At 48.4% G+C, this 70881-nt stretch overlaps 2 protein-coding genes across 2 annotated transcripts; both read left to right on the top strand.

Annotated features, from left to right (window-relative positions):
• Nucleotides 1–16340: 16340 nt before the first annotated feature.
• Nucleotides 16341–43606, top strand: LOC148774618 (uncharacterized). Its single transcript, XM_088828884.1, has 5 exons — nucleotides 16341–16577; nucleotides 27585–27689; nucleotides 42371–42578; nucleotides 42815–43102; nucleotides 43557–43606. The coding sequence occupies exons 1-5, from the start codon at nucleotides 16341–16343 to the stop codon at nucleotides 43604–43606; spliced, it is 888 nt and encodes a 295-aa protein (XP_088685010.1).
• Nucleotides 27898–28768, top strand: LOC148774619 (uncharacterized). The gene is made up of 2 exons (XM_088828747.1): nucleotides 27898–27935; nucleotides 28159–28768. Exons 1-2 carry the CDS (start codon nucleotides 27898–27900, stop codon nucleotides 28766–28768), a joined length of 648 nt encoding a protein of 215 aa, XP_088684873.1.
• Nucleotides 43607–70881: the final 27275 nt, after the last annotated feature.

Genomic DNA, 70881 nt, shown 5'->3' with positions numbered 1-70881 from the left:
GGAATGCAGTCATCGCTGGCTCAGGGGCCCCCAGAGAGGGCTCTGGACCTTTGCCCGAAGGAAGAGAAAGGTAACAGGGGAGGCCCATGCCGGGTCCGGCCACCTCTCCCTTCCCACCCGGGGAAGTCTGAGGCCTTTCCCTGTGTGTGGATGGGGGTTTCTCGGGCTGTTTCTGCCTCAAGAACGTCCAGCCGCATGTGGGTCAGGAGCCTGTGGGACGCTTGTGTCCACACCCTAGGGGACAGCAGGCTGGGTGGCATGGGCAGAGTCCGGGCAGAGCTAGCTGCCCAGGCTGACCTCACGCCCTCAGGGGGGTCTCCAACCTCCTGGTTGGGTATCTGAGCAGACACTCGTCTCTCTGTTCTTTCTGGGAGCAGAAGGGCAGGCAGGCAAAAGCAGCAGCCATCCTGGCCAGGCTCAGCTCAGAAATATCAAAGCAGGGTTCGCTAATGGTTATTGTAATTGCAGATCGTCCCAACTGGGGTGCCCCTGAGGGGAACACAACATCCACCTCCAAGAGGGAAGGCTCAGAGCACCAGCACCCTGCCCGGGAGGCCCAGTGCAGGCTCCAGGTGAGCGTGGTCACGGAGGGCTCAGCCCAAATGGCGATTAAGAGGAGGCAGGCAAGGCTTGCTGCCCAGACGCCACCCAGCACACACCCCGGGGCCCAGTCTCAGGATGCCATGGAGCTCAGCACAGTCAGCTCTGACCCAGAGCTCCGAGAAGCCCTGCGTCAATGCAGCAGGAACACCTGGAACTCAGTACGGCAGAGCACTGAGGCATGTTGGCTGTGGCTACTGCCTGTGAGCATGGGAAGGCTGTGCTGAGCCACACAGGGAGGAGTCCCCCACAGCTGGGGCTGGGCCTGGATCAAAGGCTGGCCTCACACCACCCATCTTGGAGACTGCAGAGAAGACTCCGATGCTGGGCCTTCTTAGCGAATCTCTAGGAAGCTTTTGTGCCCACTTAGGCACATGGCAAGGCTGGCCTGTGGCAAACTTTTCTTCTCCCCCAGCTCTAGCACTGGCCATCAAACTCAGCCAGCCTCCACGTCCAAGACCAGTCCCTACAGAGGTGGGAGCTTAAGGTGCAGGACCCAGGGATCCACTGAGGGGAGATCGAGACCTGAGACATCCCCTCCCAATGACACGGGGCCAGCCGGGTACTAGCCAGCACCCTCAGCACGTCCGAACTTTGTGCCTGCACGACCGCCAACCCCAGGCCCCGATGTCCCACCCCGCCTTCCAGAACCCCCACCTCCATGTGCAATTTCACCAGCTCGTTCTTTGGTGGCAGAACCAGAGTCAGGGCCTGAGTGACTACTTTCGCAGCGGCAGCCTGCCCTGCCTCCTACCAAGGACTGAGACGCCCACCATGACTGTCCCAACCTTGCAGGGAGAACAGGCCTCTGCTCTGGACAGAAGCCCAGAGCCCTTCGGCAACCACATCATCCAGGGGCGCGGTTGGCTCTGCAGGCTCCATGCCTGTGTGTTCCCCATGGACGCCGTCCACTCCCTCCCCACCCAGGGGAGACTGACTTTCCTTACCCTGAGCTGATTTTCATCAGGGGCCTAGGCATTTTTCTCCTCATCTTTTATGTCATTTATAGCTTTCTGTATATTTTGCTCGTAAGTGTGTGTCAGTAAAGTGTTCTTCCTTGATGCCAGTTGGGAATATGGAGGCCTTCACAATGCTGTTTAAGCATCACCACTGTCTACATTGGGACACCCTCATTCTACCCCTCCTCCACTTCCAACAACGCCTGGATTCATGGCAAGCAGACCCCATTCCACTCTTCACCGCCTGATAACATTGAGTCATCTTCTCTCTGCATTTCTTCCCATTTTGGGGGTTTCCCCAATCAATGCCAATCACTAAAATGAGAGGAAACTAGATATTGCTCTGACTGAAGGTCAACGTTATAGTCTCTCAGTATTGTTGGTCTTGGCATCCCCATGAATTCTACAGTCCATTGAATTCTCTAGGCCTGAATCCATGAGGTGGTAGCTTTTCCCTCCTCCAGGGGATTGTGCTGACTCCCCACATATTGGAAGACCAAACTGGAGAATTCTGGTTTCTATGTCATTTGAAGGAGCCTTTGGATATCTGAAAGGACCGTGTAGGTCCTTTCAAGATGTCATCGGCCAAACGAAGCCCTCTCAGCAAATATGTTCAGAATCTCCAGGTAGCCATTGCTGTTGTAAGTGGCACAAGAGAAAGGCTGAGTTCTTCCGCCGGCACAAATAAACTCACAGCAATAAACCAGGCAGGAGAAATGGAAAGATAAACCCACACCAACAAAGGGACAAGTATTCCTCAGAAAACAAGGCCAGAGAAAGACCCACCATCCTTGTGGCCCCCACATGCTCAAGAAAATCAGTGATTGGGAAGGAAACAGAAGAAACATGCGCAGGTCCAATGAGAGGCAATGCACATGGCTAGTGTAGCTCAGAGACAGCCTGATGCTTTGAATGAACACGCGGGCAAAGGGAAACACAGTGCAGGTGCCGGTGGTCTTCATCTCAGAGCTAGGTGCTCAGGATGGTGATAACTAGCCTTTGGGACCCAAAGAGGGAGCAGAGGGCCTAGCAGATCCCACAGACATCTCTCTCACTCTCTGGCAGAAGAGTGTGCCGGACCCATCAAAGTCCCACAGGAGCATCTCTTGATGATCAGTGCCCAACCTCAGGGTGGATCCAACTCCACTTCTGGCACGGTTGTTCCTCTCCTTTGAGATGCTCACCTCTGGCGGTCCGAAGCCACAGGCCTGCTGGGCGCCTGTGGAGACGAAACTCCCTTCAGCTGCTCACACAGACAAGGGCACACAAGGATGCCTGTTGTCTCTGGCTCACAGATGGAAGATCAGCACCCTGTCAACCCGAAATGGGGATTGGTGCTGAAAGGGAGGCCGCACTGGACTCCCCTTTCCCTGGACACAGCGTCCCTGCTTCTAGAGCTGCTGAATCCAATCACCTGTGGAAAGGCAAACTGAAAAACACCCATCTTTCCGAGAAGGTCTCCAAAAGAGTTTAGGAACAACTCATTTGGAAACCAGAGGGGATGACATGCATGTCCATGGAAACTTGACACCTCTCAACAATTGCACTTCACATGATTCCTAGACATATGTTCCATTCCAAATGGTTCACAAATCCAGAAGGAAATGGAGCAGACATTAGACATGAGCTCTTAGTTTTCACACACAGTACAGAAAGGCACTACACAGAGAGTAACCAGGGAACACAGTGACATTTTTAAAATTCATGATTTGGCCGATTTTTTGATTGGGTCACTTATTTTTCTCGAATTGAGCTACAGCAGATGCTTGTATATTTGGGAGATTAATCCTTTATCAGTTACTTCATTTGCTATTATTTTCTCCCATTCTGAAGGCTGTCTTTTTACCTTACTTATAGTTCCCCTTGCTGTGCAGAAGCTTTTGATTTTATTTAAGTCCCATTTGTTTAATTTTGCTTTTATTTCCAATATTCTGGGAGGTGGGTCTTGGAGTATCCTGCTGTGATTTATGTCGGAGAGTGTTTTGCCTACGTTCTCCTCTAGGAGTTTTATAGAATCTGGTCTTATATTTAGCTCTCTAATCCATTTTGAGTTTATTTTGGTGTATGGTGTCAGGAACTGTTCTAGTTTGATTCTTTTAAAAGTAGCTGACCAGTCTTCCCAGCACCACTTGTTAGAGTGTCTTTTCTCCATTTTATATTCTTGCCTACTTTGTCAAAGATAAGGTATCCATAGGTGCATGGATTTATCTCTGGACTTTCTATTTTGTTGCATTGATCTATATTTCTGTCTTTATGCCAGTACCATATTGTCTTGATAACTGTGGCTTTGTAGTAGAGCCTGAAGTCAGGCTGGTTAGTTCCTCCAGTTCCATTCTTCTTCTTCAAGACTGCTTTGGCTATTCGAGTTTTTTTGCATTTCCGTACAAATTGTGAGACTAGTTGTTCTAATTCTGTGAAAAATATCGTTGGTAGCTTGATAGGGATTGCTTTGAATGCATAAATTACTGTGGGTAGTACACTCATTTTCACAATATTTATTCTTCCAATCTACGAACACGGTATATTTCTCCATCTATTAGTGTCCTCTTTGATTACTTTCACTAGTGTTTTATAGTTTTCTATGTACAAGTCTTTTGTTTCCTTAGGTAGATATATTCCTAAGTATTTAATTCTTTTCGTTGCAACAGTAAATGGAATAGTTTCCTTAATTTATCTTTCTATTTTCTCATTACTATTGTATAGGGATGCAAGGGATTTCTGTGTGTTGATTTTATATCCTGCAACTTTACTGTAATCATTGACTAGCTCTAGTAGTTTTCTGGTAGAGTCTTTAGTGTTTTCTGTGTAGAGGATCATTTAATCAGCGAATAGTGAAAGTTTTACTTCTTCTTTTCCAATTTGTATTCCTTTTACGTCTTTTTCTTCTCTGATTTCTGTAGCCAAAACGTCCAGAACTATGTTCAATAGTAGTGGTCAGAGTGGGCACCCTAGTCTTGTCCCTGACTTTAGGGGAAATGCTTTCAGTTTTTCACCGGTGAGGATAATGTTTGCTCTGGGTTTGTCATGCATAGCTTTTATTATGTTGAGATATGTCCCTTCTGTTCCCACTTTTTGGAGAGTTTTTTATCAAAAATGGATCTTGTATTTTGTCAACGGCTTTCTCTGCATCTATTGAGATAATCATATGATTTTTATTTTTCAGTTTGTTAATGTGGTGTATTACGATGATTGATTTGCAGATATTGAAGAATCCTTGAATTCCTGGGATAAAGCCCACTTCGTCATGATGTATGATCTTCTGTTGGATTCTGATTGCTAGAATTTTGTTAAGTATTTTTGCATCTATGTTCATCAGTGATATTGGCCTGTAGTTTTCTTTTTTTGTGGGATGTTTACCAGGTTTTGGGATTAGGGTGATGGTGGCCTCATAGAATGTGTTTGGAAGTTTCCCTTCCTCAGCAATTTTCTGGAAGAGTTTGAGTAGAATAGGTGTTAGCTCTTCTCTAAATTTTTGATAGAATTCAGCTGTGAATCCGTGTGGACCTGGGCTTTTGTTTGCTGGAAGATTTCCGATTACATCCTCTAGTTCCGTGCTTGTGATGGGTCTGTTCAGATTTTCTATTTCTTCCTGGTTCAGCTTTGGCAAGGTGTACTTTTCTAGGAATTTGTCCATTTCTTCCAAGTTATTCATTTTATTGCCATATAATTGCTGATAGTATTCTTTAATAATCCTTTGTATTTCTCTGTTGTTGCTTGTGATCTCTCCATTTTCATTTCTAATTTTATTGATTTGGTTCTTCCTCCTTTGTTTCTTGATGAGTCTGGCTAGTGGTTTGGCAATTTTACTTACCTTCTCAAAGAACCAGCTTTTGGCTTTGTTGATTTTTGCTATGGTCTCTTTTGTTTCTTTTGCATTTATATCTGCCCTAATTTTTACGATTTCTTTTCTTCTACTAACCCTGGGGTCTTCATTTCTTCCTTTTCTAGTCTCTTTAGATGAAGAGTTAGGTTATTTAGTTGACTTTTTTCTTGTTTCTTGAGGTGTGCCTGTATTACTGTGAACTTTCCGCTTAGCACTGCTTTTACAGTGTCTCAGAGGTTTGGGGTTGTGTTTTCATTTTCATTCATTGCTATGCGTATTTTGATTTCTCTTGTGATTTCTCCTATGATTTGTTCATTATTAAGCAGCGTGTTGTTCAGCCTCCATATGTTGGCATTTTAAATAGTTTTTCTCCCGTAATGGAGATCTAATCTTACTGCATTGTGGTCAGAAAAAATGCTTGGAATGATTTCAATTTTTTTGAATTTAGCAAGGCTAGATTTATGTCCCAGGATGTGATCTATCCTGGAAAATGTTCCGTGTGTGCTTGAGAAATAGGTGAAATTCATTGTTTTTGGGGTGAAATGTCCTATAGAGATCTATTAGGTCTAACTGGTCTATTGTATCATTTAAAGCTTGTGTTTCCTTGTTAATTTTCTGTTTAGTTGATCTATCCATAGATGTAAGTGGGGTGTTAAAGTCTCCCACTATTATTGTGTTATTGTTAATTTCCCCTTTCATACTTGTTAGTAATTGTCTTACATATTGTGGTGCTTCTATGTTGGGTGCATAAATATTTATAATTGTTATATCTTCTTCTTGGATTGATGCTTTGATCATTATGTAGTTTCCTTCTTTGTCTCTTTTCACAGACTTTTTTAAAGTCTATTTTATCTGATATGAGTATTTCAACGCCTGCTTTCTTTTGGTCTCTATTTGCTTGGAATATCTTCTTCCAGCCCTTCACTTTCAGTCTGTATGTGTCCCTCGATTTGAGGTGGGTCTCTTGTAGACAACATATATGGGGGTCTTGTTTTTGTATCCATTCAGCCAGACTTTGTCTTTTGGTTGGGGCATTCAACCCATTTACGTTTAAGGTGAATATTGATAAGTTTAATCCCGTTGCCATTTTCTTTATTGTATTGGATTCTAATTCATATACATTTTCTGTGTTTCCTGTCTAGAGAAGATCCTTTAGTATTTGTTGGACGGTTGGTTTGGTGATGCTGAATTCTCTCAGCTTTTGCTTGTCTGTAAAGCTTTAGATTTCTCCTACATATTTGAATGGGTACAAATTGAATGTGTACTTGCTGGGTACAGTAATCTGGGCTGTAGGTTACTTTCTTTCATCACTTTAAGTATTTCTTGCCATTCCCTCCTGGGCTGAAGAGTTTCTGCCGAAAGATCAGCTGTTATCCTAATGGGAATCAACTTGTGTGTTATTTGTTGTTTTTCCCTTGCTGCTTTTAATATTTGTTCAAAGACATAAAGATGGCTAACAAACACATGAAAAAATGCTCAACATCCCTCATAATCAGAGAAATGCAAATCAAAACCACAATGAGATACCATTTCAAACCAGTCAGAATGGCTGCTATCCAAAAGTGTACATGCAATAAATGCTGGACAGGGTGTGGAGAAAAGGAAACCCTCTTACACTGTTGGTGGGAATGCAAACTAGTACAGCCACTATGGAGAACACTGTCAAGATTCCTCAAAAAACTGGAAATAGAACTGCCATATGATCCAGCAATCGCACTCCTGGACATACACACGGAGGAAACCAGAATTGAAAGCGACATATTTACTCCAATGTTCATTGCACCACTGCTTATAATAGCCAAGACATTGAAGCAACATAGATGTCCATCTGTAGATGAATGGATAAGAAAGCTTTGGTACATATACACAACGGAATATTTTTCAGCCATCAAAGAGAATGCATTTGAATCAGTTTTAATGAGGTGGATGAAATTGGAGCCTATTATACAGAGTGAAGTAAGCCAGAAAGAAAAACACCAATACAGTATACTAACACACACACACACATATATATATATATATATATATATATATATATATATATATATATATATATATATATATATGGAATTTAGAAAGATGGTAACATTAACCCTGTATACGAGACTGCAAAAGAGACATAGGTGTATAGAACAGTCTTTAGGAGTCTATGGGAAAGGGTGAGGTGGGATGATTGGGGAGAATGACATTGCAGCATGTATATTATCATATGTGAAATAAATCACCAGTCCAGATTCGACGCATGATACAGGATGCTTGGGGCTGCAGCACGGGGATGACCTGGAGGGAGGATATGGGGAAGAGGGAGGTAGGAGGGGGGTTCAAGAAAGAGAACAAATGTACAGCCGGAGCAGATTCGTGTCAATGTATGGCAAAATCAACCAATATATTAATGCAAGGTAATCTGCCTCCAATAAAATAAATTTTTTAAAAACAAATAAAATCCAAGATTTGGACTCTGGGAAAGACCTTCTGGAAAGCGCAAATGACACATCCCAATCTGGGAGACAACAGTTTACAGACACAGAGCTGTGGCAGGATTTGGCTCGTAATACACAAACAGCATGAGCACAAACAAGCCTGAAGGAGAGGTCTGAAGGGACACCAGATGAAAGAAGGGACCGGTGTTGAAAGGGAGGCCGCACCCGACTCCCCTTTCCCTGGACACAGCATCCCTGATGCTAGAGCTACTGAATCTTTTCAACTGTAGAAATGCATGCTAAAACACACCCATCTTTCCGAGAAGGTCTCTAGAAGGGTTTACGAGCAACCCATTTGTAAACCAGAGGGGATGACATGCATGTCCATGAAAATTGACACCTTTAAACAAATGCACTTCAAATGATTCCTAGACATACGTTCCATGCAAAACGGTGCACAAATCCAGAAGGAAATGGAGCAGACATTAGACATGAGCTCTTAGTCTCCAGACACAATGCAGAAAGGCACTACACCAGACTAACCAGAGAACACAGTGAACTTTGTCAAATCCAAGATTAGGACTCTGGGAAAGACTGTCTGAAAATGCAAAAGACACCTCCCAAGCTGGGAGACAACTCTTTGCATACACAGAGTTTAGGCAGCATTTGGCTCCTAATATGCAAACGACATGAACACAAACGAGCCTGAAGGAGAGGTCTGAAGGGACACCAGGCGAAGGAAGTGACACGGAGAGTATACCAAATGATGCCCAGCACTGAGGGCCTGAGAAACACGGTCTAGTTGCACTCCCCGAGCCCCGTGGGGCCCTGGACTAGCCCTCTTCTACCTGGAGGCTCAGAGAGATGGACAGTGAGGAAGGGAAAAAGAAATCCTTGGCATTTCTAACACTCAGAGCAAATGCTTTGAAGGAAAAGTCAAGGAACAACCCCACCGACAGTGATATTCCCAGAAAGGCAATAGCTAGGAGTCCATCTAACCCATTAGGGAAGTCCCTCATCTCAGAGAACTGCAAGAGACGGAGAAAAGAAGGTGAAGCCCAAAAATCCAATGGAAAATAACCTGTGCTCACGGATCAGAAGAATTCCTCCCGGTAAGACGATGTCAGTTCCCAATCCCCCTGATCTCCAAAGTGGATCAATCCAGAGGTTCCAAGCTATTCCTCTCAAAATACCAACTGCTGCTCTCAGGGCATTATAACCAAAGAAATCCAAAATGTCTGTGGAAACACAAAGGAGTCAAAAGGGTCAATGCAATCTGCTACAAAGCCCTGAAATGGACATAGCATGGCTGCCTGATAGCCAATTTGATTATCACACCAGGAAAACAGGACATCATGGTACTGGGAAGAAATCAAACATGCAGAACCAGATCCATGGAATGGAATTGAGAGTCCAGAAATAGACCCAAGTTTCTATTGTTAATTCATTGATGCCAAAGGAGGGAAGGCGATATAAATGGGAACAAGAGCCTCTGCAACGAAAAGACTTGGGAAATGGAGATGGTTCCATCTGAACAATCACATTGGCTTTTGGTCTCAGAACACCTCAGATTCAGTGAAACACATCAACGCAAACCCTGAAGTGATGAAACTACTGGAAATAAGCAGGGGCCATAGGGTCCTCCTTGTCAGGGACTTCTCAACATGTGTGTGTTGGGGGGAAGCAAAATTGAGTCTCTTCAATTCAAGGAAACAGGAAACCAGAGGACACCCACGAGTTTCCGTCACTTGAAAAGCTTGGCAACAGAAAGCTAAGCATTCACAAATCAAAATGCTATCAAACTGAACACACAAGAATATTTACAAGCAGAATATCAGAGAAGGGGTTCCTACGTAAAAGAGACAGAGAACTCACACCAGTAAGTCTCCCAGAACAATCCCAGACGTATCCCTTCCCCTAACACCAATTCCAACCCCAAACTTTTACCTCACTCAAAATGAAACACTAAAACCTCACCCTTGGTCAAAAATGTACATGCATACATGCATTCACAGGCATGAGAGCATCCACAGGAGAGACACAGAGAGGAAGAGACAGACTGAAATTGGAAAGGCCAAGAAAGAGAGGAAATGAGGGAGAGCGACTGAACAATGCAGAGAGGAAATGAGTCGATTTCACAGAATATGCATGAATTTCTCTTGAGGTTGGAAACAGTGACAGTGAATATTCCCCTGCAAAGGGGAAAATGACCCACGATGATGAGACTCAAAGACAAGGATGCGGGGAGCCACTGTTGGGGCAGACTCCCCAAAACCTCGAGGCTGAGTGGGACAATTGATTAGGACAAGGAAGGTTGATATCAGAGGGGGTGATGTGTGAATATGACCTTCCGGTCCTCCCAGTGCGGGGGCAATAAATAGGCAGGAAGTGGCCTGCCTTTTGCCAGGTCCCAGAGCAAATCCAGCCCTGATACTGCCCATTCTGTGCTAGGTCATCCCTGTGTGGAATCCATCCTTTGGGAAGTCTGTGTTCAAGCTCCATGTGAAAGCAGCCCAAAGTTTGAACAGGGACTGGAGCTCTCCGTAGGCTGACAGACCTAGGCAGGAGATGGGAGAGTGTGACCCACTCTTCAGATGGAGAGATGGGAAACCCTGTGGGGCAAATGGCTTGCCCAGGGCCACAACACTTCTGAGAAGAAGGAGCCTGTTCTGAAAGCAGCTGTGTCCTCAGAGCTCAGGCGCTGGTTGCACCCAGGTCTCCCCAAGGCTGTGGGGTGGGCTGTGTGGCTGTCACTGTGCCTGCACGTGGCCTAAGGGCGTGGGGGAACAGCCAGAAACCCAGAGGTTCCGTTGGGGAGCTTTGTGGAAGGGACCTCGGCTACTAACCAGGAAATGATATCACTTCCTGGCAACAGAACCCAACAGAACTGCAACCCATTTATCCAGGCCTGGCCAGAGGAGAGGAGACCCTGGCCAGATTGTTAGCTGTGAAGATATTCTGCTGTTTTCCCCTGCCCAGAGGCCAGCGTCTCATGCTAGCTAACAGGCAGAATGCGTGGGAATGTGGTCGACACTGGCTCAGGGCCCCCCCGAGAGGCCTCTGGCCTTTTGCCGAAGGAAAAGAAAGGTAACAGGGGAGCCCCAGACCGGGTCCGGCCACCTCTCCCATCCCAAATGGGCAAGCCTGAGGCCTTTCCGTGTGTGCGGATGAGGCTTTCTCGGGGTGTGTCTGCCTCAAGCAAGCCCAGCCGCATTTCGGTCAGGAGCCCGTGGGCTGCTTCTGTCCACACCCCACGGGAGAGCAGGCTGTGTGTCATGGGGAGTGTCCGGGCAGAGCCAGATGCCCAGGCTGACCTCATGCCCTCAGGGGGTTCTCCATCCTCCCGGGTGGTATCTGAGCAGACACTCGTGTCTCTGGTCTTTCTTGGAGCAGAAGGGCAGGCAGGCAGAAGCAGCAGCCATCCTGGTCAGGCTAAGCTCAGAAATATCGAAGCAGGGCTGGCTGATGGTCACTGACTGTGCAGATCGTCCCAGCCGAGGTGGCCTCTGAGGGGCACACCACATCAACCTCCCAGAGGGAGGGCTCAGAGCCCCAGCCCCCTGCCCGGGAGGCCCAGTGCAAGCTCCAGGTGAGGGTGGCCATGGAGGGCTCAGCCCAACTGGCGATGAAGAGGAAGCAGGCAAGGCCTGCTGTCCAGACTCCACCCAGCACACACCTGGGGGTCCAGTCTCAGGTTGCCACGGAGCTCAGCACAGCCGGCTCTGATGCAGAACTCCGAGAAGCCCTGCCTTGGAGGCAGCAGGAAGACCTGGAGCCTAGCATGGAAGAGCACAGATGTGAGTTGGCTGGGGCTACTGCCTGTGAGCGAGAGGAGGAGGTGCTGAGCCACACAGCAGGTGTCCACCAGAGCTGGGGCTGGGCCTGGAACGAAGGCTAGCCTCACACCACCCATCTTGGAGACTGCAGAGAAGACTCCGATGCTGGGCCTTCTTAGCGAATCTCTAGGAAGCTTTCGTGCCCACTTAGGCACATGGCAAGTCTGGCCTGTGGCAAACTTTTCTTCTCCCCCAGCTCTAGCTCTGGCCGTCAAACTCAGCCAGCCTCTATGTCTAAGTCCTGTCCCTACGGAGGTGGGAACTCCTGGTGCAGGACTCACAGATCCACTGAGGGGAGATCGATATCTGAGACGTCCCCTCCCAATGACAAGGGGTCAGCCAGGTATTGGCCACCACCCTCAGCACATCGGATCTCTGTGGCTGCACGTCACCCAGTGCCAGGCCAAGATGTCCCACCCTGCCTTCGAGAAACTCAACCTCCACGTGCACCTGCACCTGCTCGGGCTTTGGTGGCAGAACCCGAGTCAGGGCCTGAGCGACCACCTGTGCAGCGGCAGCCTGCCCTGCCTCCTACGAAGGACTCAGAGGCCCACCATGACTGTCCAACCCTTGAAAGGAGAACAGTCCCCTGCTCTGGAGAGAAGTCCAGAACTCTTCGGCAAGCACATCATCCAGGGGCGCAGTTGGCTCTGCAGCTTCCACCCCTGTGTGTTCCCCATGGACGCCTTCTACTCCCTCCACACCCAGGAGAGATTGACTTTCCTTCCCCAGTGCTCATTTTCATCAGGCTCCTAGGCATCTTTCTTTTCATCTTTTATGTCGTTTATGGCTTTCTGTATATTTTGCTCACAAGTGTGTGTCAATACATTTTCCCTCCTTGATGCCATTTGGGAATATGGAGGCCTTTACAATGCTGTGTAAGCGTCACCACTGTCTACACTCAGACACCCTCATTCTATACCCCCCACTTCGCAGCAAAGCCTGGTTTCATGGCAAGCATTCACCGTTCCTCTCTCCCCTGCCTCTCAACATTGAGTCTACTTCTCTCTGTATTTCTTCCCATCCTTTCGGCGTCCCCAATCAATGCTATTCACTGAAATGATAGGAAACTGGATTTTGCTCTTATTGAAGGCGAAAGTTATAGTCTCTAAGTATTGGTAGAGTCTTGGCATCCCCATGAATTCTACAGTCCATGTAATTGTCTAGGCCAGATACTTGGGTGGGTATCTTTTCCCTTCTCCAGAAGATTGTTCTGACGCCCCACATATTGGAAGACCAAAGTGGAGAGTTGTGGTTTCTACGTCATTTGAAGTAACCTTTGGGGATCTGAAAGCACTGTGTAGGTCCTTTTAAAATGTCATCTTCCAAATGAAGCCCTCTCGGCTAATGTGCTCAGAATCTCGAGGTAGGCAGTGCTGTTGTAACTGGGACACCTAGGCACAAGAGAAAGTCTGAGTTCTTCCGCTGGCACAAACAAACTCACAAGAATAAACCAGGTAGGAGAAATGGAAAGATATACCCACACCAACAAAGGAAGAAGTGTTCCTCAAAACACAAGGCCAGAGAAAGACCCACCATCCTTGTGGCCCCCACATACTCTAGAAAATCAGTGATCAGGAAGGAAACAGTAGAAACATGTGCAGGTCCAATGAGAGGCAGTGCACATGGCTAGTGTACCTCAGAGATGGCCTGAAGCTTCGCATGGACACATGGGCAAAGGGAAAAACAGTGCAGGTGGCGGTGGTCATCATCTCACAGATAGGTGCACAGGATGGTGACAACCAGCCTTCGGGACCCAAAGAGGGAGCTGAGGGCCTAGCAGAGCCCATAGACATCTCTCTCGCTCTCTGACAGAAGAGTGTGCCAGACCCATCAAAGTCCCACAGGAACATCACTCAATGATCAATGCCAGCCCTCAAGGTGGACTCCAGTTACTTCTGGCACGGTTGCTCCTGTCCTCTTAGATGCTCACCTGTAGCAGTCCAAAGCCGTAGGCCTGCTGGACTGCTCTGGACTCGAAACTCACTTCAGCTGCTCACACAGACAAGGGCACGTAAGGATGCCTGTGGCCTCTGGCTCACAGATGGAAGATCAGCGCCCTGTCAACCCGAACTGGGGACCGGTGTTGAAAGGGAGGCCGCACCCGACTCCCCTTTCCCTGGACACAGCGTCCCTGATGCTAGAGCTACTGAATCCTTTCAACTGTAGAAATGCATGCTGAAACACACCCATCTTTCCGAGAAGGTCTCTAGAAGGGTTTACGAGCAACCCATTTGTAAACCAGAGGGGATGACATGCATGTCCATGAAAATTGACACCTTTAAACAAATGCACTTCAAATGATTCCTAGACATACGTTCCATGCAAAACGGTGCACAAATCCAGAAGGAAATGGAGCAGACATTAGACATGAGCTCTTAGTCTCCAGACACAATGCAGAAAGGCACTACACAAGACTAACCAGAGAACACAGTGAACTTTGTCAAATCCAAGATTAGGACTCTGGGAAAGACTGTCTGAAAATGCAAAAGACACCTCCCAAGCTGGGAGACAACTCTTTGCATACACAGAGTTTAGGCAGCATTTGGCTCCTAATATGCAAACGACATGAACACAAACGAGCCTGAAGGAGAGGTCTGAAGGGACACCAGGCGAAGGAAGTGACACGGAGAGTATACCAAATGATGCCCAGCACTGAGGGCCTGAGAAACACGGTCTAGCTGCACTCCCCGAGACCAGTGGGACCCTGGACTAGGCCTCTTCCACCTGGAGGCTCAGAGAGATGGACAGTGAGGAAAGGGAAGAGAAATCCTCGGCAATTCTAACAAGCACAGCAAATGCTTAGAAGCAGAAGGCAAGTATCAACACCACCGACAGTGAATTCCCTGAAATGTAATAGCTAAGAATCCATCTAGCCCAGGAGGGGTGCCCCTCTTCTCAGAGAACAGCAAGAGATGGATGAAAGAAGGTGAAGCCCTCCAATCCAATGGAAAATAAGCTGTGCTCACGGATCAGAAAAATTCCTCATGATAAGATGATGTCACTTCCCCCCTCCCCCGGAACCACACCGTGGGGCAATCCAGAGTTTCCACGCTATTCCTCTCAAAATATAAACGGCTGCTCTCAGGGCATAAAAACCAAATAATTCCAAAATGTCTATGGAAACACTACGGGATCAAAATAGTCAATGCAATCGGCCGCAAAAAACTGAAATGGACATAGCAGGCTGCTGATAGTCAATTAGACTATCACACTAGGATCATCAGGACAGCATGGTACTGGGAGGAAATCAAACACTCAGAACCAGATCCATGAGCTTCTACGGTCAATTCCTCAACACCAAAGGAGGGGAGGCAATACGAATGGGAACAAGAGTCTGTGCCACAAAAGACCATGGGAATTGCAGATGGTTTCACCTGAACAATCACATTGGCTTTTGGCCTCATAACACCTCAGATTCAGTGAAACACATCAATGCAAAGCCTGAAGTGAAGAAACTCCTGGAAATAAGCACGGGCCATAGGCTTTTAATGTCAAGGACTTCTCAACATGTGTGGGTGAAAAAGCAAAATAGGGTCTCTTCAAGTCAAGGAAACAGGAAACCAAAGGACACACACGAGTTTCTTTCCACTTGAACAGCTTTGCAACAGAAAAGTTAAGCATTCACAAATCAAAATGGTAACAAACTGAACACAAAAGTATATTTGCAAACAGAATATCAGAGAAGGGGTTCCTACATAAAAGAGACTGAGAACTCACACGACTAAGTCTCCCAGAACAAACCCCAGACCTATCCCTTCCCCTACACCAACTGCAACCCAAACCATTACCTCACTCGACACGAAACCCTAAAGCCTCAACCTAGGTCAACACTATACATGTTTACATGCATTCACAGACATGGAAGCATACACAGGAGAGACGCAGAGAGGAAGAGACAGACTGAATTTGGAAAGATCAAGAAAGAGACGGAACGAGGGAGAGAGACTGAACAATGGAGAGAGGAAATGAGTCGATTTCTCAGAATTTGCATGAATCTCTCTTGAGGATGGAAACAATGACAGTGCCTATTCCCCCTGCAAGGGGGAAAATGACCCAAGTTGATGAGGCTCAAAGACAAGGATTCGGGGAGCCACTGTTGGGGCAGCCTCCCCCAGGCCTCAAGGCTGAGTGGGACACTTGAACAGGACGAGGAAGGTTGATATCAGAGGTTGCGATGTGTGAATATGATCTTCTGGTCCTCCCAATGCAGGGGTCAAGAAATAGGCAGGAAGGGGACTGCCTTTTCCCAGGTCCCAAAGCCCATCCAGGCCTGATTCTGCCCATTCTGTGCTAGGTCAGCCCTGTGTTGAATCCGTCCTTTGGGAAGTCTCAGTGTCTAAGTTCCATGTGATAGCAGCCGAAAGTTTGAACAGGCACTGAAGCTGTTTGTAGGATGACAGACCTAGGGAGGAGATGGAAGAGTGACCCCTACTCTGCAGATGGAGAGACTGGGGAAACCATGGGGGGCACATGGCTTGCCGAGGACCACATCACTTCTGAGAAGAGGGAACCTGGGCTGAAAGCAGCTGTGTCCTCAGAGCTCAGGCCCTGCCTTCACCCAGGTCTCCCGAAGGCTGTGGGGTGGGATGGATGGGTGTCACTGTGCCTGCGCTTGGCATAAACATGTGGGAGAACAGCCAGAAACCCAGAGGTTCCCTTGGGGAGCTTTGTGGAAGGGACCTCGGCCACGAACCAGGAAATGATGTCACTTCCTGGCAACAGAACCCAACAGAACCCACAACCCGGGTATCCAGGCCTCCCCAGCAGAGAGGAGCCATCAGCCAGATTGCTTGCTGTCAAGATGTTCTGCTGTTTGCCCCTGCCCAGAGGCCAGGGCCTCAGTCGAGCTCACAGGCAGACTGTGTGGGAAGGCGGTCGATGCTGGCTCAGGGCCCCTCCGAGAGTCCTCTGGCCCTTTGCCCACAGGAAGAGAAAGGTAACCGGGGAGCCCCAGGCCGGGTCCGGCCACCTCTCCCGTCCCATCCGGGGAAGGCTGAGGCCTTTCGCTGTGTGTGGATGGGTGTTTCTCCGGCCGTGTCTGCCTCAAGCAAGCCCAGCCACATGTGGGTCAGGAGCCTGTGGACCGCTTGTGTCCACCCCCAAGGGAGAGCACGTTTGGTGGCATGGTGAGTGTCCGCGCAGAGCCGTGTGCCCAGGGTGACCTCACACCCTTGGGGGGCTCTCCATCCTCCCCAGTGGGTATCTGAGCAGGCATTCATCTCTGTTCTTTCTGGGAGCAGAAGGGCAGACGTGCAGAAACAATAGACATCCTGGCCAGGCTAAGCTCAGAAATATCGAAGCAGGGCTGGCTGATGGTCACTATCATTGCATAGCGTCCCACCCGAGGTGGACCCTGAGGGGCACACCCCATGCACCTTCCAGAGGTAGGGTTCAGAGCACCACCCCCTGACCAGGAGGCCCAGTGCAGGCTCCAGGTGAGCATGGCCATGGAGGGCTCAGCCCAACTGTCAATGAAGAGGAGGCGGGCAAGTCTTGCTGTGCAGACACCATGCAGCACATAAACCGGGGCACAGTCTAAGGCTTCCACGGAGCTCAGCACAGCTGGCTCTGACACAGAGCTCCAAGAAGACCTGCCTCAGAGGCAACAATAAGACCTGGAGCCCAGCACGGCAGAGCTCAGAGGTGAGGAAGTTGGGCTTCTGCATGTGAGTGTGGGGAGGTGGTGCTGAGCCACACAGGGAGGAGTCCCACAGAGCTGGGGCTGGGCCTGGACCAAAGGCTGGTCTCAAACTACCCATCTTGGAGACTGCAGAGAAGACTCCAATGCTGGGCCTTCTTAGAGAATCTCTAGGAAGCGTTCGTGCCCACTTTGGCACAAGCCAAGGCTGGCCTGTGGCAAACTTTTCTTCTCCCCCAGCTCCAGCTCTGGCTGTCAAACTCAGCCAGCCTCCATGTCCAAGACCTGTCCCTACAGAGGTGTGAACTCCAAGTGCAGGACACAGGGATCCACTGAGGGGAGATCAAGACCTGAGACGTCCCCACCCAAAGAAACGGGGCCAGCCATGTACTGGCCAGCATCCTCAGCACATCGGATCTCTGCTTGCATGACCCTGATGTCCGACCAAGACTTCCAGAGCCTCCACCACCACCGGCACTTGCATCTGCTCGGGCTTTGGCGGCAGGACTCGAGTCAGGGCCTGAGTGACCACCTGCACAGAGGGAGCGTGTCCTGGCTCCTGCCAAGGACTCAGACGTCCACCATGACTGTCCAACCCCTGCAGGGAGAACAGGTCACTGCTCTGGACATAGACCCGGAGCCCGTTCGGCAAACACCTCGTCCAGGGGTGCAGTTGGCTCTGCAGCCACCATCTCTGTGTGTTCCCCATGGACGCTGTCCACTCCCTCCCCACCCAGGGGAGATTGACTTCCCTTCCCCTGAGCTGATTTTCATTAGGCGCCTAGGAATCTTTCTTCTCATCTTTTATGTCTTTTATGGCTTTCTGTATATTTTGCTAGCAAGTGTGTGTCAATAAATTTTCCTTCCTTGATGCCATTGGGAATATGGAGGACTTCAGAATGCTGTGTAAGCATCACCACTTTCTACATTCGAACACCCTCTTTCTCCCCCCCCCTCTCCGCTTAGAAGCAAAGCCTGGATTCATGGCAAGCACTCCCCGTTTCTCTCTCCCCCGCCTGAAAACATTGAGTCTACTTCTCTCTGCATTTCTTCCCATTCTTTCGGGGTCCCCAATCAATAACAATCACTGAAACGATAGGAAACTTTATTATGCTCGCTCTGACTGAAGGTGAAAGTTATAGTCTCTCAGTATCGTTCGAATCTTGGCATTCCCATGAATTCCACAGTCCATGGAATTCTCTAGGCCAGAATCCTGGAGTTGGTAGCTTTTCCTTTCTCCAGGCGATTGTTCTGACTCCCCATATGTTGGAAGACCAAACTGGATTATTCTGGTTTCTATGTCATTTGAAGTAGCCTTTGGGTATCTGAAAGGACCGTGTAGGTCCTTTCAAGAAGTCATCTGCCAAACGAAGCCCTCTCGGCAAATGTGCTCAGAATCTCCAGGTAGGCAGTGCTGTTTCAGTGGGAAACCTCAGGCACAAGGGAAAGTCTGAGTTCTTCCGCTGGCACAAACAAGGGCTGACCTAGCACAGAATGGGGCAGAATCAGGCCTGGGTGGGCTCTGGGACGTGGGAAAAGGCAGTCCCCTTCCTGCCTATTTCTTGACCCCCTCATTGGGAGGACCGGAGGCCATATTCAGACATCGCTCCCTCTAATATCAACTTTCATCCTACTGCTCAAGTGTCCCACTCAGATTCGAGGGGTGGGGGAGGATGCCAAAATAGTGGCTCCCCGCATCCTTGTGTTTGAGCCTCATCAACTTGGGTCATTTTCCCCTTTGCAGGGGGAATAGGCATTGTCATTGTTTCAAAACTAAAGAGAGATTCATGCAAATTCTGTGGAATCTACTCATTTCCTCTCTCCATTGTTCAGTCTCTCTCCCTCCTTCTGTCTCTTTCTTGAACATTCCAAATTCAGTCTGTCTCTTCCTCTCTGTGTCTCTGCTGTGGATGCTCACGTGCCTGTGAATGAATGTAAGCATCTATATTGTTGACCTAGAGTGAGGCTTCAAGGTTTCCTTTCCAGGGAGATAAAGGTTTGGGGATGGAGTTGAGGTTAGGGGAAGGGGTAGGCCTGGGGTTTGTTCTAAGAAACTTAGTCGTTTGAGTTCTTGTCTCTTTTACTTAGGAAACCCTTCTATATTCTGCTTGCAAATATCTTTTGTGTTTAGTTTGTTACCGTTTTGATTTGTGAATGCTAAGCTTTTCCGTTGCAAAGCTGTTCAAGTGGATGGAAGCTAGTTGATGTTGTTTGGTTTCCTGTTTCCTTGACTTGAAGAGATGCAATTTTGCTTCCACCACCACACACATGTTGTGACGTCCCTGACATTAAGGAGCCTATGGCCCGTGCTTATTTCCAGGAGTTTCATCACTTCAGGCTTTGCGTTGATATGTTTCACTGAATCTGAGGTGTTATGAGACCAAAAGCCAATGCGATTATTCAGATGGAACCATCTCCAATCCCCACGGCTTTTCATTGCAGAGGCTCTTGTTCCCATTCATATCACCTCCCCTCCTTTGGCGTCAATGAATTGACCATAGAAGCTTGGGTTGATTTCTGGACCGTCAATTCCATTCCATGGATCTGGTTCTGAATGTTTGATTTCTTCCCAGTACCATGCTGTCTGGATGATCCTAGTGTGATTGTCAAATTGGCTATCAGGCAGCCTGCTATGTCCATTTCAGGGCTTTATGGCAGATTGCATTGACTCTTTTGACTCCTTTGTGTTTCGATAGACATTTTGGAATTATTTGGTTTTTATGCCCTGAGAACAGCCTTTGGTATTTTGAGAGAAATAGCATGCAACCTCTGGATTGCCCCACGGTGGGGGTTGGGTGGAGGGGGAAGTGACATCATCTTACCAGGAGGAATTCTTCTGATCCGGGAGCACAGCTTATTTTCCATTGAATTGGTGGGCTTCACCTTCTTTCATCCATCTCTTGCAGTTCTCTGAGAAGAGGGGCTTCCCTCCTGGGTTAGATGGATTCCTAGCTATTGCCTTTCAGGAAATGTCACTGTCGGTGGGGTTCATCCTTGCCTTCTCCTTCTAAGTGTTTGCTGTGAATGTTAGAAATGCCAAGGATTTCTTTTCCCCTTCCTCATTGTCCATCTCTCTGAGCCTCCAGGTAGAACAGGCTTAGTCCAGGGTCCCAAGGGGCTCGGGGAGTGAAGCTAGATCATGTTTCTCAGTTGCTCAGTGCTGGGTATCATTCGGTGTACTGTCCGTGTTCCTTCTGTCATCTGGTGTCCCTTCAGACCTCTCCCTCAGGCTCCTTTGTGTTCATGTCATTTTGTGTATTAGAAGCTAAATCTGCCTAAGCTCTGTGTATGCAAACAGTTGTCTCTCAGCTTGGGAGGTGTCATTTGCGTTTTACAGACCATCTTTCCCAGAGTCCAAATATGGGTTAGACAACATTCACTGTGTTCCCTGGTTACTCTTTGTGTAGTGCCTTTCTGCATTTTGTGTGAAGACTCAGAGCTCATATCTAATGTCCGCTCCATTTCCTTCTGGTTTTGTGAACTGTTTACCATGGAACCTATGTCTAGGAATCATTTCAAGTGCATTTGTTGAGAGGTGTCAAGTTTCCATGGACATGCATGTCATCCCCTCTGGGTTCCAAATGCGTTGCTCCTAAACTTTTTAGGAGACCTTCTCGGAAAGGTGGGTGTTTTTCAGCGTGCGTTTTCGCAGTTGAATGGATTCAGCAGCTCTAGCAGAAGGGACGCTGACTCCAATGAAAGCGGAGTTGGGTGCGGCCTCCCATTCAGCACAAATACCCAGGTTGGATTGTCAGGGGGCAGATCTTCCATCTGTGAGCCACAGGCCACTGGCATCCTTGTGTGCTCCTGGCTGAGTGAGCAGCTGAAGGGAGTTTCATCTCCACAGGTGCCCAGCAGGCCTGTGGCTTCAGACCGCCAGAGGTAAGCATCTCAGAAAACAGGAGCCACCATGCCAGAAGTGGAGTGGAATCCACCCTGAGAGTGGGCACTGATCGTCAAGAAATGATCCTATGGGACTTTGATGGGTCCGGCACACTCTTCTGCCAGAGAGCGAGAGAGATGTCTATGGGCTCTGCTAGGCCCTCCGCTCCCTCTTGTGGTCCCGAAGGCTGGTTGTCACCATGATGAGTACCTAGCTCGAGATGATGACCACTGCCACCTGCACTGTGTTTCCTTTTGCCCACATGTCCACGCAAAGTGTCAGGCTGTCTCTGAGCTACACTAGCCATGTCCATTGCCTCTCACTGAACCTGCATATGTTTCTTCTGTTTCCTTCCTGATCAAACATTTTCTTGAGCATGTTGGGGCCACAAGGATGGTGCGTCTTTCTCTGGGCCTGTGTTCTGAGGAACAGTTGTCCCTTTGTTGGTGTGGGTTTATCTTTCCATTTCTCCTGCCTGATTTATTGTTGTGAGTTAGTTTGAGCCGGGAGAAGAACTCAGCATTTCCTTGTGCCTGAGGTGTCCCACTTACAACAGCACTGCCTACCTGGAGATTGTGAGCAGTTATCGAGAGGGCTTCGATGGGCATCATGAAAGGACCTACACAGTCCTTTCAGATACCCAAAGGCTCCTTCAAATGACATAGAAACCAGAATTCTCCAGTTTGGTCTTCCAATATGTGGAGACTCAGAACAATCTCCCGGAGAAGGGAAAAACTACCCACTCCAAGATTCTGGCCTAAAAATTTCCATGGACTGTAGAATTCATGGGCATGTCAAGACTCTAACAATACTGAGAGACTATACCTTTCACCTTCACTCACAGGAAAATGCAGTTTCCTTTCATTTCAGTGATTGCATTGACTGGGGACCCCGAAAGGATGGGAAGAAATGCAGAGAGAAGTAGACTCAATGTTTTCAGGTGGGGGAGAGAGGAACAGCGAGTGCATGCCATGAATCCAGGCTTTCCTGGGAAGTGGGGGGGTGGATAGAATGAGTGTGTCTGAATGTAGAAAGTGGTGATGCTTACACAGCATTATGAAGGCCTCCATATTCCCAAATGGCATCAAGGAAGGGAAATTTATTCACACACTTGCAAGCAAATTATACAGAAAGCCATAAAAGACATAAAAAATGAGAAGAAAGATGCCTAGGAGCCTGATGAAAATAAGCTCAGGGGAAAGGAAGTCAATCTCCCCTAGGTGGGGAGAGAGTGGACGGTGTCCACAGGGAACACAGAGGGGTGGAGCCTGCAGAGCCAACTGCACCCCTGGACGAGGTGTTTGCCGAACGGGCTCTTGGTCTCTGTCTAGTTCAGTTCAGTTCAGTCGCTCAGTCGTGTCCGACTCTCCGCGACCCCATGAATCACAGCACGCCAGGCCTCCCTATCCATCACCAACTCCCGGAGTACACTCAAACTCATGTCCACAGAGTCGGTGATGCCATCAAGCCATCTCATTCTCTGTCGTCCCCTTCTCCTCCCGCCCCCAACCTTTCCCAGCATCAGAGTCTTTTCCAGTGAGTCAACTCGTCGCATGAGGTGGCCAAAGTATTGCAGTTTCAGCTTTAGCATCAGTCCCTCCAATGAACATCCAGGATTGATCTCCTTTAGAATGGACAGGTTGGATCTCCTTGCAGTATAAGGGACTCTCAAGAGTCTTCTCCAGCACCACAGTTCAAAAGCATCGATTCTTCGGCAGTCAGCTTTCTTCACAGTCCAACTCTCACATCCATACATGACCACGGGAAAAACCAAGGCCTTGACTAGACGGACCTTGGTTGGCAAAGTAATGTCTCTGCTTTTTAATATACTATCAAGGTTGATCACAACTTTCCTTCCAAGGAGCAAGCGTCTTTTAATGTCATGGCTCCAATCAGCATCTGCAGTGATTTTGGAGCCCCAAAAAACAAAGTCTGACACTGTTTCCACTGTTTTTCCATCTATTTCCCATGAAGTGATGGGACCAGATGCCATGATCTTTGTTTTCTGAATATTGAGCTTCAAGCCAATCTTTTCACTCTCCTCTTTCACTTTCATCAAGAGGCTTTTGAGTTCCACTTCACTTTCTGCCATAAGGGTAGTGTCATCTGCATATCTGAAGTTATTGATATTTCTCCCAGGAATCTTGATTCCAGCCTTTGCTTCTTCCAGCCCAACGTTCTTCATGATGTACTCTGCATATAAGTTAAATAAGCAAGGTGACAATATACAACCTTGACGTACACCTTTTCCTATTTGGAACCAGAGCAGGGGCCTTTTCTCCCTGCAGGGGTGGGACAGGCATGGTGGGTGTCTGAGTCCTTGCCATGAGCCAGGGTAGGCTGTCACTGCGCAGGTGGTCACACAGACCCTGACTCGGGTTCTGCCATCAACACCCGAGCAGGTGTAAGTGAACATTGAGATCGAGGATCTGGAAACGGGGTGGGACATCGGGGCCTGGGGCTGTGGGTCGTGCAGACAAAGAGATCCGATGTGCTGAGTGTGCCTGCCAGTACCCGGCTGGCCACATGTCTTTGGGAGGGGACGTCTCAGGTCTCGAACCCCCCTCAGTGGATCCCTGGGTCCTGAACCTGGAGCTCCCACCTCTGTAGGGACAGGTTTTGGACGTGGAGCCTCGCTGAGTTTGACGGCCAGAACTAGAGCTGGGGGAGAAGAAAAGTTTGCCACAGGCAAGCTTTGCCATGTACCTAAGTGGGCACGAAAGTTTCCTAGAGATTCGCTAAGAAGGCCCAGCATTGGAGTCTTCTCTGAAGTCTCCAAAATGGGTGGCGAGAGGCTAGCCTTTGGTCCTGGCCCAGCCCCAGTTCTGTGGGACTCCTACTTGTGTGGCTCAGCACTGAATCCCTACATTCATATGCAGCAGTCCCAGCCGCCTCACATATGTGCTATGCCGTTCTGGGTTCCAGGTCCTCCTGCTACCTCAGGGGCAGGGCGTTTCAGAGCTCTGGCTCAGAACCGGCTCTGTGGAGCTCCGTGGCAGCCTGAGACTGGGCCTCGGGCTGCATCCTGGCTGGTGTCTGGGCAGCAGGCCTTGCCTGCTCCATTTTCATTGCCAGTTGGGCTGAGCCCTCCTTGGCCACGCTCACTTGGAGCTTGCACTGGGCCTCCTGGGCAGGGGGCTGGTGCTCTGAGCCCTCCCTCTGGGAAGTGGATGGGGTGTGCCCCTCAGGGGCCAACTCGGGTGGTACGCTCTACAATGATAGTGACCATCTGCCAGCCCTGCTTCGATATTTCTGAGCTGAGGCTGACCATGATGGCTGCTGCCTCTGCCTGTCTGCCCTTCTGCTCCCAGAAAGAACAGAGACAAAGATATGCTCAGATACCCACCCAGGAAAATGGAGACACCCCTGAGGGTGTGAGGTCAGCCTGGGCAGCGGGCTCTGCCAGGAAGCTCCCCATGCGACCCAGCCTTCTCTCCCCTGGGGTGTGGACAAAAGCGACCCACAGTCTCCTGACCCACATGCGGTTGGGCTTGCTTGAGGCAGACACACCCTGAAAAACCCCCATCCACACACAGCAATAGGCCTCAGGCTTCCCCGTGTGGGATGGGAGATTTGGCAGGACCCGGTCTGGGGCTCCCCTGTTACATTTCTGTTCCTTCGGGCAAAGGGCCAGAGGTCTCTCATTGTGGGGGGTGCTGAGCTAGCGTCGACTGCGTTCCCACACACTCTGCCTGTGAGCTCTCCTGAGGTCCCGGCATCTGGGCAAGGGCAAGCAGCAGAACATCTTGACAGCAAACGATCTGGCTGGGGGCTCCTCTCCGCTGGGGAGGCCTGGATACCCGGGTTTTGTTGTGTTCTGTTGCCAGGAAGTGACATCATTTCATGGGTTTGTGGCCGAGGTCCCTTCCACAAAGCTCCCCTAGGGAACTTCTGGGTTTCTGGCTGTTCCCCCACTCCCTTAGACCACGTGCAGGCACAGTGACACCACACAGCCCACTCCACAGTATTGGGGAGACCTGGGTGCAGCCAGGGCCTGAGATCTGAGGACACAGCTGCTTTTAGACCAGGATCCTTCTTCTGAGAAATGATGTGGCCCTGGGCAAGGCATGTGCTCCTCAGGGTAACCAAGTCTCTTGATCTTCAGAGTGGGGGACACTCTCCCATCTTCTGCCTAGGTTTGTCAGCCTATGAACAACTCCATTTCCTGTTCATACTTTGGGCCGCGATCACATAGAGCTTGGACACTGAGACCTCAAACAGGATGGATTCCACACAGGGTTGACCTAGCACAGAATGGGGCAGAATCAGGCCTGCATGGGCTCTGGGACCTGGGAAAAGGCAGTCCCCTTCCTGCCTATTTCTTGACCCCCGCATTGGGAGGACCGGAAGGTCATACTCAGACATCGCCCCCTCTGATATCAACCTACCTCATCCTACTGAAGAGTCCCACTCAGCCTCTAGGGGTGGAGGAGTCTGCGCCAACAGTGGCTCCCCGCATCCTTGTCTTTGAATCTCATCATCTTGGGTCATTTTACCCCTTGCAGGGAGAATAGGCACTGTCAGTGTTTCCAACCTCAAGAGAGATTCATACAAATTCTGTGAAATCGACTCATTTCCTCTTTCCATTGTTCAGTCTCTCTCCCACTTTTCCTCTCTTTCTTGACCTTTCCAAATTCAGTCTGTCTTCCTCTCTGTGTCTCTCTTGTGGATGCTTGCATGCATGTGAATGTATGTAAGCATGTAAACTGTTGACCTAGAGTGAGGCTTTAGGGTTTCGGTTTCGTGTCGAGTGAGGTAAAGGTTTGGGTTTGGAATTGGTCTTAGGGGAAGAACTAGGTCTGGGGTCTCTTCTGGGAGACTTAGTGGTGTGAGTTCTCAGTCTCTTTTACATAGGAACCCCTTCTCCGATATTCTGCTTGCTAATATTCTTTTTGTTCCGTTTGTTACCATTTTGATTAGCGAATTCTTAGCTTTTCTGTTGCAAAGCTGTTCAAGTGGATGGAAACCCGTGGGTGTGCTTTGGTTTACTGTTTCCTTGACTTGAAGAGGCCCAATTTTCTTCCCCCTCACACACATGTTGAGAAGTCCCTGACATTATGGTGCCTATGGCCCGCGCTTATTTCCAAGAGTTTCATCACTTCAGGCTTTGCGTTGATGTGTTTCACTGAATCTGACGACTTATGAGACCAAAAGCCAATGTGATTGTTCAGATGGAACCATCTCCAATTCCCACCTTTCATTGCAGAGGCTCTTGTTCCCATTCGTATCACCTCCCCTCCTTTGGCGCCGAGGAATTGACCGTAGAAGCTTGGGTTTATGTCTGGAACCTCCAATCCATTCCATGGATCTGGTTCTGAGTGTTTGATTTCTTCCCAGTACCATGCTGTCCTGATGATCCTAGTGTGATAGTCTAATTGACTATCAGCATCCTGCTATGTCCATTTCAGAGCTTTACGGCAGATTGCATTGACTCTTCTTTGTGTTTCCATAGACAGTTTGAATTCTTTGTTTATAATGCCCGGAGAAAAGCCGTTGGTATTTTGAGAGGAATAGAGTGTAACCTCTGGATTACCCCAAGGTGGGGGTCAGGGGGAAGGGGAAGTGACATCATCTTACCAGGAGGAATTCTTCTGATCCTTGAGCACAGCTTATTTTCCATTGGAATTGTGGGCTTCACCTTCTTTTACCCATCTCTTACAGTTCTCAGAGAAGAGGGGCTCCCTTCCTGGTTTAGATGGACTCCTAGCTATGGCCTTTAGGGAATATAACTGTCGGTGGGGTTGATAATTGCCTTCTTCTAAGCGTTTGCTGTGAGTGTTAGAAATGACAATTATTTCTCTTCCCTTTCCTCACTGTCCATCTCTCTGAGCCTCCAGGTAAAACAGGCCTAGTCCAGGGTCCCACTGGCTCGGGGAGTGCAGCTAGACCCTGTAGATCAGATCCTCATTGCTGGGCATCATTCGGTGTACTCTCAGTGTCCCTTTCTTCGCCTGGTGTCCCTTCAGACCTCTCCTTCAGGCTTCTTTGTGTTCATGTCATTTGTGTATTAACAGCCAAATCCTGTCTAAGCTCAGTGTATGCATACAGGGTCCTGCCACCTCTCTTGTCCCACCCGGGTAAGCCTGAGGCCTTTCCCTGAGTGTGGAAGGGGTTTTCTCGGCGTGTGTCTGACTCAAGCAAGCCCAGCCACATGTGGGTCTGGAGCCCTTTGACTGCTTGTGTCCACACCCCAGCGGAGAGCAGGCTGCGTGTCATGGTGAGCGGACAGGCAGAGCTGGCGGACCAGGTTGACCTCACACCCTGAGGGGTGTCTCCGTTCTCCCGGGTGGGTATCTCAGCATATTTTTGTTGCTGCTCCTTCTGGGAGCAGAAGGGCAGACGGGCAGAAGCAGCAGCCATACTGGCCAGTCTCAGCTCACAAATATCAAAGCAGGACTGGCTGATGGTCTCTATCATTGCAGAGCGTCCCACCCGAGGTGGCCCCTGAGGGGCACACACCATCCACCTCCCAGAGGGAGGGCTCAGAGCACCAGTCCCCTGCCCGGGAGGCCCAGTGCAAGCTCCAGGTGAGCATGGCCAAGGAGGGCTCAGCCCAACTGGCGATGAAGGAGGAGCAGGCCAGGCCTGCTACACAGACACCACCCAGCACGCACCAAGGGACCCAGTCTCAGGCTGCCACGGAACTCAGCAGAGCAGGCCCTGACCCAGAACTCTGAGAAGCCCTGCCTCGGAGGTAGCAGTAGGACCTGGAACCCAGCAGGGCAGAGCAAATAGATGAGGCGTTTGGGGCTGCTGCTTATGATTGTGTGGAGGTAGTGCTGAACCACACAGGGAGGAGTCCCCCGGAGATGGGGCTGGTCCGGGAGCAATGGCTGGCCTCACACTACGCATTTTGGAGCCTGCAGAGAAGACTCTGATGCTAGGTATTCTTATAGAATCTCTAGGAAACTTTCGTGCCCACTTTGGCCCATGGTAATGCTGTCCTGTGGCAAACTCTTATTCTCCACCAGCTCTAGCTCTGACCGTCAAACTCAGCCAGCCTCAGACACGTCCAAAACCTGTCCCTACAGAAGTTGGAGCTCCAGGTGTAATACCCAGGGATCCACTGAGGGGAAATCGAGACCTGAGACGTCCCCTCCCAAAGAAATGGAGCGAGCCGGATACTGACAAGCACACTCAGCACATCGGATCTCTGTGCCTGCACGAACCACAGCCCCAGGCCCCGATGTCCCACCCCGTTTTCCAGAACCTCCACATACACGTGATCTTGCACCTGCTCGGGCTTTGGCAGAAGAACCCAAGTCAGGGCCTGAGTGAGCACCTACAGAGGGGCAGCCTACCCTGTCTCCTGCCAAGGACTCAGACGCCCACCGTTTCTGTCCCACCCATGCAGGGAGAACAGGTCCATGCTCTGGACAGAGACCCAGAGCCCTTTCATCAAAAACCTCGTCCATGGACGCGGGTGGCTCTGCAGGCTCCATCCCTTTGTGTTCCCCGTGGCAGCCGTCCACTCGCTCCCCACCCAGGGGAGATTGACTTCCCTTCCCCTGAGCTCATTTTCATTAGGCTCCTAGGCATCTTTCTTCTCATATTTTATATCTTTTATGGCTTTCTGTATATTTTGCTCTTGAGTGTGTGTAAATAAATTTTCCTTCTTTGATGCCATTTTGGAATATGGAGGCCTTCACAATGCAGCGTAAGCATCACCACTGTCTACATTTGGACACCCTCATTCTATCCCCCCCCACACGTCCCAGCAAAGCCTGGATTCATGGTAAGCACTCCCCGTTCCTCTCTCCTCCTCCTGACAACATTGAGTCTTCTTCTCTCTACATTTCTTCCCATCCTTTCGGGGTCCCCAATCAATGCCAATCACTAAAATAAAAGGAAACTGGATTTTGCTCTGACTGAAGGCGAAAGCTATAGTCTCTCAAATTGTTAAAGTCTTGGCATCCTCATGAATTCTATAATCCATGCAATTCTCTAGGTCAGAATCCTGGAGTCGGTAGCTTTTCCCTTCTCAGTGGATTGTTCTGACTCCCCACATATTGGAAGACCAAGCTGGAGAATTCCAGTCCCTATGTCATTTGAAGTAGCCTTTGGGTATCTGAAAGGACAGTGTAGGTCTTTTCAAGATGTTATCTGCCAAATGAAGCCCTCTTGGCAAATGTGCTCTGAATCTCCAGGTAGGCAATGCTGTTGTAATTGGGACACCTCAGGCACAAGGGAAATGCTGAGTTCTTCCGCCGGCACAAACAAACTCACAACAATAAATGAGGCAGGAGAAATGGAATGATAAACCCACAGCAACAAAGGGAGAAGTGTTCCTTAGAACACAAGGTCAGATCCACCATCCTTGTGATCCCCACATGCTAGAGAAAATCAGTGATCGGGAAAGAAACAGAAGAAACATGTGCAAGTCCAATGTGAGGCAATGCACATGGCTAGTGTAGCTCAGAGACTGCCTGATGCTTCACATCGACATGCGGACAAAGGGAAACACAGTTCAGGTGGCGATGGTCATCATCTCATAGCTAGGTGCTCAGGATGGTGTTAACCAGCCTTTGGGACCACAAGAGGGAACGGAGGGCCTAGCAGAGCCCATAGACATCTGCCTAACTCTCTGCCAGAAGAATGTGATGGACCCATCAAAGTCCCACTGGAACATCTCTTGGTGATCAGTGCCCACCTTCATGGTGGATTCCATTCCACTTCTGCACGGTTGATCCTGTCTTCTGAGATGCTCACCTCTGGTGGTCCAAAGCCGCAGGCCTGCTTGGGGCCTGTGCAGACAAAACTCCCTTAAGCCGCTCACACGTCCAAGGGCACATAAGGATGCCTGTGGCCACTGGCTCACAGATAGAAGATCAGTTCCCTGTCAACCAGAGTTGGGGATCGGTGCTGAAAGGGAGGCCACACCCGCCTCCCCCTTTCACTGGAGAAAGTGTCCTTGCTTCTAGAGCTGCTGAATCCATTCAAATGTGGAAATGCAAGCTGAAAAACACCCATCTGTCCGAGAAGGTCTCCAAAAGAGTTTAGGAGCGACACATTGGAAACCAGAGGGGATGACATGCATGTCCATGGAAAGTTAACACCTCTCAACAAATGCACTTCAGATGATTCATAGCCATACATTCCATGCAAAACGGTTCACAAATCCAGAAGAAAATGGCGCAGACATTAAACATGAGCTTTGAGTCTTCACACACACTACCGAAAGGCACTACAAAAAGAGTTACCAGAGAACACAGTGAACTTTGTCAAATGCAAGATTTGGGCTCTGGGAAAGACCGTCTGAAAAATGCAAATGACACATCACAAGCGGGAACACAACTGTTTGCATACACGGAACGTAGGCAGAATTTGGCTCCTAGTTTGAGAGTCGCTTATACTGCAAGAAGATCCAACAAGTCCATTCTAAAGGAGATCAATCCTGGATGTTCATTGGAGGGACTGATGCTAAAGCTGAAACTGCAATACTTTGGCCACCTCATGCGACGAGTTGACTCACTGGAAAAGACTCTGATGCTGGGAAAGTTTGGGGGCGGGAGGAGAAGGGGACGACAGAGAATGAGATGGCTGGATGGCATCACCGACTCTGTGGACATGAGTTTGAGTGTACTCCGGGAGTTGGTGATGGATAGGGAGGCCTGGCGTGCTGTGATTCATGGGGTCGCGGAGAGTCGGACACGCCTGAGCGACTGAAGTGAACTGAACTGAACACAAACGGCATGAACACAAACAAGCTTGAAGGAGATGTCTGAAGGGAAACCACGTGATGGAAGGGAAATGGAGAGTACACCGAATGATGCCCAGCACTGAAGGCCTGAGAAACACGGTCTAGCTGCACTCCCCGATACCCGTGGGACCCTGGACTAGGCCTGTTCCACCTGGAGGCTCAGAGAGATGGACAGTGAGGAAGGGGAAGAGAAATCCTTGGTATTTCTAATACTCACAGCAAATGCTTAGAAGGAGACGGCAAGTATCAGCCCCACCGAGAGTGACAGTTCCTGAAAGGCAATAGCTAGGAGTCCATCTAACCCAGGAGGGAAGACCCTCTTCTCAGAGAACTGCAAGAGATGGATGAAAGAAGGTGAAGCCCACCAATCCAATGGAAAATAAACTGTGCTCCGGGATCAGAAGAATTCCTCCTGGTAAGAGAATGTCACTTCCCCCTACCCCCGGCCCCTACCATGGGGCATTCCAGAGGTAGCACACTATTCCTCTAAAAATACCAATGGTTACACAAATACAAATGATTATTAGAGAATACTATCAGCAATTATATGGCAAAAAAATGAATAACCTGGAAGACATTGACAAATTTCTAGAAAAGTACAACTTTACAAAACTGAACCAGGAAGAAATACAATATCTGAACTGACCCATCACAAGCACGGAACTAGAGGCTATAATAAAAAATCTTCCAGCAAACAAAAGCCCAGGTCCAGATGGCTTCACGGCTGAATTCTACCAAAAATTTAGAGAAGAGCTAACACCTATTCTACTCAAACTCTTCCAGAAAATTGCTGTGGAAGGGAAACTTCCAAACTCATTCTATGAGGCCAACATCACCCTAATCCCAAAAGCTGGTAAACATCCCACAAAAAAAGAAAACTACAGGCCAATATCACTGATGAACATAGATGCAAAAATATTTAACAAAATTCTAGCAATCAGAATCCAACTACACATTAAGAAGATCATACATCATGACCAAGTGGGCTTTATTCCAGGAATTCAAGGATTCTTCAATATCCGCAAATCAATCAACGTAATACACGACATTAACAAACTGAAAAATAAAAATCATATGATTATCTCAATAGATGCAGAGAAAGCCTTTGACAAAATACAAGATCCGTTTATGATAAAAACGCTCCAGAAAGTGGGAATAGAAGGGACATATCTCAACATAATAAAAGCTATATATGACAAACCCATAGGAAACGTTATCCTCAATGATGAAAAACTGAAAGAATTTCCCCTAAAGTCAGGAACAAGACAAGGGTTCCCACTCTCACCACTACTATTCAACATAGTTCTGGAAGATTTGGCTACAGCAATCAGAGCAGAAAGAGACATAAAAGGAATACAAATTGGAAAAGAAGAAGTAAAACTTTCACTGCTCGCTGATGACATGATCATCTACACAGAAAACCCTAAAAAATCTACCAGAAAACTACTAGAGCTAATCAATGAATACAGTAATGTTGCAGGATATAAAATCAACACACAGAAATCACTTGCATTCCTTTACAATAATAATTAGAAAATAGAGAAATTAAGGATACTATTCCATTCTCTGTTGCAACGAAAAGAATTAAATACTTAGGAATATATCTATCTAAGGAAACAAAAGACTTGTACACAGAAAACTATAAAACACTAGTGAACATAATCAAAGAGTACACTAATAGATGGAGAAATATACCGTGTTCGTGGATTGGAAGAATAAATATTGTGAAAATGAATATACTATCCAAAGTCATTTATACATTCAATGCAATCCCTATCCAGCTGTCAATGATATTTTTCATAGAACTAGAAAAACTAATCTCACAATTTGTATGGAAATGCAAAAAACCTCGAATAGCCAAAGCAATCTTGAAGAAGAGAATGGAACTGGGGGAATTAACCTGCTGGACTTCAGGCTCTACTACAAAGCCACAGTCATCAAGACAGTATGGTACTGGCATAAAGACAGAAACATAGATCAATGGAACAAAATAGAAAGTCCAGAGATAAATCCACGCACCTATGGACACCTTATCTTCGACAAAGGAGGCAAGAATATTAAATGGAGAAAACACAGTCTCTTTAACAGGTGGTGCTGGGAAAACAGGTCAGCCACTTGTAAAAGAATGAAACTAGAACACTTCCTACACCAAAATAAACTTAAAATAGATTAGAAAGATAAATGTAAAACCAGAAACTATAAAACTCCTAGAGTAGAACGTAGGTGAAACACTCTCTGACATAAATCACAGCAGGATCCTCCAAGACCCACCTCCCAGAATATTGGAAATAAAAGCAAAAATAAACAAATGGGACCTAATTAAAATCAAAAGCTTCTGCACAGCAAAGGAAACTATAAGCAAGGTGAAAAGACAACCTTCAGAATGGGAGAAAATAAAAGCAAATGAAACAACTGATACAGGATTAATCTCCAAAATATACAAGCATCTGCTGCAGCTCAATTCCAGAAAAATAAATGACCCAATCAAAAAATGGGCCAAAGAACTAAACAGACATTTCTCCAAAGAATTCATAAAGATGGTTAACAAACACATGAAAAAATGCTCAACATCCCTCATAATCAGAGAAATCCAAATCAAAACCACAATGAGATACCATTTCACAGCAGTAAGAATGGCTGCTATCCAAAAGTCTACATGTAATAAATGCTAGAGAGGTTGTGGAAAAAAGGGAACTCTCTTACACTGTTGGTGGGAATGCAAACTAGTAGAGCCACTATGGAGAACAGTGTGGAGATTCCTCCAAAACCTGGAAATGGAACTGACTTACGATCCAGCAATCACACTCCTGGGCATACACACCAAGGAAACCAGAATTGAAAGCGACACATGTACTCCAATGTTCATCGCAGCATTGTTTAAAATAGGCAGGAAATGGAAGCAATCTAGATGTCCATCCACAGATGAATGGATAAGAAAGCTTTGGTACATATACACAATGGAGTATTACTCAGCCGTTAAAAAGAATGCTTTTGAATCAGTTCTAATGAGGTGGATGAAACTAGAGCCTATTATACAGAGTGAAGTAAGCAAGAAAGAAAAACACCAATACAATATACTAACGCATATATATGGAATTTAGAAAGATGCAAATGATAACCCCGTATACGAGACAGCAAAAGAGACACAGATGTATAAAACAGTCTTAGGGACTCTGTGGGAGAGGGTGAGGGTGGGATGGTTTGGGAGAATGGCATTGAAATCTGTATATTATCATATGTGAAACGAATCACCAGTTCAGGGTCGAGGCATGTTACAGGATGTTCAGGGCTGGTATGACTCAGAGGGAAAATAAAGGGAAGAGGGAGGTGGTAGAGGGGTTAGGGAGAGGGACCTCATGTACACCCGAGGCGGATTCATGTCAATGTATGGCAAAACCAACCAATATAATATTGTAAAATAATTAGCCTCCAATAAAATAAAAAAAAATACCAACGGCTGTTCTCAGGGCATTATAACCAAAGAATCCCAAAATGTCTATGGAAACACAAAGTAGTCAAACGAATCAATGCAATCTGCCACAAAGCCCTGAAATGGACATAGCAGGCTGCTTGATAGCCAATTAGACTATGACACTAGGATCATCAGGACAGCATCGTACTGGGAAGAAATCAAACACTCAGAACCAGATCCATGGAATAGAATTGAGGGTCCAGAAAAAAACCCAAGGTTCTACGGTCAATTCCTCGACGTCAAAGGAGGGGAGGTGATAAGAATGGGAACAAGAGCCTCTGCAATGAAAGGCCGTGGGAATTGGAGATGGTTCCAGCTGAACAATCACATTGGCTGTTGGTCTCATAACATGTCAGATTCAGTGAAACACATCAACGCAAAGCCTGAAGTGATGAAACTCCTGGAAATAAGCATGGGCCATAGTCTCCTTCATGTAATGGACTTCTCACCATATGTGTGTTTGCGGGGAAGAAAATTGGGTCTCTTCAAGTCAAGGAAACAGTAAATGAAACGACACCCACGGGCTTCCATCCACTTGAAAAGCTTTGCATCAGAAAAACTGAGGATTCACAAATCAAAATGGTAACAAACTGAACAAAAAAGAATATTAGCAAGCACAATATCGGAGAAGGGTTTCCTACGTAAAAGAGACTGAGAACTCACACAGCTACATCTCCCAGAACAAACCCCAGACCTATCCGTTCCCCTAACATCAACTCCAACCCCAAACCTTTAACTCACTCGACAGGAAGTCCTAAAGCCTCAACCTAGGTCAACAACATACATGCGTCCATGCATTTACAGGCATGCAAGCATCCAGAGGAGAGACACAGAGATGAAGAGGCAGACTGAATTTGGAAAGGTCAAGAAAAAGAGGGAAGGAGCAAGCGAGACTGAACAATGGAGAGAGGAAATGAGTCGATTTCACAGATTTTGCATGAATCTCTCTTGAGGTTGGAAACAATGACAGTGCCTATTTCCCCTGCAAGGGGTAAAATGACCCAAGATGATGAGACTCAAAGACAAGGATTCGGGGAGACACTGTTGGGGCATACTCCCCCAGTCCTCGAGGCAGAGTAGGGCAAATGAGGAGGACGAGGAAGGATGATATCAGATGCAGGGGTCAAGAAATAGGCAGAAAGGGGATTGCCTTTTCCCAGGTCCCAGAGCCCATCCAGGCCTGATTCTGCCCCAATCTGTGCTAGGTCAGTTCTGTGTGGAATCCATTCTTTGGGAAGTCTCAGTGTCCAAGCTCCATGTGATATCTGCCCAATGTTTGAACAGGCACTGGAGCTGTTCGTAGGCTGACAGACCTAGGCAGGAAATGGGACAGTGACCCCCACTCTGCAGATGGAGAGACTGGGCACACCCTGCAGGGCACATGCCTTGCACAGGGCCACTTCAATTCTGAGAAGGAGCCTGGGCTGAAAGCAGCTGTGTTCTCAGAGCTCAGGCCCTGGCTGCACCCAGGTCTCCCCAAGGCTGTGGGGTGGGCTGTGTGTGTCACTGTTCCTGCACATGGCCTAAGGGCGTGGGGAAACAGCCAGAAACCAAGAGGTTCCCTTGGGGAGCTTTCTGGAAGGGACCTTGGCCACGAACCAGGAAATGATGTCACTTCCTGGCAACAGAACCCAACAGAACCCGCAACCCTGGTATCCAGGCCTCCCCAGCAGAGAGGAGCCCCCAGCCAAACCACTTGCTTTCAAGATGTTCTGTTGTTTGCCCCTGCCCAGAGACGGGGGCCTCAGTAGAGCTCACAGGCAGAGCATGTGGAAACGTGGTCGACGCTGGCTCAGGGACCACCCAAAAGGCCTCTGGCCCTTTGCCCAGAGGAAAATAAAAGTAACTGGGGAGGCCCAAGCCGTGTCCGGGCACCTCTCCCGTCCCACATGGGGAAGCCTGAGGCCTTTCCCTGTGTGTTGATAGGGGTTTCTCAAGGTGTGTCTGCCTTAAGCAAGCCCAGCTGCATATTGGTCAGGAGCTCGTGGGTCGCTTTTGTAAACACCCCAGGGGAGAGCAGGCTGGTGGCATGAGAAGCATCCGGGCAGAGCTGGCTGCCCAGGCTGACCTCACTCCCTCAGGGGTATCTCCGTCCTCCTGATTGTGTATTGAGCAGACACTCATCTCTGCTCTTTCTGGGAGCAGAAGGGCAGATGGGCAGAGGCAGCAGCCCTCCTGGCCAGGCACAGCTCAGAAATATCGAAGGAGGGTTGCTGATGGTCACTGTCATTACAGAACGTCCCACCCGAGGTGGTCCCTGAGGGGAACACGCCTACCACCACCCTGAGGAAGGGCTCAGATCACCAGCACCCTGCCCGGGAAGCCCAGTGCAGGCTCCAGGTGAGCATGGCCACGGAGGGCTCAGCCAAACTGGCAAAGAAGAGGAAGCGGGCAAGGCCTGCTGCATAGGCACCACCAAGTACACACTCTGGGGCCCAGTCTCAGGCTGCCACGGAGCTCAGCACACCCGGCTCTGACCCAGAGCTACGGGAAGCCCTTCCTCAGAGGCATCAGGAAAACCTGGAACCAGCAGTGCAGAGCACAGAGTTGAGGCGCCTGGGGCTTTTGCATGTGAGTGTGGGGAGGCGGTGCTCAACCACACAGAGAGGAGTCTCCCAGAGCTGGGGCTGGGCATGGACCAAAGGCTGGCCTCACACCACCCATCTTGGAGACTGTAGAGAAGACTCCGAAGCAGGGCCTTCTTAACGAATCTCTAGGAAGCCTTCATGTCCCCTTAGGCACATGGCAAGGCTGGCATTTGCAAACTCTTCTATCCCAGCTCTAGCTCTTGCCGTGAAACTCAGCCAGCCTCCACGTACAAGACCCGTCCCTACAGAGGTGGGAGCTCCAGGTCCAGGACCCAGGGATCCAATGAGGGGAGATCGAGACCTGAGACAACCCTCCCAAAGCCACGGGGCGAACCAGGTACTTGACAGCCCCTTGAGCACATCGGAACTCTGTACCTGCATGACTCCCAGCCCCAGGCCCTGATGTCTCACCATGTCTTCCAGAACCTCCACCTTCATGCGTATATGCACATGCTTGGGCTTTGGTGGCAGAACCCGAGTCAGGGCCTGAGTGACCACTTGCGCAAGGGAAGCCTGCCCTGGCTGCTGCCAAAGACTCAGACGCACACCATGGCTGTCCTTCCCCTGCAGGGAGAACAGGCCCCTGCTCTGTACAGACACCCAGAGCCCTTTCGGCAAACACATCATCCAGGGGCACGGTTGGCTCTGCAGCCTCCATCCCTGTGTGATCCCCGTGGACGCCGTCCACTCCCTCCCCCCCACAAGGGGAGATTGACTTCCCTTCCCCTGAGCTGATTTTCATCAGGCTCCTAGGCATCTTTCTTCTCATCTTTTATGGCTTTCTGTATATTTTGCTCGTAAGTGTGTGTCAATAAATTTTCCTTCTTTGATGACATTTGGGAATATGGAGGCCTTCACAATGCTGTGTAAGCATCACCACTGTCTACATTCTGACACCCTCATTCTATCCCCTTCCCACTTCCCAGCAAAGCCTGGATTCATGGCAAGCACTCCCCGTTCCTCTCTCCCCCACCTGAAAACATTGAGTCTACTTCTCTCTGCATTTCTTCCCATCCTTTCGGGGTCCCCAATCAATGCCAATCACTAAAATGAGAGGAAACTGGATTTTGCTCTGACTGAAGATGAAAGTTATAGTCTCTCAGTATTGTTAGAGTCTTGGCATCCCCATGAATCCTACAGTCCATGGAATTCTCTAGGCCAGAATCCTGGAGTGGGTAGTTTTTCCCTTCTCTGGGGGATTGTTCTGACTCCCCACATATTGGAAGACCAAACTGGAGAATTCTGGTTTCTGTGTCATTTGAAGGAGCCTTTGGATATCTGAAAGGACTGTGTAGGTCCTTTCAAGATATCATCTGCCACCCGAAGTCGTCACGGCAAATGTGCTCAGAATCTCCAGGTAGGCCGTTTGTTGTAAGTGGGACACATCAGGCACAAGTGAAAGGCTGAGTTCTTCCGCCGACACAAACAAACAAAATAAACCCACACCAACAAAGGGAGAAGTGTTCCTCAGAACAAAAGGCCAAAGAAAGACAAACCATCCTTGTGGCACCCACATGCTCGAGAAAATCATTTATCAGGAAGGAAACAGAAGAAACATGTGCAGGTCCAATGACAGGGAAAGCACATGGCTAATGTAGCTCAGAGACGGCCTGACACTTTGCATGGACACGTGGGAAAAGGGACATACATTGTAGGTGAATGTGGCCATCATCTCAGATCTAGGTGCTCAGGATGGTTACAACCAGCCTTCGGGACCACAAGAGGAAGCAGAGGGCCTAGCAGATCCCATAGACATCTCTCTCGCTATTTGGGAGAAGAGTGTGCCAGACCCATCAAAGTCCCACAGGAACATCTCTTGACGATCAGTTCCCAACCTCAGGGTGGATTCCACTCCACTTCTGGCACGGTGGCTCCTGTCCTCTGAGATGTTCACCTCTGGCGGTCTGAAGCCGCTGGCCTGCTGGGCGCCTGCGGAGACAAAACTCCCTTCAGCTGCTCACACAGCCAAGAGTACACAAGGATGCCTTTGGCCTCTGGATCACAGATGGAAGTTCAGAGCCCTGTCAACCTGAACTGGGGATTGGTGCTGAAAGGGAGGCCGCACCCAACTCCCTTTTCACTGGACACAGCGTCCCTTCTGCTAGAGCTGCTGAATCCATTCATCTGTGGAAATGCAAGCAGAAAAACCCCCATTTTTCCGAGAAGGTCTCCAAAAGAGTTTAGGAGCAACGCATTTGGAAACCCATGCATGTCCATGGAAACTTGACACCTCTGGACAAATGCACTTCAAATGATTCCTAGACATACATTCCATGCAAACGGTTCACAAATCCAGAAGGAAATGGAGCAGACATTAGCATGAGCTCTGTGTCTTCACACACAACACAGAAAGGCACTACACAAAGAGTAACAAGGGAACACAGTGAACTTTGTCAAATCTAAGATTTGGACCCTGGAAAAAACCGTCTGAAAAGCGCAAATGGCACTTCCCAAGCTGGGAGACAACTGTTTGCATACACAGAGCTTAGGCAGGATTTGGCTCTTAATACATAAAAGACATGAACACAAATGGGCCTGAAGGAGACACCAGGCGAAGGAAGGGACACGGAGAGTACACCGAATGATGCCCAGCACTGAGGTCTGAGAAACGCGGTCTAGCTGCATTCCCTGAGCCCCGTGGGACCCTGGACTAGGCCTGTTCTACCCGGAGGCTCAGAGAGATGGACAGTGAGGAAGATGAAGAAAAATCCTTGGCATTTCTAACACTTCCAGCAAACGCTTAGAAGAAGGCAATTGTCAACCCCACCGACAGTGACATTCCCTGAAAGGCAATAGCTAGGAGCCCATCTATCCCAGGAGGGAAACCCTTCTTCTCAGAGAACTGCAAGAGATGGAAGAAAGAAGGTGAACCCCACCAATCCAATGGAAAATAAGCTGTGCTCACGGATCAGAAGAATTCCTCCTGGTAAGATGATGTTACTTCCCCCTCCCCCCAACCCCTACCGTAGGGCAATCCAGAGTTTCCATGCTATTCCTCTCAAAATACCAACGGGTGTTCCCAGGTCATTATAACCAAAGAATTCCAGAATATCTGTGGAAAAACAAAGGAGTCAAAAGAGTCAATGCAATCTGCTACAAAGCCCTGAAATGGACATAGCAGGCTTCCTGATAGCCAATTAGACTATCACACTAGGATCATCAGGACAGCATGGTACTGGGAAGAAATCAAACATTCAGAACCAGATCCATGGAATGCAATTGAGGGTCCAGGAATAAACCCAAGCTTCAACGGTCAATTCCTCAATGCCAAAGGAGGGGAGGCAATATGAATGGGAACAAGAGACTCTGCAACGAAAGGCCATGGGAATTGGAGATGGTTCCATCTCAACAATCACATTGGCTTCTGGTCTCATAACATTTCAGATTTAGTGAAACACATCAACGCAAACCTGAAGTGATGAAACTCTTGGAAATAAACAAGGGCCATTGGCTCCTTAATGTCAAGGACTTATCAACATGTGTGTGGGAGGGAAGCGGAATCAGGTCTCTTCAAGTCAAGGAAACAGGAAACCAAAGGACACCAAATTGCTTCCATCCACTTGAACAGCTTTGCATCAGAAATGCTAAGCATTTCACTTATCAGAATGGTAACAATCTGAACACAAAAGAATATTTGCAAGCAGAATATCGGAGAAGGGGTTCCTTCGTAAAAGAGACTGAGAACTCACACCACTAAGTCTCCCAGAACAAACCCCAGAAATATCGTTTCCCCTAACATGAACACCAACCCAAAACCTTTACCTCACTTGAAATGAAACCCTAATGCCTCACCCTAGGTCAACAATATACATGCGTACATGCATTTCTCAGGCATGCGAGCATCCAGCGGAGAGACACAGAGAGGAAGAGACAGACTGAATTTGGAAAGGTCAAGAAAGAGAGGGAATGAGCCAGAGAGACTGAACAATGGAGAGAGTAAATGAATCGATTTCACAGTATTTGCATGAATCTCACTTGAGTTTGGGGAAAATAACAGTGCTGATTCCCCCTGAAAGGGAAAATTAACACTGCTAATACCCCCTGAAAGGGGAAAATGACCCAAGATGATGAGACTCAAAAACAAGTATGCGGGGAGCCACTTTTGGGGCAGGCTCTCCCACCCCTCGAGTCAGAGTGCGACACTTGAATAGGAGGAGGAAGGTTGATATCAGAGGCGGCCATGTCTGAATATGACCTTCCAGTCCTCCCAAAGCTGGGGTCAAGAAATAGGCAGGAAGGAGACTTCATCTTCGAAGGTCCCAGAGCCCATCTAGGCCTGATTCTGCCCCATTCTGTGCTAGATAGCCCTGTGTGTAATCTGTCCATTGGGAAGTCTCAGTGTCCTAGCTCCATGTGAGAGCGGCCCAAAGTTTGAACAGGCACTGGATCTGTTTGTAGGTTGACAGACCTAGGCAGGAGATGGGAGAGTGATCCCCACTCTGCAGATGGAGAGACTGGGGAAACCATGGGGGACACATGGCTTGCCGAGGGCCACATCACTTCTGAGAAGAAGGAACCTGGGCTGAAAGCAGCTGTGTCCTCAGAACTCAGGCCCTGGCTGCACCCTGGTCTCCTCAAGGCTGTGGGTTGTGCTGTGTGGGTGTCACTTTGCATGCACGTGTCCTAAGGGTATGGCGGAACAGCCAGAAACACACAGGTTCCCTTGGGGAACTTTGCGGAATGGACCTTGGCCACGAAAGCAGGAAATGATATCACTTCCTGGAAGCACAACCCAAGAGAACCCTTAACCCGGGTATCTAGGCCTCCCCAGTAGAGAGAAGCCCCAAGCCAGATCTCTTGCTTTCAAAATGTTCTGCTGTTTGCCTCTGCCCAGAGGCCAGGGCCTCAGGCGAGCTCACAGGCAGAGTGTGTGGGAACGCGGTTGACGCTGGCTCAGCTCCTCCCCACCCCGCGAGGCCTCTGATCCTTTGCCTGAAGGAACAGAAAGGTAACAGGCGAGTCCCAGGCCAGGTCAGGCCACCTCTCCCGTCCCATATGGGGAAGCCTGAGGCCTTTCGCTGTGTGTGGATGGGGGTTTCTCGGGGTGTGTCTGCCTCAAGCAAGCCCAGCCACATGTGGTTCAGGAACCCGTGGGTCGCTTGTGTCCACACCCCAAGGGAGAGCATGCTGGGTGGCATGGGGAGCGTCCAGGCAGAGCCCTGTGCCGAGGCTGACCTCACACCCTCACGGGGGGTCTCCGTCCTACCCGGTGGGTACTGAGCAGACACCCGTATCTGTTCTTTCTGTGAGCAGAAGAGCAGACGGGCAGAAACTTTAGATATCCTGGCTAGGCTCACCTCAGAAATATCGAAGCAGGGCTGGCTGATGATCACTATCATTGCATAGCGTCCCACCCGAGGTGGCCCCTGAGGTTCACACCCCATCAACCTCCCAGAGGGAGGTTTCAGAGCACCACCCCCTGACCTGGAGGCCCAGTGCAGGCTCCAGGTGAGCGTGACCACAGAGGGATCAGCCGAACTGGCGATGAAGAGGAAGCAGGCGAGGCCTGCTGCCCAGACACCACCCAGCACACACCCGGGTACCCAGTGTCAGGCTGCCACTGAGCTCAGCACAGCCGGCTCTAAACCAGAGGGCCGAGAATCCCTGCCTCAGAAGCAGCAGGAAGACCTGGAACCCAGCAGAGCAGAGCACAGAGGTGAGGCGGCTGAGGATGCTGCATGTGAGTGTGGGGAGGTGGTGCTGAGCCACACAGGGAGGAGTCCCCAAGAGCTGAGGCTGTGCCTGGAGCAAAGGCTGGACTCAAACCACCCATCTTGGAGACTGCAGAGAAGACACCAATGCTGGGCCTTCCTAGCACATCTCTAGGAAGCTTTCGTGCCCACTGAGGCACATGGCAATGTTGGCCTCTGGCAAACTCTTCTTTTCCCCAAGCTCTAGCTCTGGCCGTCAAACTCAGCCAGCCTCCACGAACAAGACCTGTCCCTACAGAGGTGGGATCTCCAGGTGCAGGACCCAGGAATCCAATGAGGGGGAATCGAGACCTGAGACGTCCCCTCCCAAAGACACGGGACAAGCCGGGTACTGGCCAGCACCCTCAGCACATTGGATGTCTGTGTCAGCAGGACTCCCAGTCCCAGGCCCTGATGTCCTACCCCACCTTCCAGAACCTCCAATTCCACGTGCACTTGCACTTGCTTGGGCTTTGGCGGCAGAACCCGAGTCAGGGCCTGAGTGACCACCTGGGAAGGGGCAGCCTGCCCTGGCTCCTGCCAAGGACTCAGACGCCCACCATTTCTGTCCCTCCCCTGTAGGGAGAACAGGCCCCAGTTTTGGACATAGACCCAGAGCCCTTTTGGCAAACACCTTGTCCAAGGGTGCAGTTGGCTCTGCAGCCTCCATCACTGTGTGTTCCCCATGGACGCCGTCCATTCCCTCCCCACCCAGGGGAGATTGACTTCCCTTCCCCTGCCCTGATTTTCATCAGGCTCCTAGGCATCTTTCTTCTCATCTTTTTATGTCTTTTGTGGCTTTATGTATATTTTGTTTATAAGTGTGTGTCAATAAATTTTCCTTCCTTGAAGCCATCTGGGAATATGGAGACCTTCACAATGCTCTGTAAGCATCAACACTGTCTACATTCAGACACCCTCATTCTATTCCCCCCACTTCCCAGCAAAGCCTGGATTCATGCAAGAAACCCCGATTCCTCTCTCCCCCTCCTGACAACATCGAGTCTACTTTTCTCTGCATTTCTTCCCATCTTTTTGAGGCCCCAATCAATGCCAATCACTGAAATGAAAGGAAACTGGATTTTGCTCTGACTGAATGTGAAAGTTGCAGTCTCTCAGTATTGTTAGAATCTTGGCATTTCCATGAGTTCTCCAGTCCGTGGAATTCTCTAGAGCAGAATCTTGGAGTGGGTAGCTTTTCCCTTCTCCAGGGGATTTTCTGACTTCCCACATAAAGGAAGACCAAACTTTAGAATTCTCATTTCTATGTCATTTGAAGTAGCCTTTGGGTATCTGAAAGGACAGTGTAGGTTCTCTCAAGATGTCATCTGCCAAACGAAGCCTCTTGGCAAATGTGCTCAAAATCTCCAGATAGGCAGTGCTGTGGTAATTGGGACACATCAGGCACAAGGGAAATGCTGAGTTCTTCTGCCGACACAAACAAACTCACAACAATAAACCAGGCAGGAGAAATGGAAAGATAAACCCACACCAACAAAAGGAGAAGTGTTCCTCAGAGCACAAAGCCAGAGAAAGACCCACCATCCTTTTGGTCCCCATATCCTCGAGAAAATCTGTGATCGGGAAGGAAAGAGAAGAAACATATGCTGGTCCAATGAGAGGAAATGCACATGTCTCGTGTATGTCAGAGATGGCCTGACACTTCGCATGGACACGCGGGCAAAGGGAAACACAGTTCAGGAGGCAGTGATCATCATCTCATAGCTAGGTGCTCAGGATGGTGAAAACCAGCCTTCGGGACCACAAGAGGGAGCAGAGGGCCTAGCAGAGCCCATAGACATCTCTCTCGCTCTCTGGGAGAAGAGTGTGCCGGACCCATCAAAGTCCCACAGGAGCATCTCATGGCGATCAGTGCCCACCCTCAGGGTGGATTCCACTCCACTTCTGGCACGGTGGCTCCTGTCCTCTGAGATGCTCACCTCTGGCGGTCTGAAGCCGCAGGCCTGCTGGGCACCTGCGGAGACGAAACTCTTTTCAGCTGCTCACACAGCCAAGGGCAAACGAGGATACCTGTGGCCTGCGGCTCGCAGATGGAAGATCAGCACCCTGTCAACCCGACCTGGGGATGGGTGCTGAAAGGGAGGCTTCACCCGACTCCCCTTTCACTGGACACAGTGAAAGTCTAATTGGCTATTGTTCGTCGGGAACATCCGGAAAGTCTAGTTAGCGGATAGGGGCAACCTGTACGTGGAGCGCAGAATTTCATGGTTTTTCTCGAGTTGCGGCTTGAAGCTTGGAGGTCTTCTCGAGTTACGACAGGAACCACTGTGACTCGCTTGTTTTGCCTCATGGAAGTCAGGTCTCCTATTGTGTTGTAAGTGGAACTTCGTGATTTCTTTCGAGTCGTTGCAGGGCATGAGGGCCACATTTAGACTTGAGAGGGTAAACTCAGTTTTCCTCTCCAGTGGCCACAGGGATCTTGGGGTTGCTATGAAAGTTTCCCTGGGGAGTCAGGCCTAGTCTTTGTTGAGGAGGGAACTAAGATTTCCCCCCAAGTTGTAAAAGGATTATCAGGCCTGCTATCTGTTTGAGCGGGAATTTTGGGCTTTCCCCCCACTCCCCTAGAGGCTCAGTGGGGGATTAATGCCTCCGATCACGTTGGGAGTTGATACTACTTATTCTCCTGGAGCTGCTGCAAACAAAACATGACTCATCTCTAGTTGAGTGTGAACTTGGAGTCCTTTGACCTTGCTGCAGTATCTACTGGGTTGCCCTCGAGTGTCAATAGATGTGACTGGACTCTTCAAGTGATGTGAGTGGAAGTTGGGATTCCTCTTCAATTGAAAGTGGAATGCCCCATTATCTTCAGCTGAGGTGTGATAACGGGCCTTCTCTTAAATTGTGGCGGGGGGATTCAGTTTTCTTCTCTCAGCGGGATGGGTGTCTCTGGGCGACCCTTAAGCTGCATCAAGGAACTCAAGCCTCATATCGAATTTGGAAAAGGAACTTGGGACTTCTGTCTATGTGTTTCAGGAAAAAAAAATTGCCTCATCTTGCTTTGAAAGAGGAATCTCGAGGTTTTGCTCGAGTTGCTGTGGGAAGTTTGGTGATCCACTCGAGTAACGATGGGAATATCAGGGAGCCTCCCGTGTTGTCTCTGGGAAGTCAGAACTCCTTTCCATTTGCAAGAGGAACTTTGGGATTCCTTGGAGTTGCTACAAAGAAATAGGTCTGCATATAGATTCGCGTTGGTTTAACTCAGGATTCCTCTGCAGTAGCAACAGAGTTCTCAGGGTTGCTCTCAAATTTCACCTGGGGAGTCAGGTCTCCTCTCGTTTTCAGACATGGAACTCCGCTTCCTTCTCGATTTGTAAAAGGGGTGTTAGGACACAGTCGAGTTGAATTTGTACCTGGAGATTGTATTGAGAATGCTCGGGGAGTCAGGTCTCCACTCGTCTTGTGAGTTGATCCTCGAGGATACATTTGAATCTGTGCAGTGGAATCAGACAGTATTTCAAGCAGGTGGGGACACCGGTACCTTTTCCAATTGTGTTTTGAAACCCTGTGGTACTCCCGAGTTTCAAGGTGGTACCGGCCTCCTTGTACTATGCGACGGGAACATGCGGATTCCATTCCAGACATAGCAGGGGAATCGACTGTCATCTGGAAAAGAGAACTGGAAATGGGGCACTTTGTCAGTTGTGGCAGGAAATTCGGTGTTCTTCTTGTTTGGGGCAGGGTAGGTCAGTGTAATTTTTCAGTTACATAAAGGATGTTAAGAAACTTCTCAAGTTTCCAATGGTAACGTGGGACTTCCCTTGAGAATCTACAATGGAAATGCTCCTCATCTCGCCTTTAGGGCAGAATCTTGTTGTTTCTCTCGAGTTGCGGAGGAAAGCTTGGTACCTCTATCCAGTTGTGCAGGGGACCTAGGAACTTGCTCGTGTTGCTTCAGGGAATACAGGTCTCCCGTCATGTTGGAAGGGGTACTTCCGGATTACTCTTGAGATGTGGAATGGGAATAGGGCCTACTCCGCTGTTGAGTTGGAAAACAGTGTGCTCCTCTCCAGTGGGGACAGCTATGTCAGGTAGTATTTAAGTCGCATAAAGGGTGTCAGGTACCCATTCGAATTTCAAGCGGGAATGTAGGATTTCTCTTGAGACTCTGCAATGAAAAATTTCCTCATCTGGCATTGAAAGGATAATCTTGTGGTTTTTCATGAGTTGCGGCTGGAAACTTGGGGTTCTTCTCGAGTTGCGACGGGGACCTCAGGAACTCTCTCGTGTTGTCCTATGGAAGTCAGGTCTCCTAACATGTTGGAAAGGAAACCTCGGGATTCCTCTCTAGGGGCAGCAGAGGAATAGGGCCGCATCTAGCATTGAGTCGGTAAAATGTGTGTTCCTCTCCAGTGGCGACAGGGATCTTGAGATTGCTATGAAAGTTTTACTGGGAGATCAGTTTTCGTCTCGATTTAAGGAATGGAATTCTGCATTCCTTTCAAGTTGTAAAAGGGGAATCTGTCCTCTTGTGGTGACCAGACCATTCATTAGGGCTTTTTCTATAGCTTCAGCATGGGTGTCAGGTATCCCGTTCTGTTGTGATGTCATAGTCGGTTTTACCTTGGAGCTTTGCTAGATCCTCAGGAACTACCTCTCTTGGAAGGGGAACTCAGAGCTGTGGGTAGCTTGTAGTCTTTCTCCAGTTACGACGGGGACCTCAGGAACTCGCTCATGTTGCTTCTCGGAAGACAGGTCTCCTTTCTTGTTGCAAGGAGAACTTTGAGATTACCCTCGAGGTATGGAATTGGAATAGGGCCTCATCAAAAATGAGTCTTTATATTGTGTTCTCCTCTCCTGTGGGGACTGCTTTTTCAGGGAATTTTTGTGTCGCATAAAGGGTGTCAAGTACCCCTACGAGTTTCAAGCGGAAATGTGGGATTTCTCTTGAGACTTTGCAGCAGAATATTTCCTCATCTCACAGAATCTTTTGGTTTTTCTCCAGTTGCGGCGTGTAGCTTGTAGTCTCTCTCGAGTTGCGACGGGGATGTCAGGATATTGCTGGTGTTGTCCCAGGGAAGTCTGGTCTCCTTTCGTGTTGGAACGGGAACCACGGTATTCTTCCCGTGGCACAGCAGAGGAATAGGGCCGAATCTAGCTATGTGTTGGTAAATTGTGTGTTCTTCCTCACTGGGGCTGGTTATGTAGGGGAAGTTTTGAGTCACATACAGGGTGTCAAGTACCCTTTCGAGTTTCAAGAGGGAATGTGGAAATATTTTAGAGTCTGCATTGGAAAAGTTGCTCATCTCCCCTTGAGAACTGAATCTTTTGGTTTCTATCGAGTTGTGGCGCAAAGCTTGTGGTTCCTCTCGAGTTGCACCGGGGATCTCAGGAACTCACTCGTGGTCTTCTGGGACATAAGTTCTCCATTCCTGTTGCAAGGAGAGCTTCGGGATTCTTTTTGAGGCATGGAATATGAATGGGGCATGATCTAAGTTTGAGTGCGGATATTGTGTGCTCCTCAGTACTGGGGACAGCTATGTCAGGGAAAGTTTTGGGTCGCATAAAGGGTGTCAATTACCCGTACGTGTTACAAGCGGAAATGAAGGATTTCTCTTGAGACTCTGCAGCGGAAAATTTTCTCATCTCACATTGAGGGTAGAATCTTGTGTTTTTTCTCAAGTAGTGGCGGGATGCTTGGGGTCCCTCTCAAGTTGTGCCAACGACCTCAGGTATACGTTCGTGTTGCTTCAGCGAAGTCAGGTATCCTTTCATTTTCCAAGAAGAGCTTCAGGATTACTCTTGAAGCATGTAATGGGAATAGGGCCTCATCTAAGTTTGAGTCCTTAAATTGTGTGCTCCTCAGACTGGGGACTGCTATGTCAGGGAAATTTTTGAGTGGCATAAACAGTGTCAAGTACCCGTTCGAGTTTCAAGCGGGAATGTGGGTTTTCTCCTGAGACTCTGCAGCAGAAAATTTCCTCATCTCGCATTGATTGGGGAGTCTTGTGGCTTTTCTCGAGTTGCGGCGGGAAGCTTGTGCTTCTTCTCGAGTTGTGTCGGGGACCTCAGGAAATCACTCATGTTGCCCCAGGGAAGTAAGTTCTCGTATCATGTTGAAAGGGGAAACTCGGGATACCTCTGCAAGCATAGCACATGAATAGGGCTATATCTAGTGTTGATTTTGTCAACTGTGTGTTCCTCTCCACTGGGGATATGGATCCTGGAGTTGCTCTCAACATTCACCTGGGGAGTCAGGGCTCTTCTCGTGTTCAGGCATGGAACTCCACTTTCTTCCCAATTTGTAAAAGGGGTGTTAGACCACAGTCGTGTTGAATTTGTAACTGGAGATTTTGTCGAGAATACTCGGGGAGTCAAGTCTCCATTCTTGTGAGTTGGTACTCGAGGATGAATTTGAATCTGTGCTGTGGAATCAGACAATATCTCGAGTGGCTAGGGACATCGATTCCTTTTCCAATTGTGTTTGAAACCCTGCAGATCCTTCCTAGGATCAAGGTGGTCCTGGCCTCCTCGTACAGTGCAACCGGAATGTTCGGATTCCATTCCAGACAAAGCAGGTGAATCAAATTTCATTTGGAAAACGGGGCACTTTGTCAGTTGTGGCAAGACACTCGGTGTACCTCTCGATTGGGCCTGGTATGTCGGTGTAATTTTTAAGTTGCATAAAGGATGTTAAGGAACCTGTCCTGTTGCAAGCTGGAATGTGTGATATCTTTTGAGAATCTGCAACGGAAATGTTCCTCATCACGCCTTGAGGGCAGAATTTTGTGTTTTTCCTTGAGTTGCAGCGGGAAACTTCTGGTCTCTCTCAAATTGCGACGGGGAACTGAGGATTTCACTTGTGTTTCGCCAGGAACGTCTGGTCTCCTTTCATGTTGGAAGAGGAATTTCAGGATTCCTCTGGAGGCGTGGAATGGGAATTGGGCTTCCTATAGCAATGAGTCCGTTAATTGTGTGATGCTCTCCTGTGGGTTCGGCTTAATTAGGGTTCTTTTTATGTCACAGAGAGGGTGTCAGGAACCAGTTCGTGTTTCCAGAGAAAATGTGGGATTTCTCTTGAGACTCCGCAGCAGAAAAGTTCCTCATCTCGCATTGATGGGGGAATCTTGTGGTTTATATCGAGTTGTGGTGGGAAGCTTGTAGTCTCTCTCGAGTTACAACCGGAACCTCAGGAACTCGATTGTGTTTTTGCAGGGAAGTCAGGTCTCCTTTCATGTTGCAAGCAGAGCTTCATGATTACTCTCGAGGCGTTGAATGGGAATAGGGCCTCATCTAAGAATGTGTCTGTATATTGTGTTCTCCTCTCCAGTGGGGACAGCTAAGTCTGGGAACATTTTGAGTCACATAAATGGTGTCAAGTACCCCTATGAGTTTCAAGCGGCGTTATGGTATTTCTCTTGAGACTCTGCAGAAGAACACTTGCTCATCTCGCATTGATGGGGAATATTGTGGCATTTTTTGAGAAATGGAGGGAAGCTCAGGGTTCCTCTCGAGGTGCCCCGGGGACCTCAGGAACTCGCTCGGGTTGTCCCAGGGAAGTCTGGTCTCCTTTCGTGTTGGAACAGGAAACATGGTATTCTTCCTCTGGCACATCAGGGGAATAGGGCAGAATCTAGCGTTATGTAGGTAAATTGTATGCTGTTCATCAGTGGGGCAGGTTATGTCAGGCAAGTTTTGAGTCACATAAAATGTGTCAAGTACTCCTACAGTTTCAAGCGGGAATGTGGGATTTCTCTTGAGACTTTGCAGCAGAAAATATCCTAATCTTGCATTGATGGGCGAATCTTTTGGTTTTTCTCCAGTTGCGAGGTTAGCTTGTAATCTCTTTCGAGTTGCGACTGGGATCTCAGGATATTCCTGGTGTTGTCCCAGGGATGTCTGGTCTCCTTTCGTGTTGGAACGGGAACCACGGTATTATTCCCGTGGCACAGCAGAGGAACAGGGCCGAATCTGGCGTTGTGTAGGTAAATTGTGTGCTGTTCCTCAGTGGGGCCGGTTATGAAGGGGAAGTTTTGAGTCGCATACAGGGTGTCAAGTACCCTTTGACTTTCAAGTGGGAATGTGGAATTTTTCTGAGAGTCTGCTTTGGAAAAGTTCCTCATTTCGCCATTAGGGCTGAATCTTTTTTCAATCTAGTTGAGGCGGGAAGCTTCGGGTCCCTTTCGAATTTCGACGGGGAACTGAGAAAGTCTCTTGTGTTTCCCGAGGAAAGCCAGGTCTCCTTTCGTGTTGGAAGAGGAATTTCAGGATTCCTCTGGAGGCATGGAGTGGAAATTGGGCTTCATATAGAGATGAGTCCGTTAATTGTGTGCTCCTCTCCTGTGGGTTTTGCTTAATTAGGGAGCTTTTTGTGTCGCAGAAAGTGTGTCAAGTACCAGTTCGAGTTTCAAGCCAGAATGTCGGATTTCTCTTGAGACTCTGCAGCAGAAAAGTTCCTCATCTCGCATTGATGGGGGAATCTTGGGTTTTTTTCTCGAGCTGTGGCGAGAAGCTTGTAGTCTCTCTTGAGTTACGTTGGGGACCTCAGGAACTCGCTCGTGTTGCTTTAGGGAAGTCAGGTCTCCTTTCATGTGGCAAGAAGAACTTTTGGATTACTCTGCAGGCATGGAATGATAATAGGGCCTCATCTAAGAATGAGTCTATATATTGTGTTCTCCTCTCCAGTGGGGACAGCTAATTCTGGGAACCTTTTGAGTCTCATAAAGGGTTGCAGGTACTCCTACTTGTTTCATGTGGCATTGTGGGATTTCTCTTGAGACTGTGCAGCAGAACACTTCCTCAATTCGCATTGATGGGGAATCTTGTGGGTTTTTTTGTGTTGCGACGGGAAGCTTAGTGTTCCTCTCGAGTTGCCACGGGGTCCTCAGGATCTTGCTCGTGTTATCCCAGGGAAGTCTGGTCTCCTTTCATATTGGAACTGGCACTACGATATTCTTCCCATGGCACAGCAGAGGAATAGTGCTTAATGTAGTGGTGTGTAGGTAAATTGTGTGCTCTTCCTCAGTGGGACTGGTTATGTCGGGGAAGTTTTGAGTCTCATAAAGTGTGTCAAGTACTCCTACGAGTTTCAAGAGGGAATGTGGGATTTCTCTTGAGACTTTGCAGCAGAAAATATCCTCATCTCGCATTGATGGGCGAATCTTTGGTTTTTTTCTCCATTTGCGGGGTGTAGCTTGTAGTCTCTCTCGAGTTGCGATGGGGATGTCAGGGTATTGCTCGTGTTGTCCCAGGGAACTCTGGTCTCCTTTCTCTTTGGAAGGGAACCACGGTATTCTTCCCGTGGCACAGCAGAGCAAGAGGGCCGAATCTAGCTTTGTGTAGGTAAATTGTGTGTTGTTTCAGTGGGGGCGGTTATGTTGGGTATTTTGAGTCTTATAAAGGCTGTCAAGTATCCTTTCGAGTTTCAAGCGGAAATGTGGAATTTTTCTGAGAGTTTGCATTGGAAAATTCCTCATCTCGCCGTGAGGGCTGAATCTTCTGGTTTCTATAGAGTTGTGGCTGGAAGCTTGTGATCCCTCTCGAGTTGCAACGAGGACTTCAGGAACTCACTGTTGGTCTTCAGGGACATCAGTTCTCCTTTCGTGTTGCAAGGAGAGCTTCAGGATTCTTCTCGAGGCGTGGAATGGGATTAGGGCATGATCTAAGTTTGAGTTCGGAAATTGTGTGCTCCTCAGTACTGGGGACAGCTATGTCAGGGAACGTTTTGGGTCGCATAAACGGTGTCAAGTATCCGTACGAGTTTCAAGCCGAAATGTTGGATTTCTCTTGAGACTCTGCAGCGGAAAATTTTCTCATCTCACATTGAGGGTAGAATCTTGTGGTTTTTCTCCAGTAGTGGCAGGAAGCTTGGGGTCCCTCTCAAGTTGTGCCGAGGACCTCAGGGATTCACTCGTGTTGCTACTGGGAAGTCAGGTCTCCTTTCATTTTGCAAGAAGTACTTCAGGATTACTCTGGAGGAGTGAAATGGGAATAGGGCCTCATCTAATGTTGAGTCCATAAGTTGTGTGCTCCTCAGACTGGGGACTGTTCTGTCAGGAGACTTTTTATGCACATAAATGGTGTCAAGTACCCATTTGAGTTTCAAGCGAGAATGTTGGATTTCTCCTGAGACTCTGCAGCAGAAAATTTCATCATCTTCCATTGATGGGGGAGTCTTGTGGTTTTTCACGAGTTGCGGCGGGAAGCTTGTGGTTCTTCTCGAGTTGTGACGGGGACCTCAGGAAATCACTCTTGTTGCCCCAGGGAAGTAAGATCTCCTCTGATGTTTGAAGGGGAACCTCGGGATTCCTCTCCAAGCGCAGCAGATGTATAGGGCCATATCTAGTGTTGATTTTGTCAACTGTGTGTTCCTCTCCAGTGGGGATATGGATCCTGGAGTTGCTCTCAACATTCACCCGAGGAGTCAGGGCTCTTCTTGTTTTCAGGCATGGAACTTCACTTTCTTCTCAATTTGTAAAAGGGGTGTTAGACCACAGTCGAGTTGAAATTGTCACTGGAGATTGTATCGAGAATTCTCGGGTAGTCAGGTCTCCATTCGTCTTGTGAGTTGGTACTCGAGGATGAATTTGAATCTGTGCCGTGAAATCAGACAATATCTCGAGTGGGTGAGGACATTGGTTCGTTTTCCAATTGTATTTTCAAACCCTACAGATCCTTTAGCTTCAAGGTGGTCCTGGCCTCCTCGGAAGGTGTGTCGGAAACCCGGATTCCATTCCAGACAAAGCAGGTGAATCGACTGTTACCTGGAAAACAGGACTAGAAAACGGGGCACTTTGTCAGCTGTGGCAAGAAACTCGGTGTTCCTCTCGACTGGGGCGGGGTATGTCGGTGTAATTTTTGAGTCGCATATAGGATGTAAAATTGCCTGTCATGTTGCAAGATGGAATATGGGAAATCTTTTGAGAGTCTGCAACCGAAATATTCCTCATCACACCTTGAGGGCAGAATTTTGTGGTTTTCCTAGATTTGCGGCAGGAAGCTTTGGGTACCTCTTGAGTTGCGACGGTGAACTGAGGAACTCACTTGTGTTTCCCCAGGAAAGCCTCGTCTCCTTTCGTGTTGTAAGAGGAATTTCAGGATTCCTCTGGAGGCGTGGAATGGGAATCGGGCTTCATATAGAGATGAGTCCGTTAATTGTATGCTCCTCTCCTGTGGGTTCGGGTTAATTAGGGAGCTTTTTGTATCACAGAATGGGAGTCAAGTACCAGTTCGAGTTTCAAGCGAGAATGTGGGATTTCTCTTGAGACTCTGCAGCAGAAAAGTTCCTCATCTCGCATTGATTGGGGAATCTTGGGGTTTTTTTTGAGTAGTGGCGGGAGCTTGTTGTCTCTCTCGAGTTATGTCGGGGACCTCAGGAACTCGCTCGTGTTATTTCCCAGAAGTCACGTCTCCTTTCGTGTTGCAAAGAGAGCTTTGGGATTACTCTTCAGGCATGGTAAGGGAATAGCACCTCATCTAACAATGAGTCAGTATATTGTTTTCTCCTCTGCATTGGGGAGAGCTAAGTCTGGGAAATTTTTTAGTCTCATAAAGGGTGTCATTTACTCCTATTTGCTTCAAGTGACATTGTGGATTTCTCTTGAGAGTCTTCCGCAGAACACTTCCTCAATTCGCATTGATGGGGAATCTTGTGTAATTTTTGGAGTTATGACGGGAAGCTGAGGGTTCCTCTCGAGTTGCCACGGGGACCTCAGGAACTCGCTCGTGTTTTCCCAGGGAAGTCTGGTCTCCTTTCATCTTGGAACCGGCACTACGGTATTCTTCCTGTGTCACAGCAGTGAAATAGGGCCGAATCTAGCGTTGTGTAAGTAAATTATGTGCTCTTCCTCAGTGGGGACTGTAATGTCGGGGAAGTTTTGAGTCGCATAAAGTGTGTCAAGTACTCCTATGAGTTTCAAGTGGGAATGTGAGATTTCTCTTGAGACTTTGCAGCAGATAATTTCCTCATCTCGCATTGATGGGCAAATCTTTTGGCTTTTCTCCAATTGCGGGGGGTAGCTTGTAGTCTCTCTCGATTTGCGATGGGGATCTCAGGATATTACTGGTGTTGTCCCAGGGAAGTCTGGTCTCCTTTCGTGTTGAAACCGGCACTACAGAATTCTTCCCATGGCACAGCAGAGGAATAGGGCCGAATCTAGCATTGTGTAGGTACATTGTGTGCTGTTCCTCAGTGGGGTTGTTTATGTCGGGGAAGTTTTGAGTCGCATAAATGGTGTCAAGTACCTTTCGAGTTACAAGTGGGAATGTGGGATTTTTCTGAGAGTCTGCATTGGAAACGCTCCATTATCTCGCCTTGAGGGCTGAATCTTTTGGATTCTCTTGAGTTGTGGTGGGAAGCTTTTGGTCCCTCTGTGACGGGGACCTCAGGAACTCACTTGTGGTCTTCAGGGACATCAGTTCTCCTTTCGTGTTGCAAGGAAAGCTTCGGGATTCCTCTCGAAGCGTGGAATGGGAATAAGGCATGATCTAAGTTTGAGTTCGTAAATTGTGTGTTCCTCAGCACTCGGGACTGCTATGTCAGGGAACATTTTGGGTCACATAAAGGGTGTCAAGTACCCATACGAGTTTCAAGCGGAAATGTTGGATTTCTCTTGAGACTCTGCAGCAGAAAAGTTCCTCATCATGCCTTGAGGCCAGAATCCTGTGGTTTTTCTTGAGTTGCGTCTTGAAACGTGGGATCCCTGTTGAATTGTGACGGGGACCTCAGGAACTCACTCTCATTTACCTGGACAGTCAGGTCTCCTTTCGTGTTGGAAGGGGAACTTAGAGATACCTCTTGAGGTGGGGAATGGTAATTGGGACTCATCTAGATATGAGTCCGTTAATTGTGTGTTCCTCTCCTGTGGGTACGGCTTAATCAGGGAGCTTTTTATATGCAGAAAGGGTGTCAAGTGTCCGTTCGAGTTGAAACCGGAATTGTGGGGTTTCTCTTGAGACTCTGCAGCAGAAAATTTCCTCATCTCGCATTGATGGACGAATCTTTTGGTTTTTCTCGAGTTGAGGCTGGCAGCTTGTAGTCTCTCCCTAGTTACAACGGGGACCTCAGGAACTCCCTCTTTTTTCCCCAGGGAAGTCAGGCCTCCTATCATGTTTGTAGGGAAAACTCGGCATTCCTCTCAATGTGCAGCAGAGGAATAGGGCCCATCCATCGTTGAGTCCGTCAACTGTGTGTTCCTTTCCAGTGGCGATGGCGATCTCGGGGTTGCTATGAAGGTTCTACTGGGAAGTCAGGTTTCGTCTCAATTTGATGCACGGAATTTTGCTTTCCTTTCGAGATGTAAAAGGGGAAGCAGTCCTCGTGTCATGGTCAGGCGTTTCATTAGGGCTTTTTCTATAGGTTCAGCATGGGTGTCAGGTATCCTGTCATGTTGTGGTTTCATAGTCTTTGTTCACTTGAAGCTTTGATAGATCATCAGTACCTACCTTGATTGGACTGTGAACTCAGAGTCCTTTACCCTTATATCAGGATCTGAGGGATTGCACTTGAGTTTCAATAGGAGACAGAGATCTCCTCTTGTGTTGGGAGAAGAAGAAGGATTCTCCTTGTGTTGAAGCAGGGTGTGAACACTTATGTCGTGGGGAGGTTGGGAGTAGGGAGCACTTCTAAAGGTGTGGACTGAAACTCGCGGTTTCTGTCGACTGAAGACGGGTATTCTGGGAGACCCTTAAATAGTAAATAGGGATTCAAGCCTCCTATCATATTTTGAGAGAGATCTCGGGATTGCTCTACAAGCGCTGCAGGAAAAGAAGGGCCTCATATGATGTTTCCTGTGGCATATTTTGGTTTTTGCCGAGTTGGGAAGGGAAGTTTGGCTTTGCTTTCGAGGTACGACGGGGAACTCAGGTTGACACTCAGTTGCCCTAGGGAAGTCAAGTTGTGAGGGGAAGGTTGTGATTGCTCTCGAGTCAATGCAGAGGAATCAGGTTTCAATTGACATTGAAAAAGGTAATCCCAAAGTGTTTCTCTAGTTAGGGCAGGAAACTTATGGATCCCTCACGTGGCAACAGGGGCCTCAAGAGCCTCTCAAGTTATCTCTGGGAGTCCGAAATCCTTTTGAGCTGTGAGGAGACTTGGGATGCATTTCGAGTCAGTGCAGGGGAAAAGGGTTCCATCTGGAGTGGAGGCTCTAAGCTGAATGTGCCTCTCCAGTTCCGACAAGGAATTCAGAGATCCTATGAAATTACAACATGGGAGTCATGCCACGTCTCTTGTTGAGGCATGGAACTCCCCTATCTTTTCGAGTTTTAAAAGGGGTGGGAGGCCTCATGTCGAGTTGCATTTCTGTCCTGGGGCTCTTTCTCCATGAAGCACCTGGGAAGTCAGACCTCTCTCTTTGGTGTTATTTGATCCCTGGGATTCTCTTTGAATTTGTAGAGTGGAATCAGTCCTTATGTCCTTCGGATGGGGATATTGGTGTCTTTTTGAATTGTGACAGGACTCCCCGGGGTCCTCTCTAGTTTCAAGGGGAGATTGGCCTCCTCTTCAGATTCAAAGGGGACATCGGGATAAATTTCCAGAAGAAGCAGGGGAATTGATCTTCACCTGGAAATGACAAGTGGAAAATGGGTCTCTTCTTGAGTTGTGGCAGAAACCTCACTGCTCCTCTCCAGTTTGGCCGGGTATCATGGTGAACTGCTTGAGTTGCGTATGGGGTGCCGGGTATCCTTTCGATTTTTTAGAGGGATTGTGGGCTTTCTCTTAAGACGCTGCATTGGAAAGGGGCTTTCTGTCACGCGGAGTGGAGAATTACATGGTTTGCCTGAAGTTGCATCTTGACGCTTGGAAGTCTTCTCGAGTTATGACAGGAACCACCAGACTCTCTAATTATGCTTCAGAGAAGTCGGGTCTGCTTACCTCTTGAAAGTGGAACCTCGCGATTCCTTTCGAATTGCTGCAGGGCAAGAGGGCCACATTTTGAACTGAGTGGGTAAACTCAGTGTTCCTCTCCAGTGGCCACAGAGATCTTGGGGTTGTTATAAAGGGTCCCGTGGGGAGTCAGGACTAGTCTTTGTTGAGGATGGAACTCTGCTTTCCGCCCGAGTTTTAAAGGATTGTCTGGTCTGCTGTCTTTTCAAGTGGGAAAGTTGGACATTTTCGAGAGTCTCAGGGGGAATTCATGCCTCAGTTCACGTTGGGAGGTGATACTCTTTGTTTCACAGGAGCTGCTTTAGAGAGCAACATGACTCATCTCCAGTTGAGTGTGAACTCGGAGTCCTTTGACCTTGCTGCATTATCCACATGGTTGCTGTCCAGTGTCAATTGATGTGACAGCACTCGACACATGGTGCGAGGGGAAGTTGGTATACCTCTTCAGTAGAAAGTGGAATGGCCCGTTATATTCAGCTGAGGTGTGACCACAGGGCTTCTCTTAAATTGTGGCAGGAAATTCGCTTTTCTTCTCTCATCGGGAAGTTTATCTCTGGCCGACCCTTCAGTTGCTTCAAGGAATTCAAAACACATATCCAATTTGGAGAAGGAACTGTGGACTTCTGTCTGTGAGCTGCAGGAAAAAAAGGAACTCATCCTTCTTTGAAAGAGGAACCTCGAGGTTTTTCTCGAGTTGCTGCTTGAAGTGAGCTGATCCTCTCAAGTAACAACGGGAATATCAGTGGGCCTCCAGTGTCGTATCTCGGAAGTCAGAACGCCATTCCAAGTGCAAGTGGAAGCTCGGGATTCCTTTGGAGTCACTGCAGAGAAATAGGTCTGCAGATAGATTCGAGTCTGATTCACTAGGGATTCCTCTCCAGAAGCAACAGGGTCCTCGGGGTTGCTCTCCAGATTCACCTGGGAGTCAGGCCTCGTCTCGTGTTCAGACACGGAACTCCGCTTTCATCTCAATTTGTAAACAGGTTGTTATGCCACAGTCGAGTTGGATTTGTACCTGGAGTTTGTATTGAGAATGCTCGGGGAGTCAGGTCTCTTCTCCTCTAGTGAGTTGATACTCGAGGATACATTTGAAAATGTGCAGCGGAATTAGATAATATCTCGAGTGGGTGGGGAAATCGGTCCCTTTTCCAAGTGTGTCTTGAAATCCCGGGGATTCTGCTGAGTTTCAAGATGGTATCAGCCTCCTCATACTGTGCGACGGGAAAGTCTGGTTTCCATTCCAGACAAAGCAGGGGATTCGGCTGTCATCTGGAAAAGAGGACTGGAAAACAGGGCCCCTTGTCAGTTGTGGTGGGAAACTCGCTGTTCTTGTCGATTGGGGCGGGTTAGGTTGGTGTAATTTTTGAGTCACATAAAGGATGTTAAGTAACGCGTCCTGTTCCATGGAAATGCAATGGAAATGTTCTTCATTTCAACTTGAGGGCAGAATCTTGTGTTTTTTTCTCGAGTTGCGGTGGGAAATTTGGTGTCTCTCTGGAGATGCAGCGGGGACAGAGGAACTCGCCTGTGTTGCTTCAGAGAAGTCAGGTCTCCTATCGTGTTGGAAGGGCAACCTCCGGATTCCTCTCGAGGCGCAACAGAGGAACACAGCCTCATCCAACTTTGAGTCGGTCCACTGTGGGTTCCTCTCCAGTGGCGAAAGGGATCTCGGCGTTGCTATGAAGGTTCTACTGGGGAGTCAGGTTTCGTCTGGATTTGAGGCATGGAATTCTGCTTTCCTATTGAGTTGTAAAAGGGGAATCAGTACTCTTGTCGTGATAAGGCGGTTCAGAAGGCTTTTTCTACAGGATCAGCATGGTTGTCATGTATCCCGTCATGTTGTGATTTCATATTCGGTGTTCCCTTGGAGCTTTGCTATATCATCAGGATCTACCTCGATTGGAGGAGGAACTCAGAGTCCTTTATATTTGCAGCAGGATCCACGGGAGTGCATTCGAGATTCGTAGTGGAAAGCAGCCTCCTCTTGTGTTGGGAAAATAGGAAAGGATTCCTCTTGAGTTGAAGTAGGGTTTGAACGCTCATATCGTGGGGAGGTTGGGAATATGGAGCCCTTCTTGAGGTGTGGAAAGAAACTCAATTTTTCTCTATATTGAAGACAGGTATTCTGGGAACCCCTTGAATTGTTCATAGGAATTCAAGCCTCCTATCTTATGTCAAGAGACAACTCGCCTCAGGATTGCTCCTCAGGCGCTGCACGATATGAAGGGCCTCCTCTGACGTTCTCGGGGCATCTCTTGGTTTTTAGGGAGTTGCTGGGGCAAGTTTGTCTTTCCTTTCGACTTACAACGTGGAACTCAGGTTGACACTCTGTTGCCTCAGGGAAGTCAAGTTTTGAGGGGAAGGTCGTGATTGCTCTCGAGTGAATGCAGAAAAATCGGGCTTCAATTCGCATTGAAAGGTTTAATCCCAAAGAGTTTCACGAGATGGGACAGGAAACTTTCAAAACCCACACGTGGGAACAGGCTCTCTCGGATCCTCTCAAATTGTCTCTGGGAAGACCGGAATCCTTTGAGTTGTGAGGAAACTTTGGGATGCCTCCCGAGGCAATGCAGGGGAACAGTGTCTCATGTGGAGTTGAGGCGCCATCCTCAGGGTCCCTCTTCAGGTCTGACAAGGATCTCAGTGATCCTATGAAGTTTCAACAGGGGAGTCATGCCACGTCTCTTGATGAGGCATGGAAATCCGCTATCTTTTTGGGTTATAAAAGAGGTGGGAGGCTTCATGGAGATTTGTATTTCTGTCCTGAGGCTTTTTCTCCATGATGCACCAGGGATGTCAGGCCTCCTTCTGTGGTGTTAGTTGATCCTGCGGGTTCTCTTTGAATCGGTACAATGGAATCAGTTCTTATGTCGAGGGGATGGGGATATCGGTGTCTCTATGAATTGTGGCATGATTACACGGGGTCCTCTCGAGTTTCAAGGAAAGATGGGCCTCCTCTTCATACTCGACGGGAACATCGGGATTAACTTCCAGACGAAGCAGGGGAATCGATCCTCACCTGGAGATGCCAAATGGAAAACGGGTCTCTTCTTGAGCTGTGGCAGGAACCTAGCCCCGCCTCTCCTGTTGGGTGGGTAGCTGGGTTAAATCGTGTGTTGCGTATAGGGTGTCGGGTATCCTTTCGAGTTTGAAGAGCGAATGTGTGAATTCTCTCAAGATGCTGCACTGGAAAGGGGCGTCGTGTCGCGCGTAGTTGAGCATTTAATGGCTTTTCGCGAGTTGCGTCTTGAAGTTTGTAGGTCTTCTCGAGTTACGGCAGCAACCACTGAGATTCCTAGTTTTGCTTCAGAGGTGTCAGGTCTGCTTTCCTGTTGAAAGTGGAACCTCGGGATTCCTTTCGAGTCACTGCAGGGCATGAGGGCCTCATTTAAACTGGAGTGGGTAAACTCAGCATTCCTCTCCAGTGGCCAGGGATCTTGGGGTTGCTATGAAGTTGCCACTGAGGAGTCAGGACTAGTCTTAGTTGAGGATGGAACTCTGCTTTCCGCCCGAGTTTTAAAGGATTGTCAGGTCTGCTGTCTTTTCAAGCGGGAAAGTTGGGCTTTTTCGAGAGTTTCAGTGGGGGATTCATGCCTCAGATCATGTTGTGAGGTGATACTCGGTGTTCCACAGGAACTGATTTGAGTGCAACATGACTCATCTCTAGTTGATTGTGAACTCGGAGTCCTTTGACCTTGCTGCAGTTTCCCCTGGTTGCCCTCGAGTGTCAATTGATGTGACAGGCCTCGACACGTGGTACAAGGGGAAGTTGGAATTCCTCTTCAGTTGAAAGTGGAATGGCCCATTATCTTCAGCTGAGGTGTGCCCACGGGGCTTCTCTTAAATTGTGGCAGGAAATTCGGTTTTCTTCTCTGATCAGGACGAGTTTCTCTGGATGACCCTTAAGTTGCTTCAAGGAATTAAAAACTCATATCCACTTTGGAGAAAGAAATCTGGACTTCTGTCTATGTGATGCAGGAAAAAAAAGGGCCTCATTCTGCTTTGAAAGACGAACCTCGAGGTTTTACTCGAGTTGCTGCTGGAAGTGTGCTGATGCTCTCGAGTAACAAAGGGAATATCAGGGATCCTCCCGTGTTGTCTCGGGTAAGTCAGAGCGTCTTTCCATTTGCAAGGGGAACCTCGAGATTTTTTTGAAGTCGCTGCACAGTAATAGATCTGCATCTAAATTTGAATCCGGTTCACTCAGGATTCCTCTCCAGTAGCAACAGGGTTCTCGAAGTTGCTCTCTGAATTCACCTGGGAGTCAGGCCTCGTTTCGTGTTCAGACATGGAACTCCGCTTTCATCTCAATTTGTAAAAGGAGTGTTAGGCCACAGTCGAGTTGGATTTGTACCTGGAGATTGTATTGAGAATGCTCGGGGAGTCAGGTATCCTCTCGTCTTGTGAGTTGATACTCGATGATTCATTTGAATCTGTGCAGTGGAATTAGATAATATCTCGGGGAGGGGTGCGGAAATCGGTACCTTTTCCAAGTATGTCTTGAAATCCTGGGGATTCTGCTGCGTTTCAAATGGTACCAGCCTCCTCATACTGTGCGACGGGAACGTCCGGTTTCCATTCCAGACAAAGCAGTGGATTCGGCTGTCATCTGGAAAAGAGGACTGGAAAATGGGGCACTTTGTCACAGGTGGCAGGAAACTCACTCTTTCTCTCGATTAGGGCGGGGTAGGTCGTTGTAATTTTTGAGTCACATAAAGGATGTTAAGTAACGTGCCCTGTTTCATGCGGGATTGTGGAACTTTTCTTGAGAATCTTCAACGGAATTGTTCCTCATCTCGCCTTGAGGGTAGAATCTTGTGGTTTTTCTCGAGTTGCGGTGGGTACCTTGGAGTCCCTCTCGAGTTGCGATGCGGACATAGGAACGTGCTTGTGTTGCTTCAGGGAAGTCAGGTCTCCTTTCGTGTTGGAAGGGGTCCTTCGGGATTACTCTTGAGACGTGGAATAAAAATAGAGCCTCATCTGGTGTTAAGTAAGAAAATGGTGTCCTCCTCTCTAGTAGTGACGGCTATTTTGGGTGGTTTTTGAGTCATAGGAAGGGTGTCAAGTACCCATTTGAGGTTCAAGCGGTTGTGTGGGATTTTTCTTGAGACTCTGCAGCAGAAAATTATCTCATCTCACTTTGAGGGGAGAATCTTGTGGTTTTTCTCGAGTTTGGGCTGGAAGCTTGGGTTACTTCTCGAGTTGCGACTGGGAACTCAGGAACTCACTCTTGTTGACCCAGGGAAGTCAGGTTTCCTATCGTGTTGGAAGGGCAACCTCGGGATTCCTCTCGAGGTGCAGCAGCGGCATACGGCCTCATCCAACTTTGAGTCAGTCCACTGTGTGTTCCTCTCCAGTGGCGAAAGGGATCTCGGGGTTGCTATGAGGGTTCTACTGGGGAATCACATCTCATCTGGATTTGAGGCATGGAATTCTGCTTTCCTATCGAGTTGTAAAAGGGGAATGAGTCCTTCTGTCGTGATAAGGCGGTCCATAAGGCTTTTTCTATAGGCTCAGCATGGTTTTCATGTATCCCAATATTTTGTGATGTCATAGTTGGTGTTACCATGGAGATTTGCTAGATCATCAGGATCTACTTCGATTGGAGGAGGAACTCAGAGTCCTTTATACTTGCTGCAGGATCCACGGGAGTGCCTTCGAGATTCCTAGGAGAAAGCGGCCTCCTCTGTGGTGGGAGAAGAGGAAAGGATTCCTCTTGAGTTGAAGCAGGGTTTGAACGCTCATACCGTGAGGAAATTGGAAATACGGAGTCCTTCTTGAGGTATGGAAAGAAACTCAAGTTTTCTTTCAATTGAAACGGGGATTCTGGGAGTCCCTTGAATTGTATATAGGAATTCAAGCCTCATATCGTATGTCAAGAGAGAACTCGCCTCGGGATTGCTCTTTAGGCACTGTGGGAATATAAGGGCCTGCTGTGACGTTCCTGGGACATCTCTTGGTTTTTGGCGAGTGTTGGGGGGACGATTGGCTTGCCTTTCGACTTACGACGTGGAACTGAGGTTGACACTCTGTTGCCTCAGGGAAGTCAAGTTGCAAGGGGAAGGTCGTGATTGCTCTCGAGTCAGGCTTCAATTCGCATTGAAAGGGGCAATCCCAAAGAGTTTCTCGAGATGGGCCAGGAAACTTTCGTATCCCTCCCGTGGCAACAGGGGCCTCCCGGAGCCTCTCAGATTGTCTCTGGGAAGATCGGAAATATTTGAGGTGTGAGGAGATTTTGGGATGACTTTCGAGCCAGTGCAGGGGAATAGGGTCTCATCTGGAGTTGAGGCACTCTCCTCAGGGCTCCTCTTCAGTTCCGACAAGGATCTCAGTTATCCTATGAAATTTCAACACAGGAGTCATGCCACGCCTCTTGTTGAGTCATGGAATTCTGCTATCTTTTCGAGTTATAAAAGAGGTGGGAGGCTTCATGTCGAGTTGCATTTCTGTCCTGGGGCTTTTTCTCCATGATGCACCAGGGATGTCAGGCCTCCTTCTGTGGTGTTAGTTGATCCCGCAGGTTCTCTTTGAATCGGTACAATAGAATCAGTTCTTATGTCGAGCGGATGGGGATATCAGTGTCTTTTTGAATCATGGCACGATTACACGGGGTCCTCTCGAGTTTCAAAGAAAGATGGGCCTCCTCTTCATATTCTACGGGAACATCGGGATTAATTTCCAGACTAAGCAGGGGAAGTGATCCTCACCTGGAGATGCCAAGTTGAAAACGGGTCTCTTCTTGAGCTGTGGCAGGAACCTCGCCGCTCCTCTCGAGTTTGTCCAGGTATCTCTGTTAACTTCCTGAGTTGCGTTTAGGGTGTCGGGTATCCTTTCGAGTTTGAAGAGCGAATGTGTGAATTCTCTCAAGATGCTGCACTGGAAAGGGGCGTCGTGTCGCGTGTTGTGGAGCATTTAATGGCTTTTCGTGAGTTGCGTTTTGAAGTTTGTAGTTCTTCTCGAGTTATGGCAGGAACCCCTGGGACTCCCTAGTTTTGCTTCAGAGGTGTCAGGTTTGCTTTCCTGTTGAAAGTGGAACCTCGGGATTCCTTTGAGTCGCTGCAGGGCATGAGGGCCTCATTTAAACTGGAGTGGGTAAACTCAGCATTCCTCTCCAGTGGCCAGGGATCTTGGAGTTGCTATGAAGTTGCCACTGAGGAGTCAGGCCTAGGCTTTTTTGAGAATGGAACTCTGCTTTCCGCCCGAGTTTTAAAGGATTGTCAGATCTGCTGTCTTTTCAAGCGGGAAAGTTGGGCTTTTTCGAGAGTTTCAGTGGGGCATTCATGCCTCAGATCATGTTGTGAGGTGATACTCGGTGTTTCGCGGGAGCTGCTTTAGAAAGCAACATGACTCATCTCCAGTTGAGTGTGCACTCGGAGTCCTTTGACCTTGCTGCAGAATCCACGGTGTTGCTGTCGAGTGTCAATTGATGTGACAGGACTCGACACGTCATGCGAGGCAAGTTGCGAATCCTCTTCATTTGAAAGTGGAATGGCCCGTTATATTCAGCTGAGGTGTGAGAACGGGGCTTCTCTTAAATTGTTGCAGGAAATTCGGTTTTCTTCTCTCATCAGGACTGGTATCTCTGGGCGACCCTTCAGTTGCTTCAAGGAATTCAAAATTCGTATCCAATTTGGAGAAGGAACTCTGGACTTCTGTCTGTGTGCTTCAGAAAAAAAAAAAAAAGGAACTCATCCTTCATTGAAAGAGGAACCTCGAGGTTTTTCTCGAGTTGCTCCTTGAAGTGCGCTGTTCCTCTCGAGTAACAGCGGGAATATCAGGGAGCCTCCAGTGCTGTCTTTGGGAAGTCAGAACGCCTTTCCATGTGCAAGGGGAACTTCGGTATTCCTTTGGAGTCGCTGCAGAGAAATAGGTCTGTATCTAGATTCGAGTCTGTTTCACTAGGGATTCCTTTCCAGAAGCAACAGGGTCCTCGGTGTTGTTCTCTAGATTCACCTGGGAGTCAGACCTCATCTCGTGTTCAGACATGGAACTCCGCTTTCATCTCTATTTGTAAAAGGGGTGTTAGTCCACAGTCGAGTTGGATTTGTACCTGGAGTTTGTATTGAGAATGCTCGGGTAGTCAGGTCTCCTCTCGTCTAGTGAGTTGATACTTGAGGATACATTTGAATCTGTTCAGTGGAATTAGACAATATCTCGAGTGGGTGGGGAAATCGGTCCCTTTCCAAGTGTGTCTTGAAATCCCGGGGATTCTGCTGAGTTTCACGATGGTACCAGCCTCCTCATACTGTGCGACAGGAAAATCTGGTTTCCATTCCAGACAAAGCAGTGGATTCGGCTGTCATCTGGAAAAGAGGACTGGACAACGGGACACTCTGTCAGTTCTGGTGGGAAACTAGCTGTTCTTCTCGATTGGAGTGGTTTAGTTTGGTGTAATTTTTGAGTCACATAAAGGATGTTAAATAACGCGTCCTGTTTCATGCAGGGATATGGGCCTACTCTTGAGAATCTGCAACGGAAATGTTCCTCATTTTGTCTTGAGAGCAGAATCTTGTGATTTTTCTCGAGTTGTGGCGGGAAACTTGGATCTCTCTGGATTTGCTACGGGGACAGAGGAACTCGCTCCTGTTGCTTCAGGGAAGTCAGGTCTATTTTCATGCTGGATGGGGTCCTTTGGGATTACACTTGAGACGTGGAATGGAAATAGAGCCTCATCTATTGAGTCCGAAAATCATGTGCTCCTCTCCAGTGGGGATGGATATGTCGGACAGTTTTTAAATCGCATAAAGGGTGTCAAGTACCCGTTCGAGGTTCAAGCGGGAATGTGGGATTTCTCTTGTGACTCTGCAGCCGAAATTTTTCTCATCAAAATTTGGGGGGAGAATCTTGTGGTTTCCTGAATTGGAGCTAAAGGCCTGGGGTAATTCTCTACTTGTGACGGTGAAGACAGGAACCCACTCGTTTTGACGATGGAAGTCAGGTCTCCTATCGTGTTGGAAGGGCAACCTCGGGATTCCTCTCGAGGCGCAGCAGAGGAATACGGCCTCATCCAACTTTGAGTCTGTCCACTGCGTGTTCCTCTCCAGTGGCGAAAGGCATCTCGGGGTTGCTATGAAGGTTCTACTGGGGAATCACGTTTCGTCTGGATTTGAGGCATGGAATTCTGCTTTCCTATCCTGTTTTAAAAGGGGAATGGGTCCTCCTGTCGTGATAAGGCGGTTCATAAGGCTTTTTCTACAGGCTCAGCATGGTTGTCATGTATCCCGTCACGTTGTGATGTCATAGTTGGTGTTCCTTGAAGTTTTGCTAGATCATCAAGACCTACCTCGATTGGAGGAGGTACTCAGAGTCCTTTATTTTGGCAGCAGGATCCACGTGAGTGAATTCGAGATTCATAGGAGAAAGAGGAAAGGATTCCTCTTAATTTGAAGCAGGGTTTGAAAGCTCATATCGTGAGAAGGTTGGGAATACGGAGCCCTTCTTGAGGTGTGGAAAGAAACTCAAGTTTTCTCTCAATTGAAACGTGGATTCTGGGAACCCCTTGAATTGTACATAGGAATTGAAGCCTCCTATCGTATGTCAAGAGAGAAATCGTCTCGGTATTGCTCTTCAGGATCTGCAGGAAGTGAAGTATCTCCTGTGACGTTCTTGGGGCATCTCGTAGTTTTTGGCGAGTTGCTGGGGGACATTTGTCTTTCCTTTCGACCTACGACGGGGAACTCAGGTTGACACTCTGTTACCTCAGGGAAGTCAATTTGCGAGGGGAAGGTCATGATTGCTCTCGAGTGAATGCAAAGGAAACGGGCTTCAATTCTCATTGAAAGGGTTAATCCTAAAGAGTTCCTCGAAATGGGGCAGGAAACTTTAGAAAGCCAAGCGTGGCAACAGGGCCTCATGGATGCTCTCAAGTTGTCTCTGGTAATCCCAGAATCCTTTGAGTTGTGCGGAATTTTTGGAATTCCTTTTGAGGCAATGCAGTGGAGAGGGTCTCATGGGGAGTTGAGGCGCCATCCTCAGGGTGCCTCTCCAGGACTGACAAGGATCTCAGTGCTCCTATGACGTTTCAACAGGGGAGTCATGCCACGTCTCTTAATGAGGCATGGAAATCCGCTATCTTTTCGAGTTATAAAAGAGGTGTGAGTCCTCATATTGATTTGCATTTCTGTCCTGGGGCTCTTACTCCATGATGTACCTGGGAAGTCAGGCCTCCCTCTGTGGTATTAGTTGATCCTCGGGGTTCTCTTTGAATCGGTACAGTGGAATCAATCTTTATGTCGAGCGGATGGGGATGTCCATGTCTTTTTGAAATGTGGCACGACTCCCCGGGGTCCACTCGAGTTTCAAGGGGAGTTCGGCCTCCTCTTCAGATTCGTCGGGAACATTGGGATTAATTTCCAGACAAAGCAGGGGAATGGATCCACACCTGGAAATGATAAGTGGAAAACGGGTCTCTTCTTGAGCTGTGGCAGGAACCTCGATGCTCCTCTCGAGTTGGGCCGGGTATCTCTGTTAACTTCTTGAGTTGCGTATAAGGAGCCGATTATCCTTTGGAGTTTGAAGAGCGAATGTGGGATTCCTCTGTAGACGCTGCACTGGAAAGGGGCGTTGTGTCGCGTGGAGTGGAGCATTTAATGGTTTTTCGCGAGTTGCATCTTTTAGCTTGGAGGTCTTCTCGAGTAGTGACAGGAACCACTGGACCTTGCTAGTTTTGCTTCAGAGAAATCAGGTCGGCTTTCCTGTTGAAACTGGAACCTCGGGATTCCTTTCAAGTCGCTGCAGGGCATGAGGGCCTCATTTAGACTGGAGTGTGTAAACTCAGTGTTCCTCTCCAGTGGCCACAGGGATCTGGGGGTTGTTCTGAAGTTGCCACTGAGGTGTCAGGCCTAGTCTTTGTTGAGGATTGAACTCTGCTTTCTGCCGGAGTTTAAAAGGATGGTCAGGTCTGCTGTCTTTTCAAGTGGGAAATGGGCTTTTTCAAGTCTCAGCGGGGGATTCATGGCTCAGATCACGTTGGGTTGTGAAAATCGGTGTTCCACAGGAGCTGCTTTAAGAGCAACATGATTCATCTCTAGTTGAGTGTGAACTCGGATTCCTTTGACCTTGCTGCACGATCCACCTGGTTGCCGTCTAGTGTCAATTGATGTGACAGGACTCCACACGTGGTGAGAGGGGAAGTTGGGATTCCCCTTCAGCTGAAAGTGGAATGGCCCATTTTATTCAGCTGAAGTGTGACCACGGGGCTACTCTTAAATTGTGGCCAAAAATTCCGTGTTCTTCTCTCATTGGGACGGTTATCTGTGGGCGACCCTTCAGTTGTTTCAAGGAATTCAAAACTCATATCCAATTTGGAGAAGGAACTCTGGACTTCTCTCTATGTGCTGCAGGAATAAAAGGGCCTCAAACTTCTTTGAAAGAGGAACCTCGAGGTTTTTCTCGAGTTGCTGCTGGAAGTGTGCTGATCCTCTCGATTAACAACGGGAATATCAGGGAGCCTCCCATGTTGTCTCTGGGAAGTCAGAACACCTTTCCATGTGCAAGGGGAACATCAGGATACCTTTGGAGTCGCTGCACAGAAATACGTCTGCATCTAGATTCGAGTCCTTTTCACTCAGGATTCTTCTCCTGTAGCAAGAGACTTCTCGGGGTTGCTCTCCAGATTCCCGTGGGAGTCAGGCCTTGTCTCATGTTCAGACATGGAACTCTGCTTTCTTCTTGATTTGTAAAAGGGTGTTAGGCCCCAGTCGAGTTGGATTTGTACCTGGAGATTGTATTGAGTATGCTCAGGGAGTCAGGTCTCCTCTCGTCTAGTGAGTTGATACTCGAGGATACATTTGAATCTGTGCAGAGGAATTAGACAATATCTCGAGGGGTGGGGAAATCGGTACCTTTTCCAAGTGTGTTTTGAAATCCCAGGGATTCTGCAGCGTTTCACGATGGTACCAGCCTCCTCATACTGTGCGACGGGAACGTCCGGTTTCAATTCCAGACAAAGCAGTGGATTCGGCTGTCATCTAGAAAAGAGGACCGGAAAACGAGACACTTTGTCAGTTGTGGTGGGAAACTCTCTATTCCTCTCGATTGGGGCGGGGTAGGTCTCTGTAATTTTTGAGTCAGATAAAAGATGTTAAGTAACATGTCCTGTTTCATGCGGGAATGTGGGACTTCCCTTGAGAATCTGCAACGGAAATGTTCCTCATCTCGCCTTGAGGGCAGAATTTTGTGGTTTTTCTCGAGTTGCGGCGGGAACCTTGCAGTCTCTCTCAAGTTGCGACGGGGACACAGGAACTCACTCTTGTTGCTTCAGGCAAGTCAGGTCTCCTCTCGTGTTGGAAGGGGTACTTCGGGATTACTCTTGAAACGTGGAATAAAAATAGAGCCTCATATAGTGTTGAGTCCAAAAATGGTGTCCTCCTCTCCAGTGGGGACGGCTATGTCTGGTAATTTTTTAATAGCCTGAAGGGTGTCAATTACCCATTCGAGTTTGAAGCGGGAATGTGGGATTTCTCTTGATATTCTGAAGCGGAAAATTTTCTCATTTCACTTTGAGGGGAGAATCTTGTAGTTTTTCTCGAGTTGGGGCTGGAAGCTTGGGTTACTTCTCGAGTTGTGACGGGGAACTCAGGAACACCCTCGTGTTGACCCAGGGAAGTCAGGTCTCCTATTGTGTTGGAAGGGCAACCTCGGGATTCCACTGGAGGCGCAGCAGAGAAGTACGGCCTCATAAAGCTTTCAGTCTGTCCACGGTATGTTCCTCTCCAGTGGCGAAAGTGATCTCGGGATTGCAATGAAGGTTCTACTGGAGATTCAGGTTTCGTCTCGATTAGAGGCATGGAAGTCTGCCTTCCTATCAAGTTGTAAAAGAGGAATCAGTCCTCCTGTCGTGATAAGGCAGTTCAGAAGGCTTTTTCTACAGGATCAGCATGGTTGTCATGTATCCCGTCATGTTGTGATGTCATATTCGGTGTTCCCTTGGAGTTTTGCTAGATCATCAAGACCTACCTCGATTGGAGGAGGAACTCAGAGTCCTTTATACTTGCAGCAGGATCCACGGGAGTGCATTCTATATACCTAGGAGAAAGCGGTCTCCTCTTGTTGTTGGAGAAAAGGAAAGGATTCCTATTGAGTGGAAGCAATGTTTGAACGCTCGTATGGTGAGGAGGTTGGGAATACGGAGAACTTTTTGAGGTGTGGAAAGAAACTCAAGTTTTCTCTATATTGAAAACGGGTGTTCTGGGAGCCCCTTTAATTGCAAAGAGAAATTCAAGCCTCCTATCGTATGTCAAGAGAGAACTCGTCTCAGGATTGCTCTTCATGCGCTGCAGGAAGTGAAGGGCCTCATGTGACTTTCTTGGGGGCATCTCGTGGTCTTTGGCGTGTTGCGGGGGAATGTTTGTCTTTCCTTTCGAATTACGATGGGGACATCAGGTTTACACTCTATTGCCTCAGAGAAGTCAAGTTGCGAGGAG

This window comes from Moschus berezovskii, chromosome 20 (genome assembly GCF_049115385.1).
Source record: "Moschus berezovskii isolate FMDL1 chromosome 20, NW_MosBer_1.0, whole genome shotgun sequence".
NCBI lineage: Eukaryota > Metazoa > Chordata > Mammalia > Artiodactyla > Moschidae > Moschus > Moschus berezovskii.
Note: the sequence above shows the minus strand (reverse complement) of the source record. Positions and strands in the feature narration are given on the sequence as shown.

Coding starts and splice junctions, on each gene's coding strand:
- LOC148774618 (XM_088828884.1), top strand. CDS start 16,341: ATGATGTCACTTCCTGGCAACAGAACCCAACAGAACCCACAACCCGGG. Junction 42,579..42,814: donor CAGCAGAGCAGAGCACAGAG/GTGAGGCGGCTG, acceptor CTTTTCCCCAAG/CTCTAGCTCTGGCCGTCAAA. Junction 43,103..43,556: donor GCTTTGGCGGCAGAACCCGA/GTCAGGGCCTGA, acceptor CCCACTTCCCAG/CAAAGCCTGGATTCATGCAA.
- LOC148774619 (XM_088828747.1), top strand. CDS start 27,898: ATGAGGCGTTTGGGGCTGCTGCTTATGATTGTGTGGAG. Junction 27,936..28,158: donor CTGCTTATGATTGTGTGGAG/GTAGTGCTGAAC, acceptor CGTCAAACTCAG/CCAGCCTCAGACACGTCCAA.